The sequence below is a fragment of the Idiotropiscis lumnitzeri genome, chromosome 17 (genome assembly GCF_059441095.1).
Source record: "Idiotropiscis lumnitzeri isolate Australia: NSW breed Sydney's pygmy pipehorse chromosome 17, RoL_Ilum_1.0, whole genome shotgun sequence".
Taxonomy (NCBI): Eukaryota; Metazoa; Chordata; class Actinopteri; order Syngnathiformes; family Syngnathidae; genus Idiotropiscis; species Idiotropiscis lumnitzeri.
The window spans coordinates 5,658,198-5,730,286 of NC_142407.1; the positions used below are offsets into that span (position 1 = coordinate 5,658,198).

Sequence of the window (72,089 nt, forward strand, 5' to 3'; positions counted from 1 at the left end):
CTATTCACTTACCGTAATTTCCAGGCTATAGAACACACCTGATTAAATGCCACAATACATACATTTAGCCATAAAAACTGATTTGTACAACCATTAGCCGCTTCATACGAATAGCCGCGGGTCTCCACTTTATTAATTAAGTTATTATCGATATTAAAAACTCCAGGAGACACTTCTTACCCCCAAACATCGCCAAACGCAGCTATAGTTACAAAGCGTACTGGAACTTTCTTGTTATCACACGAGGCAAATTCACAGATGAGCACGGAGCAGGGTCTCACTGTAGAGATGGCTGTATTTATTGCACTTCATCTCTTTGCTCAAATTATACCGAACTTAAGATGCTTATTTTGTCTCTCAATTGCTTCTTCACACAGCCATTCGTATTGCTTTGTGTTTTTGCCCACTTAGAGTATCGGTCTCTCTCACTCACTCGCTCTGTCAATTGAATTATCAGTTAAAGTGTCTGGACACACAACAGCATAAGATTTTTTCTGCTCTGAGTGTAGGGACGATTACAGGGACGAATGAAAGCCCACGTCTGTCCTTGCTTCGTCCGGCCTTTTTAAAAAAACTTCTTGTCCGCCGTCCCCAACACGGACATCCATCTTGTACAGAAAAATAGATAAAAAAGTTTATATATATATATATATTGTATGGTTAAGAATTTTCAGAAACAAGAAAATATATTCATTTCATTTTTTAAAACAATTACAGGATATGTAATTAGCTGAAACCCACTCTCAAGACAAAACAGGTGTGGTTTTAGGAAGCGCATTTATGTCTTGCTTTGTGTGTGTAAAACGTCTTACTTGGCCTGAATGTTAAAAATGGCCTTGAGCGTGTGAGAATACTTGACCGTGATTTGACCCTACAAAGTGAGGGCCACCATGTTGTTTCAACATATGGCGCTCAGTTAGTGTGGTTGGAAGTGACGTCTGTGGGCGGTCAGCAAGCAACCACCGGTCGAAATATTATGCATCATTTAATGGCTTGATTTACACTACCAGTGACCTAATTCCAATTATTCTCACCCATGGTGTCCAGTTTAAATATGTAGACAGGGATAAAATACATACAATCATGGTATCATCAAATCATTAGCGAGTTTTGATTGTATTTGGATATAACTAACACTTTAATCGGATCCATGAAAATGCCTGCTATCGGAGAACTTGGCGGTACAGAGAACCTAGTTTTGGTTTGCTATTCACAAATCCACGTACATTCTTTTCCTTTGAAAATGTCAGGATCGGGGTCGGCGAGGAGGGGGAGGACCCAAAATGCTAGGAAGCAGGGAAAGGTGTAACTTAAAGGGAATTTGTTAACGGGATCAAAACAATGACAAACAACATGGCAGGGTGCAAAAATAACAAGGTAAACTAACGTGACTAACTGGATCAGACGACAGGGAACATAGACAGCGACAATTACGGGGGGACAAGAGCGGGAGCAAGAGCGGGAGCGGGAGCGGGAGCGAGAGCGGGAGCGAGAGCGGGAGCGAGACCATGAACGAGATCAGAGAGCGGTCGTGACAGTCCGTAATGGAGCAGTGCACCGACAATGAGTTGTCGGCACGAGGTGTTCAAATAGTCCAGTCATTAGGGGAGCAGATGGGAATCAGGTGTGTGAGGCTAACGGGGAACAGGTACATGGCTGGTGGGGAACGAGTGCTGAGGGGAAACGCCCCACTCAGCTGACAAAATAAACAAAACTCAGGACATGGCAAAAAGGTGAAAAATAATAACAAAAAACCTGACATGACCGACACGGGTCATGACAGAAAACTGCTATTCTGCTATTTTGTCTTTCTGTAATGGCGTCAAAGCACTGCCTAATAGTCAGTAGTATTTAAAACCAAGATTAAGGTTAGTTGAGAACTATATATTGTAGAAGTGGTACTTCTTGACTTTGCATGTCGGGGTTGAGCCGAGTTTAGCCTGGGTAGTTAGTGGAAGACACGGAAGGTCTTTGCCGCATGTTTATGAACAACAACAGTTTTCACTGCAAACTCAGAAGAATAATGAAAGTTGCAGCAATGTTACGTTCCCTTTAAACGTGTTTCTGGCTATGCATTATTACCACACGTTGGTGTCACTTTATATCTGTCGTTGTTCTCCTGCGTCATTGCCGATCATACAATTGGCCATCCATCAATTGGCGCCACAACTGCACAAAAGCACAGTGTACATATTTACACAAGGATAACCTTTACCTTACCTGGGCCGCTTTCCCAAGGACTCCGCCAGAGGCTCTTTGCACTCAGTTCTACACCGCTGACTCCATCTACACACACAAGATCAGAGATTCGGCAGAAAGTAAGCAGCAATTTACTCCATGGTTAAGCACCTAGCGGTCTCATCACCAACAGCCAATCCACACTGGTGGAAGAAATGCTGACAAACACAAGAGACATGAAACGGAAAATCCAATCATCCGTCATGACCAAACATTTTTTATTAAGCCTGGGGTGTTTGTCACAGTTTTAAATATTGATACTCCTCTGTCAGAGTTTGGTGCAGCGGCGACGTAACCCAAATTGAAATGAATTCAAATGTACCTTGAAGTCGAAATGTGGCATAGTTTAGCGCTAACATATGCTAATAAAATTTTAAATACTGTATGTATTTGAGAAACACCTCCAGGCCATATATAAAACAATTAAATGTACACCAGTTACTACACCATGTTCAAATGTTTTTATGTCAAGACAGCTATAAACTGAGGACCTTGCGAATCACTTTCTGTTGGATCACTTCAAGTCAGAAAAGTACATTCATAGTGGCCAGACGCATAACTATTGGCATCGGACAGGTTATTGTCGTCAACATGGAAGAAAAATTTCTCTGCACTGGGACTCGTGATGAGCTTCTGCACTGGCAGTGTGTTGTCAAGTGTGCCTCCACAATTACCCACCATTCCGTGCTGCTTAGTGGCAACTCCCTCTATGGGAATCAAGTTTGCACACAAGAGCAAAGCCGGTGGAAGAATGTTATCAACATCATCCTACCTGTATGTGCCTCTTTATTTCACTGTGGAGGCTGCTCTGCTAACAGTCAGACATTTAATGGTATGGGTGCAATATTACGGTATTATTTTTTGATGATTTCACACAACATCCATGAAAAACAGGACACTTGAGCTTGGTTCATTTTTATATCCCACAATCCTCTTTTTCTGACAATCCATACTATCAGAGGTCATCCCACTTGAGATGAAATTCATCATCGGTTCATATTTCTGATTCATTATCATTGAGTTTTTTTAGGACTGACTGACATTCTACTTTTGCTTTTCAAAAGACCAACTTTGTCCTTATACCTAATGACTTCATCGTAAATGGAAACAGAGGCCCAAGGGCATCTTGGATCATTGCATTGCAAGGTTGACGGTCAATTACAGTGGGCGATGAATGCATATGCATGAGGGAGATTTGTGAAATCTGTCTTATTCTAATCATCAGGGCTCAAGGCACTACAAAAGGGATTTTAAGTTACGACCTTTTGAAACTTGATCAGAACGTTAAACAGGTTTTACAGAGTTAAACAAGGAAAGGATTCCGATCTGAGAATAACTGACTCCATTCGACACCAGCCCCACTTACTCTTGACGTGACATCTATCCAAATGATGCCATCTGAGAGCCAACATTTAAAATTTTCAAATATCCAGCCTCATGTCATCATCTGCTTGTCTCTGTCAAACAACAAACTTCAGTGGAACATTTGTCTTGTGCGTTTTTTTTTTTTTTTTTTTTTGCTTTTCAGGATCACCACGACTGCTGCTTGTATGATGGACCTCAGAAGGTATCCACTAGATGAGCAAAACTGCACATTGGAGATTGAAAGTTGTGAGTACTTTTCCCTTTTTGACAACTGAATTTTGTCTGATGTTCGTTAAAAGCAAGGGTTTAGGTAAAACGATTTTTAGCCACAGCTCTCTTTCAGAACAATATATCTCTAACAGCTAGAATGAACAAATCATCTTCCACAGAAAAGGGATTTACTCTGTCTTTGAATATTGAGACCAATAGACCATAACCGTTTTGAACTGAACTGAATCGCTTTGTGCCCAATAAATAGAACACCACCTTTTGTTTAACAAGAAACCAAAGCACAGAATTATGCGATGAATTAGGTCGAAAACAGTTTTTCCAGGACTGTGTTTTGTTTGATAACGTAAAACGTAACGTTGTCTTTCATGGTGAAACAGTCACCATTCATTAAACATTTACTGTATTATACGGCCTGGAAATGATAAGATTACGGATTATATTGCTGATTTATGTGAAGCATTGTACATTAAATAGTTGATTCTGACTGTACTGCATGTTTCTTTGAGAGATTTAGCGCTCACTGAGGAAAAAAAAGTACTATTCAATCTGGTGACCGGTGGCTGTGTTATTTTTATGGTTATGTTATTTTAATGCTAAATTCCATCTCGGTTGACAGTTCAACAGCTGTAAACATGTCAATGTCAAACCAGAAAAGCAGAGAGTGCATTGGGTCTATCCAGGGACTTCAGCGTTAAGATAGTAGGACTACCATGAGTCGTAGACACAAAAACAGGAAGTAATTTCAGATCCGGTATAACAGACATGTGCTAGTGATACGATAAGAATGAGAACGCATAAATAATATAGAGGGATTTCAGTTCAAGACCACAAACTGAAAAGCCAACATCCAGCCACACATAAAGTGCTTCGGATTACAAGGCGCATTGTCCATTTTTAAGAATATTAAAGAATTTTAAGTTTGTTTTCTATGGTCCGAAAAATAAGCTATTTACTTTCAGCATTTTTACCAAGTAATGTTTTTAGCTCTCATAAACAAGTAATAAATAAATTAACAACGACTCTCAGTAAAATGTAAAAACCGTAAAACTGATTCTTGTTACCATGAAGTGACAACAGTTTGTGTAAACGGCTTTAAATGTGAGACCGCTCAGTTAATGTAAATTCAGGTTCGTATCTTCTTCTTTTAATACGAAATATTCAGGCGGTTCCATCTTATGGAATAAGGCTTGCAAAAAGACAAAGAAAAGGTAAAACATTCATTTTGTTTTTTTGGGGGGAATCTAGCACCTCCAGAGGAAAAATGAGGTACGACTGATGCTGCTCCAGGCAATAAGATTACTCAACTTCAATTCGAAAATTTGCCATATGTACTTGATGTGTTGTGAATTGATTTGTTTTTAATCACATTATCAATGTCTAGACCAAATGTCGCCAACCTTCTTGGGCACTGATGATTGATTTGAATGGTAGGAAACTAACACAAGTGTGCAAGATATGATTCCTTGTATTTCCCCTTTTGTAAATTCTACCCAAGCATCAATTATGAAAATGTGTTTTAACCTCTTAAGTTCTGGGTCACTGTGACACGCCACTACGTGGTGTTATTCAGGTGCCCTAACTACAACATGATGGTGTTTCCTGTTAAAAGATGTCACACTGACTCTGCACATACAGCAGCTGTGGACCTTTTTAATAAATCATGAACACTGTACGGTCACTCATCCGTTTAACGCCAGAAACTACACTTTGTCTTTTTGATTAGCTCGGGCCCATCTGCGACGGCAGAGGGCTCTTCAGTGCAGTGGGAATTTAAAATTTAAAATGCACTGGAAGGAAAAAGGTGAATGCAGACAAACGTGCGGTCATTAAAACAGTGAAACACGCACATCTGTGTTTTTCTTCAGAGCCCATCGAAATACGGGTCTATCGTCAAATTAAAGTATCATTTCATTAATGTTATTCTACCAAGTAATAGTTATATTTTCCGCACCAACGACCCACATCATATTGAGGGAGCCACTTCTCTCGCTCGCTCTAGTGCTATCTAGCCTTACTTATTTATTTTCTTATCTTTAGATGTTCTGTCGCTGCCCAGGGATGCAGCCAGCTCCAGTCTTTCGGTACGCTGCGGAAATATGAGAGACATTTTTAATTGGATGCCAGAATTTACATTAAAGTCACTTTGAACTGTGCGGAATCAAAACAGAATCTTCAAGTTGAGCCACTTCAGCTCAACAGAGGGACGGCAGAAAGAAAAGTAGTTAGTTGTGCAGGTGATAGATTTTGCTTGGGCTGAAATGCCAATTGTCTGTTTATTATACAGCTCGGTTTTCACTTGTGACGGGTGCATTCACTTCTGGTAAATGGATGTCTCAGAGAGTCCAAAGCTTGCAGCCAGGCATGAAGGACCATTTGAAATGCAATTTATACGTCAAATTACCATCTATTGATTTGACTTTGAACTTCCACAGGAATGTTTCCAAGTTTTGACGAATAGTCATGGCAGTGTGCCAAGAGAGTGTTTAGTCTTGAGGGACGGGTAAAAAAAAAATAAACTGGGCATTTGGTGTATTCTGTTAGAGGAGGAGGGTAAAATTGAAAGCCGGTTAACATACAATTCAGAATCCAACGAAAAAAAAATAATAATTCATGAGACCTCACCATATGTCCTTGGATGAACTCCTTGGCCATGTGTTTTGCTTTTGTCATTTTGGTATTTTTTTGCATTGCTTACTGTTTTTATGGTATTGACCTTTTTATGTTCCCAAAGTTATCTTAGTAAACGAAAACTAAATAACTAAAACTAAAATTGAGAAAACATTTTGGTTAATTAAAGAAAATAGTTAGCACGATGGCCTCACAATGTGGAGCTCATGGGTTCGATTCCGGCTCCAGCCTTCCTGTGTGGAGTTTGCATGTTCTCCCCGTGCCTGCGTGGGTTTCCTCCGGGTACTCAGATTTCCTCCCACATTCCAAAAACATGCATGGCAGGGTGATTGGACACTCTAAATTGCCCCTAGGTATGAGTGTGAGCGCGGATGGTTGTTCGTCTCTGTGCCCGAAGTTAGCTTGGATAGGCTCCAGCACCCACCGCGACCCTAGTGAGGAGAAGCGGTACAGAAGATGGATGGATGGAAATAAAACAAAAACTAAAATGATTTAGAAAAACATTTTAAGTTGACAAAACAAATAAAAACTAAAGTAGGGAAAATGTGCTTTGTTTTCATCTTTACCAATTAATTTAATACACGGGCCTTAGGGGTTGATTTTCAAAGCATTTCTTTCTATATTAACGGCATGGCCGTTTCCCGGAAGAGGAGAAGGTTGACCAGTCATCTGGGAGTTATAGTCCTCTTAATGTTTATAGCACAGACATGACATCTTCAAGCAGGAGCCAATAATAAAGAGCCAGCAAATGATGTCTCTCCTCGGAGGCGAGTTTGTGTGTACCGTTGGCTAGAATGGCGCTTCACATTTAGTCCCGCCTGAAATGCAACATTAGGTAAAGAGTGTTTTTTTTTGTTTGTTTTTTTTTGCTTCATACATAAACAAATATATACAGTATATTAAAAAAAACGCACAGTAATTCAACCCATAAATCCACTTTAGAAGTTGGCGACTTGGCAAACAAGGCATCCTACCTTTATCATAATTAGGGCGTATGCATACATGCCTGAATCTAGCTTTAGAAGCGATATGCACGCCACTTATTGTGTTTGATAGTCTGTCAACTGTTAAAACAACTGTACCTTGTATCATCATGTTTTGAAGTTATATTTTTTGTTGAATCTTCACTGCACAGTACTTACTACGGTCTTTATTTGAAAATCTTGAACAGGTGTAAAATACTTTTTTAAAAAACGAAAACTAAGTCAAAAACTAAGTACTAAATTTTGGAGAAAAAAAAAACTAAACCTAATATAAACTAAAAAAAACAACCTGAAAACTAACTACATTTAAAAAGCATAACTCAAAACGAAATAAAAAAATTAAATTAAATTAAATCATTAAAATTCCAAAACTATAATCAACCTGCCTGGGACACAAATCACCTTCACATTACGCTTTAGTGTCATTCACTAAGGAGACTGAATGATCTGCTAAGTAAGAAAACTGAAAGTTCCAAATAAAAATTGGACTCACTGTACTTCCCTTGAAAAAAAAATGTTTTATAGCCTACATCACATGCCCGTATTTTATCTCATGCCGACACCCTTCTTTGACCGTTAAAAGAAATCAACGGAGACATCATTTTATTGAGCAGATAAAAAGCCTGCAGTCAGATGCAGACAGGGAGATATGCCACGGTCCCAGTTAAATAGCTCTTCTCTTGTATTGTTATCTCCACAGATGGAATCACCAAAAATTTCATTTAATTTTGGCCCGCCGGCTCTCCCAGACTCACAGACCTTTTGTGCTGCCATGAAATACTCATTCTTTTCCCCAGATGGGACAAGTTAATATCTCTGCCAATTAGGCTTAATGGAGTTCCTTTCCTATTCACCCTATTGTTGTAATTTGTACGACTGACTCGCTCTCTTGATATCTTGCAAATCATTGAAATTCTGCTGAATGCAAAACATTTGAAGGCTATTGTGCAATGGCTTACAGAACAAAATGGTTGGTTTGTTTGAAAAAGGGGGAGTTTTCTATCCATTCCACTTTTAACTACTCGTAGAAACAAATATCCATATCACAAAAAATCAGAACTATCTGTCACAGTGTACTTTGAAAAACTGCACATCAGATCAGATATTAACAGATGTCCCGTGTGTACATTTAATGAAGTTTGTTTGTTTTTAAAATGTATATTCTCCCACGTGTATTTTAACCTGGTGGTGCTATACCAATGTAACATTTAAACTGGTGCAAAGTAGGGAATTGCAAAGTGTTCTGTTTACAATAAAAGATGAATAAATTCCAATATTGTATCAGACTAATTTATGTTTGTTAAGTTCACTTTAAATAATTCACAGATGGAGGAATTTCAAGGCCATTCCGAAGCATTCTTTCGTAGCCAAAGTCCTAAAATCATATTGCATCCTTATACTGTTCAGTGACACTGGAGCCACTGTTGCCTATTGTGTGATGCCGTTTGGATTTGCTTTCTGTTATCAATGCGCGACTATTTAATGAAGAGCTGACATTCTCATTAAAATAAAAGTATTGCTTTGGCGTCTTCTTGGTGTCAATGAGCTATGTTGAAGTGAGGGGCGTAGCTTTATTTATACCGGCCGTATAGTCCTCTCTAAAATAAAAGAACGGCCTTGCTGCCATTTTGTGACATCTATAGGCAAATAGAAACTTCTTTCTTTCACTTGCTAGTGGTGTTTTTTTTTTTTTTTAACAATTTGTGGCAGGGCTCCCCGGCAAATAGAGAAATTCTATAGTCTCAATTTCTTTAAGTATGCTGCCTACTAAGAGATACTTCTCAGCATTCATTAACTGTATACTTTCAGGAAATTCCAATCGGGATATAGATCACAAATATTCAACAAGAAAAATGCTAACTAAGTAAGCGCTGTACATTTCTAGAGGTTGAACAAGTTACATATACTTGCTGTGGAACTGTGATTTCTTTGATCACTTTTCCATCTAATCTCTCATTGAATTATGCTACATTGAACATTTACAGGCATAGAAAAATGGAGCATCCACATTTTAAGACGGGACACTGATGTAACTATCTCTCCTCTTCATAACTTTTCAGATGTAGATGATCAGAAAACGGCACTGCACATGAAATGGAACTGCATTGTGGGGGTACACTTGAATGCCGCAAGCAGCGAGCGGGGCTTTCATCAAAAAAAGAACAAGAGATGTCTCTGAGTGTGAGGGTGTTCAAAGCCACCAATGAAGAGTCAGGTTTAATAATTCATCCCAACTAAATAGGTCAGTCAAGATTTAATTAAGAAGAGCAGGCAAGCTAGAGGGAACTGTGGAGAGGTAGAAAGGTAGACGGTGAAACAACTGACCTCGTGTTTGTAACGTCACTAGAAAGACACAGTGCAGACTTTTGCGAAGGTGGAACGGTTTTGGTCTGGCTAAAAATAGCTTCATTCAACGTATATAATATGTATTGCTTAAAAATTAAAGTGCATTCATTTTGAAAGAAATATATGACGACTTCCTGCCAAGTCTCAAGGGGGTTGTGAAATAATCATCATTCACACTGGAAGCTTCTTTACTACAAACGAACTTCACTTGTTTATCACAAAGAAGTGCTTTGTGAGTCTTGCTCATTCTCAATGTGGAGAACCTTAGAGTATAATCCTCATGGAAGGAGGATTAATTGAATGGCCGTTGTATTAAACTGCATTGGTGTGCTAGTGTATATAAAAGGGTTTAAATGACTTACATGCCATTTTTGCAGTTTCAATAATAAACCCCCCTCGTCATGCAATCTATCACGTAAGAACCAACGTTCCTGGTCTAACGAGAATGTTTTATCTTTGCTTTTTAAAGTAGCAATTGTCCTCAGATGTAACTAGAGTGTTACTCAATGATTCATTGCTTGTATCCAAAGCCCACTTTGCTGCCCATGTCTCTGCTGATTTGACCAAAATGAAAGCAAAAGAGGGAGTAACTTTGGTTCAGATTAATATTAATGGGCTCTTGCCCCTTTCAAGGATTCTACTTGCTTGCAGAGATGAAAATGGATGCCTTGCTTGGTTATTTAATCATTCTTTCTTCGAAAGTTAATAATTTAGTTGTACTGGGGGCACAACATAATGGGCTGACCTCATAGATTTTGTTCATATACCGTACGTATACAGGGAAGGGATTTCCTCGGTTATTGTTCATAAGTAATGCTGTATGTTTAACATTGCTTCATTATTGATAGGCTTTTCCATAATTAAGTCAAAATATAGCATCAAGACAGCACCAGCTTTTTTCAAGGAAGGGTGAAAGGTGAATGATTAAAATCAGTGAACAGATGCAAAACTAGCAGTGCTAATAAATTCTTTTAACATTCTTTGTTGAACCGTAACATAATTAGTTGGGTTAACAAAAGGTGTCTAATAATGTTACGTACATTAAATATTCCAAATAAACTTGGTGAACATTGTCGCGATGCTCGATAAGCAAAGCAAGCTAAGAGCTCAGAATGTTAACATTAGCTAATTATTTTACCTCAGACTTGGGAGCCACTCGCAGCAATAAAATTGTGCAAATATGCTGTTACAATTTTAACTTCTTTATTGGCATTTGTTTTGGATGCCGTATGGCTATTACATTGGCAATGGAGTCTGTGCAAATTAATCTAAGAGGACAGTAAATACTTTGTCCTTTTGTTTAGAATGCTTTGAAAGAACCTTTAAAGTCTTAAAGTGGGGTATCTGCTACTGATACTTTCCAACAGTACAACGGATCATAATGAAGCATAATACGGAGTGTTTTTGTTGCACAGTCTGGTACTTACTAGCATTCTTGTTTCTTGTATCTCGTCTCAGATGGTTACACAACAGACGACATTGAGTTTTACTGGCGAGGAGGCAACAATGCTGTGACCGGCGTGGACAAGATTGAACTGCCACAGTTTTCCATTGTGGATCACAAGCTCATCTCCAAAAACGTCGTCTTCTCGACAGGTGGGGAGTCTCAATCGCACAAATGGACACATTCTTGATGGCATACTCTGTGAAAGTCTGTGAAATAGCAATTGGATTCAAATCTTGAATCGAGTTGATTCAGAGTGCAGTGCAAGGCTGCAAGCAGCAGAGGCGCTGTCGATACAAATTCAAGTACTTAGCACTCTAAGGAAAATCAACTTGAACAACATAGTGCCCGCACTCGTCTTAACACGTCTGATTCTGATTAATATTGAGTTTGTGGAACATGAAAAATCCACCCGGTTTTTATCCATCTTTTGTGGGGGCATTTTGCCTTGTACGGCCACTTTGCTGACAACTAAAAATGACATCACAGTGTCAAAAGCCTGAGGTAGCAACCAGCTTTCTGGGTTTGATCATATGACGTCCGTGAGCAGAGCCCTTGACTTCACCTTTATATGGAGGACTGAAAGTGCCAAAATTAAATAAATAAATGCACCATGAAAAATGTAATTAAAATTTCCATTAATTAATTAAATGTTGCATTAATCAATTAAATATGGAATTAAATACATTAATGTCATTAATTAAATTACCAATGGTTATATGTAAAAAATATATGTATATATGATTTTTTTATGTATTTAATTATATATTTCATGGTTAGTGTTACCTGAATTAATTTTAGCTGTCGATTCCATCAAAGTTTGGTGGGCAAGTCCTAATACCTGATTGGTTGGGCTGCTCATCAAGTCAAGGAAAATCAATTCTAGAATAATGGATTGATGACAATCGAGCGTCTTGTGAAAATACTCAGATACACTGAGTGACGCTATTCACCTTCACATTGGTTTGAATACTCAAGCAAAACAAATAAATACAAGCCCGACCGCTCAATTGGGAGCTCAGGAAATTCCTCCATTGTCGTAGCCGCCACGTTTGCTACCACTACAGACCAAAGCAACAGCTTAGACAAAATTTGAGTCCGGTCAGCGTTTAGCCCCGCCCAATAACTTTGACGTGCGAGTTTGACAGATAAAATTGATTCATGAAACACTGCAATGTGGTACCATGAAATGATTAAATACATAAATAATTAAATAAATACAGAAATAATTAATTAAATACAGAAATAATTATATCGGTTTTTTTTACAAATAATCATTGATAATTTAATTAATTACACATTTATTTACTTAATTCCACATTTAATTAATTAATGATAATTTTAATTAAACATTCTGTGGCATATTTGTTTATTTAATTTTGGCACTTTCAGTGCCATTCCTTTAAAACTCAAAAAGAATCAATTAATTAATTTCCCCTATAGTCAATCAAGGAACTTTAACTTCATTAAGTAACAACAACTCTGAAATGGGGATTTTAATGTAGGTTTTTAACAGTTTAATTCATTATGACGCAAGCAAATTCCCTTTAGTGCTTGCACTTGGTCGGATCCGAAAATACCATCTCTGCTAATTGCTTGTAAAGATGAGAACATTCAAACTGAGTTTCTATCAGGAACTACCCTGTGAGATGGAAGACACCATAACTTATTTAAAAGCAATAAACAAAAAGGCTGTTGTCTGATACAATGAAATATGAATGCTTTCCATGCTTCCATATTAATGAGATGGTTGTGAAAGCAGGCAACTTAAGTGTAAGCAGTATGATGGTTCTGCTGTGTGTTCTTTCTGGGGTAGCCAGAGTAATGAAAGGAGGGATTTGTCCTACCTAAAAGATTAACAAGTCACCACAACTCTGTGTATGAATGTCCTATGTTTAAAAAGCTGTTGTGTCGCTGCAATAAATGTAATCTAAGGAGGCCTGCCCAAGCGTTGCCCTACTAATGTGACTTAAAATAACCCATTCGATACAGAAGACACGGGGATTCCCTTCTGGCATAGCAGTAGGATGGAAGTAGTGACCCTGAGATCGTTGAAAGATGCAAACATCAGCATGTGCTTGGCGTTTATCCAACACAGGTGTCAAGTTTATGGCCAAGGAGAGCCAATGTCATTTTATCTAATGAATTACGCATACCGGTGGGCTTTGTTGTGTAACTTTCAACCTGCCGTGTTACTTTATCCTCTGAACTTAAAACCTTCGTGACACTCGCAGTGGCTCATGCGTAAATTAGCTAAATGAAATAGCAGATGTACATCATGGCCCGACGGACTCTTAAGTGTTTTCACGTGTAAATCTTGTCCCTTCAGCCTTTTTCTGTCTGCATGACTTTCAAGTAAATTGCAATTCTGCATGATGCTCTTGTAAGACTTTTTGTATGACATTTTCCAATTACCTTACAAATAGTTCTAGTCACCCCTTCATAAAAAAAAACATCTAATGCAAATACCTCAAATTCTTTTTTTGATTTCTCATTTTGATAAGAGAAATAATTTCTTTGTGTCTTGGGTAAAAAAAATAAATAAAACAAAAAACAAATGTGGAGCTACATGCTTTTCTTTGGACAGTGAGAACTGGTTGTTGAAATTAAAAATATGTTTCACTCCTAAGGTTGACCGCAGTATGCTTTGTGTTGCTGGTGTACCTCTTGTATGTTCATATTTCTGTTTTTTTAAAGGTAATATTTTCACATTCTCAACATGCATGTTAATCATAAATCAGTAAAATAATCATTCTCAAGACTCCAAACACTAAATGCTTTTGAACTTGTTAACTATTACACGGATTATGTGATGATATTTGTGTGCCTTAAAAAGTCCATTTTCATGTTCAATGTGAAAGTGGACCACTTGAATGTATTGTTTTGTGCATACTCTGAACCAAATACTGCTTGACCATCTCTGCTTCCCATTTTAATGTTTTGGCAAGTGGCTCATCCAAAGAACATTGCGTTCAACATTGCACTTACTTGCCAATTTCAATAAAACACAGGACGTTGGTTTCCTTACTTTCCTTGTTTCCAACTCTCTAGGATCTTATCCTCGCCTGTCCTTAAGCTTTAAACTGAAGAGAAACATTGGATACTTCATCCTGCAAACATATATGCCTTCAATCCTAATCACCATTCTTTCCTGGGTCTCCTTTTGGATCAACTATGATGCTTCTGCTGCCAGAGTCGCTCTAGGTAAGTCAGGTATTCTTCCCTGGTGGCATCACCCCACCAAAAAGGAAAAAAAATACAAGAATGCCAAAGAAAAAGTGTCCATTTTACTGATGACAGCTGAATTATCATATTTCTCGGACTATGAGGCGTACTTAAAATCTCCAAAATTGACAGTGAGTCTTATTATCGGGTTCAGTGCTGGTTTGTTTCCCTTAATGTGCAGTAATGTGCCTTATAAGCTGGTGCGCCCTATAACTCATGCGTCCTATATATGAATTGGGTCTTATAATCGTGTGCGTCTTAGGGTCGGGGTGGTGCGGTGCTGAACTGCGTTTCCTCGAGACACATGGCGATTGTTTTGAGTTTTGCTGCGGTCTCCCTTTGCCATACATGATCGCAGTGCAAAGAGTTTCCAGGCTTATATTTCCTCAGTAAGTTAGTAAAACTCCAAAAGCAACCTGCAACCGTCCAATCCACTTAATATAGTCATATTTCAAACTACTCATTCAAGAAACTACAGTTGAGTTGGATAATGAGGAAAAAGGGCAGATGTTTTCAGGCAAATGTAAATAGACACCATCAAAACAAGAGTATTTTTTGATGGGCGACTTGGTTGATCAGAATCATACATTTTCCACTATTTCTGTGAACTATTTTCCCCTGTCAACCGCCATTATGAGAATGACAACGCGGCTTGAGAGGTTTCTTTGATGCCTCTGCTTTTGTTTGTTGCTAGCTCCCGGTCTTCTTTTGACCCGCCACCATCCATCCAGCCCATCTCTCGGTTTAGTCGACAAGGCAATTTCACTGATTGAAGACTGAGCTGCATTTAGTGATTTGGGGGGTGGGCAGGGGTCGGGTCATTTACAGGATTTAATGGAAAAGAGTAATGCCTCATAATGGAAACAGGTCAGCTTGGAAATTCAATGTTTCGTCACCCCTAAATTTATATAAGATTCACAATCCGTTTTTACCTTGATTTTGGACTTCAAACATGTTTTTTTATTTTTAATTTAGCTAGGATTCTATTTAGGGGAATGATCAGCTAACAGTGACAGATATATAATAATTAGCTCATTGTTAGCGGATATACTCGGAGGATTTGAAAACGTTCCAGAAGTTGACAACACGTTTATTTATTTATGTATTTAAAACCCGATACTGTAATTTGAATGAGCCATCTCATGCAATACAGAATTCTTGTCATTTCTGGTAGTCTTCTTTGAAAGTCACAACAGCCAAGACTGGAAGCAGATTTAAATGCAAGCTCAATGTCGCAACCATCCCCGAAGCCTTTGAAACCATCTACAACTTTCCTCAGCAGGAGTTCTCATCTAATGAACAAGACCAAGGTTGACCTTTGAATTAAAAATGTAAAGTTAGCTCGCCTCTAAATGCAAGATTTAAAGTTACAAGGATAAAACACTCAGGTTCACGGACTCTGACAAGATCAATAAGACAAAGATGTAGTGTCTCCAGATATTGTAGGACAACATTTAAAATTGCACCATTAGGACTCCCCTAAATCATCCTTCTAATGACTTCTTGATGAAACTTTGTTCTATTTTTCCTTTTCCACCAGGTATTACCACGGTGCTGACTATGACTACCATCAACACCCATCTGAGAGAAACACTTCCCAAAATCCCATATGTCAAAGCTATTGACATGTACCTCATGGGTTGCTTCGTCTTTGTGTTTCTGGCCCTATTGGAGTACGCACTGGTCAACTACATCTTCTTTGGACGGGGCCCTCAGCGTCAGAAGAGGGCCGCTGAGAAAACAGCCACAGCCAACAATGAAAAGATGAGAATGGATCCGAACAAGGTAGGACGAGCTGAGCTCAACACAGTGGAATGCAGTCGACGAGAAAAAGGTTTACTGCCGAATACAAGTCTGTTTTAACGAACATTTTTGTATTACAATATAGTTGCAATATAGTTTTAAATTCTCTCAGGACTTATCTGGGGAAACAAAAGTTGAAATCTCGGGTTCAACTCGATTTCCAGACACAGTTAAAGTTGAGCAAAGTTTCAAAGAAGCCTGTTTGAAAATGCAACTGTTTTTTTAAGAGAAATGTGAACTCCCCACTTATAGTATAGATCAGGGTTCTTTCAATCCTATTCCTCAAGGTTGGCTACCCTGCCTGTATTCCATCTCTCCTCGCTGCAACTCTCCTGATTCAAATGAACAGGATCAATATCTAGCTTCTGCAGACCTTGCTGATTATCTGATCATTTGATTCAAGTGTCTGGCAGCGGGGAGAAATGCAAACCAGGCCGTACACCCTCCCCCGAGAAACAGGATTGCGGACCCCTGGCATAGATCGACAGCATCCCTGAGAAAACATGAACAGGATGTTGGAAATTGGAAAAACAAACATTGGATGTAGAAAAAAAAAAAAAACAACACAATGGACAATAATATTAGAAGATAGTATTTGTGTTGTCAAATACAATTTTGGACGTTAGTAGTGCAGTCTAAATCATTTTGTCTGCACTGCTATGTGAGACTTAACCGCCTCTGTGACAGTTAGGCTTGATTGATTTGTCCAAGAATTTACTTGCGCAACTCTTCGAAATTCATCTGTGAAACGTGCAATGGGATATAATTTGAAATCGGATATTTTAGTTCTCTCACTTTTCTAGCACTGCCTTGCTTTGTTTCCATTTTTCTGCACCCTATAGAGCTTAACCTCAAATAGCTGCGATAACATGTGATGAAAACAACATATTTATCAAGTCAAATGAAGCCAAGGAATTAAATTAGAATCCTCTGAGAAGTGATTTGTACTAACCATGTAAGATACACGTGAACTAAAGGAGCAACTATTGCATAAACTGTATGTTGTTGGCAACTTATATCCACCTACACAAGAAAAACTCTTTTTCTTCGATGGGCTAAGTCGCCATGTTGATTGTGTACACTTGCAGTGGCTGGTGGGCAACGTCGTTGGCCGAGATGACACTTTGTATGCGAGGATGAAACAAAGGGATCTCGATGGTCATGACTCAATGTGGGAACCGATATTTATGGACGATGCTGCCATCGGACTCGGCGACCAAAAGAACAAGGTGACGCAAACTGGTGCAGTATATTTGACTGACTCGCACTGACTAAAAGTTATTCATATATTATGAGCCAAGGTTATTGATATTTAATGAGGCTGTAAATATCAGTTTGAAAAAAACCTACATTGCACACCTCTAGTAAAAGGGAACGAGAATTTGCAAGACATGAAAGTGGGCCTTTAAGAATTGCTTGCAGTATTTGAATATAACCTCACTCACGCGTGAACGTGTCTCAGGCCAAAGCCACACCCCCTCGCCTAACATGGTTGACCTTGATTATCAAACATGGCGCTACGAGACAACATGCGATTGTTAAAGCTCTTAGTCAAGATAAATGGTCACAGAGAACACGTATCCAGCTTACAAAAATAGCAGCCGTAGCTCAGTAGAGCTAGCATTAGCACTGTAAACAAGCTAACATTCGCCAAGCATTCTAAATCAGTCACATCGCTTATTCGTATTAGATGTTTTTGACTTGAAGCTTAATTTACTCGAAAATACCATTTTATTTGCCGTTGCTTTGCATTAGTCTCATAGTCTTCTTCTATTTTTCGCACTGATTTGCATTTGCTAACAGCCCATTCAGAATGATCCGTTGCAACCGGCAATCAAAAAAGCACAATGACATGAATCACCTGCATTCTCCATCACTAAACACTGCATTTTATTTGATTTTGTCTTTCGTTGCTGTTTGTATTATAAATATGTTCAACAAGGTTCGAGATGTGCACGTTTGATTTCATGAAACAATGACTATTGATGCTATGATACACGAGGGTCGTTCAATAAATAAAGTGAATATTTCGGTATAAAAACATGTAATACAGATAGAAGCCGACGTTTAGGGTTTTTTTTTCAAAGTCATTTGCCATCTGTGCACAAGCTTCCTTATTCCTCAACGTTTGTATTGATGTCTGAGTCAGTCGCTCGCAACACTTCAGACTTCGTCACTTCATTCCTCAAACTTCATGCCTCCCGTGAACGCTTTCAAGGGACCAAACAGGTGAAAGTTTGAAGGGTTTTGATCACCTCAGGAGAACTCACTTCTGTAGGCCTTCAGCCTCAACACTGCTCTGTCCTTCTTTAAACAATTTAGCCCACTTGTAGACATTTTTTCGGCTGTGGCATCACAAAGAATTGAGCCTCAGCAACCAAAATTCTGAAAATTGACCGCTGTTCAATCCTGGAGCGTGCTTTTTGGTCGGCCACCTTTGTTAATCGTCAAAACTCTCAAGATTTCTCAAATTAAATCCACAAAGAAGTAAAACTTTTTTTTAAAAAAAAGCTCCGTCCCTATACCGAAAAATTCAACTTATTTATTTATTCATCATCATATAATAACTTCTCAGATTCAACTGTAAAAAAATCCTTCCGTCCATTGACGATCAAGTTTGATGCGATCATACGAGGGTATTTTGTCAAGGACTTTGATGGCTGTTACATTATACTCACAGATAGACCGTGACCAAAGGTGACCTTTCTCTTCAGCAGATGGACCCACATGAAAACATCTTACTGAGTACTTTAGACATCAAGAACGACATGGGAATTTCAGAGCTGGCTTTGGGTCTTAATGACCCAAGGAACACCATGCTAACATATGACAGTTCAACTCTGCAGTACCGCAAAGCAGGGCTGGCCCGCCACAACTTTGGCCGAAACACTTTGGAGCGCCACATGACTCAGAAGAAAAGTCGACTAAGGAGGCGCACCTCGCAGCTCAAGATCAACATTCCAGACTTGACTGATGTCAACTCCATAGACAAATGGTCGCGGATGATCTTCCCAACTGTCTTCTCCTTTTTCAACATTGTTTACTGGCTTTATTATGTCAATTAGGACAAAAAAAAAACATTTTGCTAAAGTCTTCTTTGTATTTTATTTACGTGTTATATTTGTGTCTCGCGACTTGGACCGACATACAACATCCAGGACAACATAAATCATATCTTTGAATATCACATTTGCTGACTTACTCAACACGTAAAAAAAAAAAAATTACAAAAGGGAGTTCATCATAAAAGGTGCCTGTTCTAAAGTCATTGTTTTGTTTTTTTGAAATTACATTTTGTGATTTGTGGTTTTTCATATACTGTACATATTTTTTCTATTATTTTCAGTATAGTCAGTTATTGCCAAAAGTTCTATAGAAGTGGAATTGTTTAATTTAATTTGTTTTGCAATTTGTATTGTTTAAAAGTGGTGAAGCAATTATGTCATCTGAGATATGTAAAATTATTTTACTTGACATTATTTTTTTTAAATAATTTTCTATGGTAATCAAAATTGAATAACACTTTTACTGTATACTGGACACTCTTTATGTGCCCTAATATAATCAAAAGAAGCAGTTCATTACCCATTAAGTAGTACTCTGCAAATTAATTCATGTTTGTGTAATGGCACGTAACCTCATAATATTACCACTAATATGTGAAGAGAGTAGTTTTGCACACATGCTTAAAAGCACAAACATCATCTCATTACGTTATTTATTTTTTTTAATGTCAACCATTTTTCCTCTTTGTGCATAAAAATGTATGATTACTTCCCCACGGTAAGACCACAAAAGTAACTATATATTATAATTTAAAGCAGAGTGTATATGTATATTTATTTATTCAATTAATTAATTGTATTTATTTAGATAGTTAGAACATGTCGGCACAGTGGGCAGGTTGGTTTTCTCCAGGGTTTCTCCCGCATTTCAAAAAAATGTTAGGTTGTGGCATGTTAGGTTAACGGATAACTCCAAATTGTCTCTAGGTGTGAATGTGAGCGTGACTGGTTGTTTGTCAATATGTGCCCTGCAATTGGTCGACAACCAGTTCAGGGTGTACCCCGCCCACCGCCTGAAGACAGCTGGTATATGGGCTCCAGCCCCCCAGTAGGGATAAGCGCATCGGAAATTGAATAGGGAGTTAGAAAATGGATTTTATAAAACATTTTGCACACACGATCTTAAAAAGCCATAAAGGCTGCACCATTGTTTTAATGCTGGTGCTTGTAAAGGTTATATATAACATGTACTGACTTACTACATGCGAACAACAGCTGAGCATTTTCAATAACTTTTTCAATTAAATTATATCAAATACATAGACTAAAGTGTATAATATATAGAAAAACATTGTGTTTTTTTTTTTTATGTATTAACTTTGAGGGCATATCGGCAACATTGTTATCAAATGTGAAAGCAAACTTTTGAAATCTCTTAAAAAATTTACATGCAAACCCACGTGGTGTATGGCACGGCTTGATGAAAGTCAAAAGCAAGCACTCGATATTTCAGGTGTCTACGAAAATAGCCACAGTGCACAGCATGCCTATAAATCACTTCATTGTTTTAATCCCACATTTGCATCTAAAGAGAATTTGTTTTAGTTCAAAGGATTATATTCTAAAACAGAATTTTCAGTATATGATCGAACCTCCCTGATGGAACTCAACACATGTTCAAATGACACTAAATTTAGTTTTTACCTTTGAGCCTTGAAGATGGTGTTTACATAGCAACCATTGGGATTAGTCATTCATATTTTGTGCTGTTCAAGTCATTGACAATTGGAGCGTCAAAATTGAGCTATTTTTGTTTGACGATTAAACCCCCCCCCAAAATAACATTTTAAACATGCTTTTCTCTCTAATTTAACGAGTATAAGAAATGAATAGCATCATGAGTGACGAGCATTCTAAATCTGATTTCATGTTCCCGACATCCATTCCAGTATGTAAATATTAGACATAACGTTAATAAGCAATTAGATTATATAACCGCTGTAAATAAACGCACATAAGCTTTCTACTGAACAAAATGAGATTTTCACTACCAATTATACTGTAACATAAATAGAATGCCTCGTCAGATGTTAAACTATGTACATAATATATTTTACAGTGTCACATGATCGCAATTTGTTCCTGTTGATTTGTTTACCGAACAGCTCTGGGTGGTTTGTTTTTGTTGTTGTTGCCAAAATTGAACTTGTGATTATGAATGTAGATGTTCCTTTTGCAGCAATTCGTTGTACCAAGGATCACGGAAATCAAGCTTAAATTACACCTACTTTTCAAATGGACGCAAATAGGTGATGAGATGGAGTAGCGCGGAAACAGAATCATCTCAGGTCAGCAAAATGTACACTACTAACTTGTTTCAGATGCCCATGTCGGTGATTATTCTTTTATTAATATAACATTGATTTGCTGTATGCGGTAGCTCTCAGACATTAAATTTTAAAAAATGAAAGAAAATCTTTTTTTTGTGTCATCAACCAATAAAAATCTATCTTAAAACTTGCTAATAATTATTTACGAATATAAAAGCCACCCCGGAGGGATTGGGAGGGATGCTTTGTGGTTATATTCACAATTAAATTGGAGTTTTCTTGGTAAAATCTTGTAATCTTAGGACAATAACGCTAGATCACTGATGAAATATTATGTTGACACATTGACACCATCTTTGACAATGTTTTTCTTTGCAACTATCAACTAACATATTCTATGTAATAACAACTTACAATTAATATATGGCAATAGAAAAACGGCAGATGTTGGTTGCAATTGAATTTAGATTTGAGTGAAAATTTTGAAATTCACGCCACAAAAATGATTAATTTATACGTAAGCTTACATTTTTTTGTTGAAGTATAGCATATAATTGCAATACTTTTCATGGAAAACTGTCAACATAATCTTTTGACTTGTTTACTCCTCATGTTATTCTCGATATGGCCCCAACACTTCTTTATAATTATTAGTATAAGCAGCATAAGAAGGAATATTTACCATGAGAGTGTGCCATAGATGTGTATTGGCAACAATTATTTATTTATTTTAGAGCACCCTGGCAACTGGCAAGGTCTACTTCATACGTTCTACACTTTAATATGTCTTTGTACTTCACAGCATTTTTGTTTCATATATTTTTATACTTGTGTAAAAAAACAAAAAAAAATTCAAACCTTGTAAATCCAAATTTCACATATTTATATTATACAAAATGACGATATATATTGTCCTCTAGGGCTCTGAAAGCTGACCATGTATGCTCTTGAAAGTCTTTCAGATACCCGTGTATAAAGTTTGGAGATTCTTTGTGGTTGTGAATACTTTGCAAATGGCTCTTGAGGTTTGTGAAAATGTTTTGCAGTCGTCTCTGGGGGAGAAAGGACAAACTGACATGCTAAAAGCCTAAATGACTCATCTTGGTGACAGTGTACTTTTGCACACACTCACAGAAGAAGCCTTAGACTTGTGCTGCCCTGGACTTTTAATCCGAGCGGCGTCAAACCTTCTTACCTTGTCAACACCATCCACCTCGACAAATCGTATGTGCCCCTCACAAGATCATTCCCCGGAACTCTGAGCTACACCCCTCTCAAAGATACGCCCTGTAAAAGCCAATGTCTGTCTTTACAATGGAAACCCATGGAAATGATAACATCATCAATAAATATTGTATACAGTTCCACTCGCTCTTCTTTTATTTTGAATGTCTTCATGACCAAATATCTAAATTCCTCATCAGTTGACTTGTCCAAAAGAATGGAGAAATTGAGGACTTTATATTATACTGATACTTATACTTTTTAAAATGGCATTTTCATTCTAGTAATTTGATTGTCAAATGACATAAACTGTGACACACTCCCATTTTATTTAGAACATTTCAACTGTAAACATTAAATTGGTCGAACACAGTGCTTCTCAATTATTTTCTGTCACGCCCCCCCCTACCAAGAAGAAAACAATTCGCACCCCCCCACCTCCAATTTTTTATGAATGTACATGTTCATTGTATATTGATGTTAGATTCTGTCAATAAAATGTCCCTTAGCAAAGCTAAATTGTTAAGAAATATAATTTTGAGAACTACTATTGAGAGGATCTCGAAACTCAGTACTCTGTGGTGCAAATATTGATGAGATGATAAATATTTACTATACGTTTGACAGCGAACCTCTTCGTCGTGGTGACGACATCCGTTTCCGCGTTCCGGTCTGAGAGCGTCTGCTAAATTGCAAATGCAGCCGTCGTCTTATTTTATGTTTCTATACGTAATGGTTGGAATACAACATTTCTGTTCATAGATGCTGGCTCGCCGCCCAAACGCCGTTCGAGTCAGACTTCTGTATAAAGTCGAGCGTATCGAAGCACTTATTACAATGTAATTAATTTTAGCGATTAGCACTTATCTCCGCCTCGTTCACCGACTCGTTTAGAACTCTTCTTGTCAGCGGGGTCGTTTATTTGTCATCGCGCAGCTCGTTGGTGCTGCTTTGCACGGACTTAGATATAATACAAATAAAGCTCATACTGCTGTGGCGCAAGATAGCTTGGCGGCTAGTATTCAAGTCGCGGTGAAAGAAATTACTTCCTGGAGAACAAGCGACAGGGCAACGCTTTTTTTTTTTTTTTAAATCAGTCCTGTGAGACCTAATGTGCTAACTAGGGGCACACAGCGCAGCTTTGACGATCTCAAATCTGAGATTGTAATTTCGGTTCCAAAACCATACATCATTCAGCCGTACTACGGCGAGAACACGTGCCCCTCTCAGCATCGCACCGCACGCCCCTGGGGGGGGACGCACCCCACTATTTGACAACATAACAAGATGGCAAAACAGAGCAATCCATAATTTCAAATTTGTCTTGCACAGAACTGGGTTGACTTGAAAAGAATTAAAAAAAAAAAATTCCGACTTTCTCCAGCAGTTTTCTTTTCCCCAGTATACTGAGGCGTGAGATATGTTTGAGCCAACTCTAGTCAACCAAATTGATTAGAACAAATACGTTGCCAGCCCAGCCCGTCTCCAAGTGAGCGTCTGTGATCTTTTTGCTAACTTGATACTTTACTTTTGTTAATGACTTTGACTGGGCCAGCTGTGGCGATGTGGTTAGAACGGCCTGCTCACGGCATGTGTATGTGATACCAGTAACATGTTGCTCCAAAATGTTCCAGTAAAGACACACAAAATGTTACTTTATGTATTTACTTCTATTTGAAGAGTAGAACCTTCCCACCACCAAAGGCAGTTGCAATTAACCACCTCCAAGTTACACCTCTGCGTTGTCGACAAGAGTGTTTTTAAGCTTCAATAACACCACAACACACAAATAAAACAGATCACATTTGTTGGCTTTTCCGCTTGATCTTATATGCAAAAAACACCTTTAAACTGGTCCTCCGTGTCTTGAACAAGGCTAAGATGATATGTAACACATTCTGTGTTGGAATAGTGCTAGCAGTTTTGTGCAAATGTGTAGTTTAACACAGCCAGAGAGTGTCGGAGGTAGCTGCAAGTGAGGTGTTAACATCTTATAACCACAGGGGTGTTGCAGTCAAGAACACAGTGATCTATACTTTGTGTTAATGGGCCTGTTGTGAGGATGTGAATGGAATGGCCTGCATTCTCATGTTGTGTTTCTGGTTGTCACTGTGAACTACGTGGAACAATACCACTTCCTTTTTTGCCTGCTGGGGGGGGGGGAGTCACATTTCTCCACCTTTTTCCCCTTCTACTCTTGCAATAAAGTGCCAGAAAGTTTTTATTAATGAGTCTTTTGTGTGTCTGTGTGCGTGTGTGTGTAGGCATGTGTGTCATTATCTATTCATGAGTGTCATCTCTTTCACTGGCAAATCCTTCTGACTGTTCTTGTTTTGTTCTCGCTTGGCTGTCTTTTCTGTTTCATCGCATTTCTATCGCATTTTAGCAGTTTTTAATTTATGTCTTCTGTGCTGCTTCTGTGTGTTGCCATGATGAAGGGGGTTACCCAGCAGCTGTTGGCTTCAAGGATATCACACAGTCATCGAGATCCAATTCTTTTACAAATGTCTTGCATACAAGTTATTTACGATTTTATAACAAGAGTTTAATTCATGGATTTTTTTTTTTGTAATTGTATAATTTGGGATCAAGCACCACGCTGTGTAAAGTTACTCTTGGAATCATTGTTTTTCATATTATTTTCATGAATGGATTACCTTTTTAAAAGGTAATGCCCATAAACCTGCCAATTATTACCAGATGTGTAAAAAAAAAACACAGCAGTCAAAAGGTTATTTTTTGTGTCCCCTTGAAAGTGAAGAAAGGAGAAAAAAAAACCTCCACGTACAACGGAGCACATTAAAAAAAATTGAGAGGTCCGCATTGCGCAAGCTTTGTCAAACTTCAAAACATAAAATGAAAATATCTGGCGGCTCGGTGACCGACTGGTTAGCTGGCCTCACTGGGATAGGCTCCAATGGATGGAAATATCAAAAAAATCTGATATGCTAGAAAAAAAAAAGCTTTTTTATTTTTAATTTATTAATCTCAGCGGCGGACGCAGCAGAGAATGAGATCATCACTTATAAGCAGCATGTGACTAGCATGTGTGAAGGAAGAGAGGCACTGTGATGCCCACATTTCTGCATGACTGTGCCAGGTGGGTCTGACAGCGGGCCCTGGCTGTGCACAAATGTTGTATGATGGCATGTGAATCTGCATGTATGCATATAATGGCAACTTAAAAAAAGAAGAAAAAAACAACAGACTGGACTATCCATCTGTCAAATCGGAGGAAATTAGTCACTTTTGTATTTCTATAGTCAGTGTGTCTAAAATAGCTGTGCTGCTTGCTACCAGGCAACAAATAGATATTGAGATACAGTAATTCCCCCCCCAAAAAAATACTACCGCTTTTAAAGCAGGCAATTCACAAATGGATTATTTTTATTAATTTTGTGTAATACTCAAAATAGACATTGGTTGTCATGAAAATATTTTTGTGTCATGTTCGTACATAACTGATCCATAATTCCATATTGTAATCTAAAGTTACCACTGCATCTGTTGTACCAAAGATACAAAATTTCTCCATTTGGCTCAAAAATATCATCCTTCATCCACCAAAATGTATTTTTAAAAACATCAATTTGTCGTTCTGTGAATTGCACTCATAACGTTACAGATGAATAATTTCTCATCCATTTTGTTGCTAGAGATTATATTTTCCACATTGTGCAAAATTAAATGTTGGCTTGACTTGAGTCAGGATAGTGTGGACTACATGACTACAACCAGCAGAGGCACTGTTGCTTCAGGCTACGTCACTCTTTCAAGAAGTAAACACAAATCAGTGACGTTGAACTACATCTATCAGTTAAATGTTCATCGTCCCCATGGGCAATGAAATTTTGTACACTGACCATCCCAAGACAACAGTCAAAGTGTCGTGTAAGCAATCTTTAAACAATGAAAGGAAAGACTTGTGAACAACAAAATGGAAATGTACGCCATCTTTAAGCCATTTGGCGGAGAAGAATGAGTCATTCCGTCACCGCTTAAGGCCATTAGGCTGTATGATGCCCATTTTACTGGCGGATGCTAAAAAGTCACCGAATGCCCCGCCCCACCATCTTATCAGAGGCAGCAGGTCCTTAACGGCCATCACCTCTGTACTCACTACCATCATGCCTGCAGCCATAATTGCGTTATGATGGCTTTCCATTATTACTTACTGCCTATTTTTATGGCGATACCGGCCTCAGCCAGACGTGCCCGACACTACGATGAGCTGAGGTCCGTCTGGTGAGCGCGGTAATGATCACTTGGCAAGAACGAATGAGCAATCTCCTGATTGTCGTATCTGTTTGCATGCAAACACAACATTTGCCCCTGTTATGTTATTCCTCAGTTTTAAAAATTGCTACTATGCAGGCGACACGATTCAAATTAGACGATTAAAAAGGCGGAAATAGCACCTACACAATAACGGACTTGTTAATGTCTCTTTCCCAAAAGCAGGCATTGGTGAGGAGTAATGAAGGACAAATACTTTGTGTGTAGATTTAAGTGGATTTTTTCAGATATTTGTACTTTACTTGAGAAAACTAAGTATTTTCTTTATTTTTTTTACCTTCAACCTCTACCCGCTGATGATGTAATAAAGATGAAAATAGAGAGAGATTAGCACTTACCTCACCCACAGTTGAGATCTTGATTGACTGAAATCTTTGATCCAGGGAAAAAACAGCAGGTGTTAATGGAAATGACAACAGTTTGGGAGAATCATTGAATTTCACACAAACTTATTAAGGAAAATTTTGTTTGATTTCTTGATTATTTTGTGGCGAACTTGTTGTGTTGCACCAACCAAAAAACTACGAGCTTCCTGCATCTGAAAATTATCATGGTCATCATGTGTGTATACATATATATTTTTTAGTCAATATTATGCCACTTATGACCACTTAAAATTAAAAGTACATTTCAGAGTTTGGAATTTTTGGAGTTGTTTAGGAAAGCGGAATCAGCATGTCCACTTTCACCAAAGAATTATTTATTTATTTATTTGTTTGTTTGTTTTGTGACTACTTTTTCCACCCTTGAAAGTAGGTACCAACAAACATTATCAAGTAACTGGTCAGCTTTTGTCGTGGGTCAACCAGATTCATTATTTCCAGTTTCCATTGTAACCCTGAAAGAAGCGAAAATGCACTTCCATCCCAAAGTGTTGGAGGATTGAAGAATCTTTAATTGACTGCAATAACACAGATTCACCTGAGTTTTAATCAGTGCAGCATTTATGATCTCATGTCGATCCATGCCGAAAAGAGGAGAGTCGCTGCTGGCAGGTTATCCGCCGATTTTATAAAGCTCTTGTCACTTAAGCCAATGGAATGGATTATAGGATATAGCCAAATAATTAAGGCGGCAGGGTTGCATGGAAGGTATTTTTCTAACAATTCTAAGGTTATTTTTTTGATATTGTTCAATTGAATTAAAAGGTTTATGTGGCAAATAGAAATGCAAATGTTGCATATTTCAACACTGGAGAACTCATGGCGGGATTCGTCCAATTATGAAATGTCGTAGAGGCAGAATGTGACGTCTGAGGCTGTCCTCCTGCATTGTGCATCATCGTGCCGCTCAACAATGTGCGACTGTCATAAAGATCAGGATAAAAGCCATTTTAAAATTCAGCGTGTGCCGCTCGCAACAGCTCGGCAGCAAGTAAATAAATGTCTTCTTTTGTGGATTAATTTAGCTTGAAATAATTTCTGCCACTGCTTGTATTTCATCTTGATGAACTTGTGGCCCGGCCTTCAAATGAAGTCATTACAAGGGAATTAAATGACGATTTTCAAACATGAAACCTAAAACGTCAGATATTTGACTACTTGATTACTTTTTTTTTTTTGTTTAGGATGGAAGAAAAAGAATTGCTGGCTCAGATTTCCCACCACGTAGCTTAAATGCACTTGTCCTCCATGAACTTGGACGTATCCTTCTAATGGGTGGATGAGCAACCACAAATATGACACTGCACGTTTTTTTTTTTTGTGTATATGGAACCGTTACCTCTGACCCAAAATGTAAATTATAAAGGCCGGTCCATATATTCCCAATGGCCACGGAACACATTTCCCCCCCACATCAGACTCAGCTTATCTGACGCGAGTAAAAAAAATTAACACTGTACGTATGACTAATCAAGCGCGAGTGGCATACCGTCCTTCTAAATACAAAAGCAACTGTCAGATGTGAATATGTAAAAAAAACCTTTGGTGCATCCACATCCTGTTTTAAGCCATGGTGTAAATGTCGTATTTGTAACGTGTGAAACAGCACGATACTTTTGTTTCATTCTCAGACAAGCGTGGCTATATAGCTCAGATGACATACCAGATGGGAAAACAATGTGGAAACGTTAAAGCGATGCGGCAAAGTCTTTCATGTAGAAGCAAGACAAAAGCCTCCCGCCTCGACTCATCCTTATGCACCAATTGGAAAACGATGTTGTGTTTGTTCGTTGGGATGCCATGGGAGTCTGAAATGAAGGAGGAAAGCTTTCAGCAAGACACGATGCTTCACAGTAAATCCCCTGCATGAATTGTCAGAAAATTGAATCGGAGCCAACAGTTGGCGGTTAGCGGCGGAATATTCCTAAAGCGTGACACCTTTCCAGCAGCATTTAAAATGCAAAGGGGCCATAGTTGCAGTTCTCTGAGGGCTAAGGTGGAGAGTTACTTTAGGGATCCATGGGCTTAATGGGATCTGTCATATCCACCCCTTGTTGTTTATGTATGCAGTGGAAGCCGTCTTTCTCGTGCCGGCAGCAAAATACTTCCTAGAAGCCCATTACAGCAGAGTTTTAGTCAGAACAAAATGTAGTATCGTCATTTATCATTCTACGATGTTTTGTGTTTATGGAAAGAGAGGGAATGATTGATGCTTGTTGTTTTCCTTTTTCCAGACATGGTGCACACAATGTATTGAAATGAGAGGCTGTACATGCAAGTATATTTCATGGTCATAAAAGTTGGCAAACAATTTTTAGTATCACAATGACAACTCCAAGAAGACCATGTGTTCCAGGACACCGGTCTAACTACCCCTCAGGGTTATACTGTAGCTATAATAAAAGCTTAAATCATTCACTACCGGCCAAGTAAAAAAAAGAAATGGATCTTTGGCGTCTCCAGTCGTCGATGGCAGTAAATGTGTTAATAGAACATTTTTGGGAGTAAGATATTAACAGGCACCAATCCACCCATCTCCTTCCACTGTTTAGAGACGGATCAGCAAGGTCTTAAGATGGAATCCCGACCCGATGGCTAATTAAGACAAAATCTGCTGCGTTTCGTTTAAAGAAATATTGGATCGAAGAATATAGCTAAATTCATCTATTGTGTATAGTGAACAAATGTTAGGAGAAAAAAGAGCATGAAATATCATGAAAACATTTTCCTTCCTTTTCTGCACCACTTAATATGCAGGGTCAATTTCAGAAGTTCATGCTTCAAGGAAGCTAGGAAGCAGGATGCTGCACATAAAGTAGAATGAATAAAAGCAATTAATTTGCTGACATTTTTCACAATTTTTTCCCATGAGGTGAATCGTGTTCCTTTCTGACCAGTCATAATAAATTACGATGACATCAGAGCCGGTCAGACAGGGTATTATTTTGTATTGTCACAAAGTTTTAATGCAACAAAAGGTGACCTTCTGCTTGCCATCTTTCAATGTGGTCCTGGTTTCTAGATCAGCACATTTAATGGATGCTAAATCAAACCCCCCCGTGCCGACACTTCCTTCCGTGATTTGTACGAGACCTCAAGATTTACAATTAGTCCAAGTCCAACTTCCTACTTTTTGCTTTGTTCAAACTTCAGCACTATCTCTTGTGCTTGAAGGATTTTAAGTCACTGCTGGTGTGTCCCTGCATTTAAACTCAGCTTAATTCGAATTGCCCTTCCGGGCGTTTACGTTTACATTAGCATATTTCCTATGGATAAAAAAGAAAAAAAATGCAGTAACACCAGATACAGCTTATGGACAAAGGTATTGTGCATATATATCTCTAACTTCATGGTCTTAAAATGGACTATATTACCGTGATCTACTTGATATCACACTGGGAAAAAAAATTGTCATCTTACAATCGAGAAAGGGAGTCGGATGCTCACTGCAGATTTTTCTCTATCAGGTCTTTCGGGAATTTTGACTTAAACTAAAACTTCTTTTTCCATAAATATGGCCTTGCTACTGCAAAAACATCATCATTGATTTTCAGAATATTACTTGTAGGGGAGAAGACAACAACCTAAACATTATTGTGTATTTTTTATTTCATTTAATTGTGGCCCTTGAGCGGGTACACACCTGCAGATTTTGAACTTCTTAATGGACTTTTAGATTATGAGTGATCCCACACATCAGAAGGAGTGATCCCCAACCAACAGGCCATTTGGTACCGGGCCACGCAGATATAGTTAAATAAAAATGATGGCTTAAGGATAAAAAAATTCTTTTGCTCAATTGGCTAAAGTCTTCTTTGGCATTTGAACTTCATCGTATCTTTATCCTACGTTGCAAGTCATTGTGCTTTTGTGTGAGGGTATAAACTAAGATAATAATTAGAAAGGGCACTGGAAGTTGCCTATATGCCGTAAACTGTAAACTATGCAAGCTAATTATAACATGTAACCTACTTCTGCACGTATGGGGGTGGGGGTGAAATGACAACAAGCTCAAACAAAACTTGTCTTGGAGACGTTAATTACGGCACATGTGGCAAAGAAAGTCATCAATCCCTTAAAACATGGAGCTGTGATTAATTAATGAGCGGCTACATTTTGCCCTAATTAGATTGTTCTACGCCAAGAGGGGAGGCTTTACTCGAGAGAGTTACGTACACTAACAAACTGCGGGGATGCAGTGGGATTCTTTTTTTTTTTTTTTTTTTTTTTTTAACAGTCAGCAAGCCGATGCATGCTCAAATCCACTACATCGACCATATGTACTAAATAAGTCTTTTCTTTCAAATGTTATGATCTTGAATTATAAACACACTTGCGGTAAAATAAGATCTTCCATCACCAAGCATAAGGGTGAAATCCCATCAACAGAAATTCACACCATGAAATTCTCTCTATGTATGTAGAAGACGTGTCAGTGAACATCTGCAAATATTACAGCGAAGCCCTTTGACAATGATTACATTTGTATGCTAATGAGATTTAGAACCTCTAACAATAGCTGCTACAAATTAAAACCTGCACCTGCCTAGATTATTGATATGAGCCGTGTTAAAAAAAATAAATACCATATTTTCCGGGCCATAGGGCGCTCCTTAAAGTCCCTAATCTTGCCCAAAACAAACAAAGCGCCTTGTAAAGCGGCACGCCACCCTTTTACTCATTGGGCTGTTCGGCGTGCATGTTAGCACAGCCTGCTGGTCAAAGTCTGAGTCATCTATGCTTCTAATTGACCGTGACTTATACATTATGTGACTATGGTGTTTGGGTGATGGTGTGGGAGAAAGCTGAACAAAAGGGCAGCTGTCCACAATGTTGTAGTCTGTCTTATCATTTATGTTATTGCAAGCAAGAAACGTCCCAGGTTTAGACAACAGACAAAAAGCACAAAGCACAACAGCACATCTCTCTAAACAGCCATTCACATCTCTCTAAACAGCCATATGATTGGCTGAGTCTGAGTGGCTCCCAAGAAGCCATTTCTGTAATTGGCTAAGCCTGAGTGGCTCCCAAGAAGCCATTGCTATAGTGTTTTTGTGTTGTTTTTATTTTTTTTGGGTATATTGATGGCATGAGAGATACATGTTTTGTGTTAATCTTATTTTTTTGTTTCATTGTTTGCTTGTATGCTGAGTTTTCTTTGGTTTTGATTTGAAACCGTGACTCTCAGGAGTGTGGTGACCAGTGAAGTCCCTCCCCTGACCTTGTCTAGTAGGCTAATGCCAAGACACCTTTTATTGGTTAGAGTCATTATTATTGACAGTTATTCCTATTAGTTTCATGACATCTGTCAATGAAATGGGGTGATGCCTCTGGCAGCGATTATTTATGGGATTGAGTCCTGGTGAACTGGCAGCAGCCGAGCTAGCGCGGGCTCACCAGAGCTAGCGCGGGGGAAGCCGAGCTAGCGCGGGGGCACCAGAGCTAGCGCGGGGCAACCGAGCTAGCGCGGGGGCAGCCGAGCTAGCGCCTTGTAATGCGGCGCGCCGAGTACATGCATTAAAGACGGAAATAGCACCCTCAACTGGTGTTGCGCCCTTTGAGGCAGCGCGTTGTATGGCCGTAAAAATATGGTAAATCATGCACAGCTATTGTTTATCCCTGCGTACCCCATTCCTATTACTTTATACATTCATAAATCATTGTAGTCGCAGTGAAAGTGTCTCACTTTGAACAATGAACTTGGGCACCGTTCACTAGTGATGGGAAAATGAAGCTTCAAATTTGCTTCATGAACCATTTGTTGTATTTTTGAGTCATGTAGATGGCACTGTTGGTTGAAATAAAGGGTTTAAAAATGTCAGTGTGCTTTCAGCCCAATGTTGAACAGAGAGTGCCATCTACTGGAGTCCAAAAATACTACAACTGGTTCATGAAGCAGATTTGAAGCTTCATTCACCCATCACTACCGTTCACCACCATAGTCTTATACCCAAATACCCAAAATGCTCTTAAATTTTACATATAACTTATTTTCACGAGGCTCAATTAAAAGTCTTACATTTCCTCCAAAGTGGACGGTGCGCCTAATAATGTGGCGTGCCTTGTGTGTGCACCGAGTTCCAAAACCTGCAAATGTTGTTGTGGCTTTGATGAGCGCACCGCGTGACTGACTGGGACAATATCCTGCCGACACTCTGTTTAAAACAGAGGAAAGGCGGACGTGACTGAGGAAAGCATGCAAACGTGAAAGAGGACGCTTCAGGCACACCCCCAGTAGGTACTGTAATGCAGCAAATCTCGGAGCTTGCCTTCATTGAAGGTACTCCATCTGTTGGACATCGGTGTAAACAAAGCGCTCAAAGTGAAGTTGTGGGTTACATGCGAGGGATGGAGGACAGATGGCGAACACAGCTTTACTCAGACTGGGAGGTAGCGCCAGGTGAGTTACGCCACAATTCGTGAATGGATTGCAGATACTTGGGCTAACCGTTAGCCGATAATGAATCTGCTTGCAGAAATGTCGGCATCATTCCTGAGGAGCCGCAGGGCAACGAGACTGACTGACACTGACAAGAGGGAACCTGTCATGTTAAATACTTCAAAAAAAGTTAGACGGAACCTGGTATAGCTGCCGTTGCCTTTTTAAACATATATTAACATGCATTCATGTTGGTGTATGTTTTAAGCTGGTGTATGTTTTGCCATGCCTGCGCCAAATAATACGGTGAGCCTTATTTGGGAGATAAACACCGAAATAGCAGCTGTAGGAGCCTAAATTCCATTCAAGTTAATTTATATTTGGATCAAAAGGTGACTTACGTTTGTTCCCATAAAAGGAGACATTAATTACTTACACACCTCCTGTGTGAGACTATATTAGGCGGAAGGATCTGCGTGATAGGGGCAGTAATGCGGTCAGGCTACTTGGAGTAGAGCCACACAGTTTTTTTACCTCTCTCGATCTCTTACAATACCATAATATTACCACGCTTTCTTGATTCATTTTTGGACGCTTCATTCTATTTTTGTCACTTTTTTTAATTGATTTTGAACGATCAAATTAATAGTCATAGAAAACCAAACAATATCAAGAGGATCGTGTGGAACGCCTTTTTTACGGACAAGGAAATGGACAACAAGGAAGGGCGCTTGGAGCGTCAAGCTTAAGGCTTTACAAAGTAAGAACCTACAGCACCCATAACAGAGACAGCTCCTTTTAAAACGGTGCAGGTTATGGTCGTGAAACTACGGTACCTTTAAAAAGAACGGCAAAAAAGTTGTGACGGTCAGTGTTTTAATTCTTCTCCTTTATGGCTGATTCATTTTGTCAATCTTTAAGATTGACGGTCATTTTTGGAGAAGATGCAGCATATCCAAGTAATAACGTCGGTAAGGAGTGACGATCACTTTGGTGCCCATTATTTTCTTGCCATAGGCATTCGTCAGATTTCTTGGGCTTGAAAACAAATTATTCAACCACCATGTCAATGGTGAACTAAAAAAATTTGAATTTAAGAATTTCAACCTGATGTACAATGCCTGCCTTTGCCAGACCAGTCAGAAAGAGAGAGGAAGCATTTCAGAACTTTCTATTGCTCTTCTCATTTTGTACTTTAGACACGTATTTTAGACAACAGTCCACTTGAGACTGAACTGAATCAATAAATTCCACTGCTTAACCAGTTGATGTTTGTTGAGAAATATTTGGCTATGTTGGACAAAATTGAGTACATCTATGCATTGCTGACAAATTTATTCAGTCATTTACTCTCTCTAATGTCCCGAAAAGATAGTCATTTTTATATTCTTATCAACGCCAAAGCGGTTCATTTAAGACTCAAGTATCCGAAATCGATATTGATGGCTAGTTGAATTGCATCGGTCGATTAGTGGAACCATAAATGCAGAAATAGTCACTTTAAGTGTTCATAATTTTGTCTCAGTCTGAAGTGAGTACTTGCAAAGTGTCCTATCAAACATGATTTGTGTGTGGTTTAATATTGACGTTTTTGGGCCACACTGAAAAGTAGATAAAGTTTGTTTAGCACATAATGTGATTATGCCCGTTCCTTATCCTCTTCCCGTTGTTGGGTTTGCTTGCTCATCAACCTGAAGTGCGTTTGTCACTTATTTAATTGTATTACCCTATAACTAAATGTCAGTCGGTTAGACACCATCGCTAGTGGTTGAATATTGAGTTTCGTTTCATAAGAGGGTTTTGACATCGAATGGCACTAATTACAGCTGTATTCTCCAAATGCTCCCTTGTAGTTTTTATTTGCACATGCAGAAAACAGAAAGTTTTGCACATCATGAATGTCTATCCTTCAGCTGTTCATGGGTTGTGCGCAACTGTAAAAGGGTAATGAGCAAAAAAGGTCAATGAACGTGAAGGAAAATAAAAGGACAGATGGCATGAATGAGCGAGAAAATGGCTACCAGCTAATGGAATGGTTCAGAGTGGGAGAAAGATGACGTTTGGGTATCTGTGAAGGGAATAGAATGATTGTGGATGGAGTGTATGGCCATCAAAGGTGTGGGTGGGCTGTACTATCATTGCCTGACTGTCTTTGTGTTAAATTGCAATTCCAGTCGACCGCCAGTGGCCCCATTACAACTGACCTTCAGATGATCATTCAAGGGAAATGGGGAGAAACACTGGGGGCAAGTACAGTATGTGTCGGTTTGTCTATACAGGAGTGTGTCTGAGATGGTGGCGAACGAATGAAAATTCCCCAAAGTTAATGGTTTTACTCTTTTGTGCGAGTAAACATTTTGCAAGGCTCTGTCATACTCTTTTGTGATCTTTGGTGACACCGTATTTAACAATTAACAACAATTCAATGCAACATCCATTTAAATCCTTAGAAATGGAATGAGAAATTAGTGCTGTTAAGCGATTAATTTTTTTAAAACTAATTAATCTAAAAAAAATTCTATAATTAATTGCAATTAATGTCATTTTTCTACTACTATTGTTTGTGAAACTTTCAACAGGTATTTACTCAACAATGTCTTGTAATTCATGCAAAATCACCTATTATGAAATTTATTTTAAATCAAAGACTGTTCTAATGGCTTTGTTTCATCCTTGGATTTGGTCTAAATGGAGTCATCTTCACAGGAATTTTTTTCAAATTTTCTCAAAACTTATACAGTATATTTAGTTGTGAGCACCAACACTCCAGCAGTGTTGGTTTGCAAGGCACAGTGCTAACTGAAGCAGGGTCTTTTGTTCTCAAATGATGTGCTAAAGATGTAGAGCTAAAATGGTACAATGTTTGAATTTGGCTTGGCAAAATATGCAAATTAATTTATGAAGTAAATAAAAATGAGTCAACAGAGTTAAAATATGTAATCAATCACCTTATTTTTTCTAAAATTAATGTTGAGTTAACGGTTTGATTTTGAACTAGAAATTTGTGAATTTGGATGAATTGGATGAATATTTTTTGTAGTTGTTTTAAGGATAAAGTACCCTTCAATGAAACCCTCAGCTCTCATACCTGTGTAGAATGTCACATTTGGTATATATTAGTGGTGGAAGGTTCAGTGTTGTGTCTTTTCACTGAAGCAGACTATTCTGTTCTTCAGTGTCCACGTGAACATATTCACAAAACTCTATCTTTTGCGGTGGCACGGTGGCCATCTGGTTAGCACTTCCGCCTCACAGTACAGAGGTGCAGGGTTTCATTCCGGAGTTTGCATGTTCTCCCCGTGCCTGCGTGTGTTTCCTCCAGGTACTGCGGTTTCTTCCACATTACAAAGACATGCCTGTTTGTTTAATGGAACATTTTAAATTGGCCCTGAATATGAATGTGAGCACAAGTGGTCGTTTGTCTACGTGTGGCCTGCGATTGGCTGGCAACCAGTTCAAGGTGTACAACGCAGACCGAAAATGGCTGGGATCGGCTCCAGCACATCCGCAACTCTTGAGAGGACAAGCGGTTCCGAAAATGAATGGCTGGACGGATGATTAGTCTGCTTACTTGTTAATCACTGAAAAGAGTAAGACCAGAAAGGCCTGCTATCTTTGATTAAATCTAAGTGGTTTGGGATCTTCAATCAAAAATGTAATTCAATTAGTGAATTTACCACAGTGTCAATTTATGGCCCCTTGCAGTGTTTTCTTACAAAAAAAATATTGTAATTAAGATTCTGCTAGTACATGAGTGATAGATAGGCAATTTCCAACTTACAAATTTGTTGAAGTTGTACTCATTGGTTTACACAGGCAGAAAATCCATCCATCCATTTTCTAAGGTGCTGGAGCCTATCACAGCTATCTTCAGGCAGTAGGCGGGGTACACCCCAATCTGGTTGCCAGTCAATCGCGGGGCACACAAAGACAAACAATCATCCGCTTTCGCACTCACACCTAAGGCCAATTTAGAGTGTTCAATTAACCTTCCATGCATGTCTTTGGAATCTGGGAGGAAACCGGCGTACCAAAAGAAAACCCACACATGCACGGGGAGAACATGCAAACTCCACACAGGTAGGCCGCAGCCGGAATTGAACCCACGACCAGGCCTTCGTGCTTAAGAGTCGTCCACCGTATTGCCCTCGGCAAGACATTTTGAAACATACCTACTATCTATGCATTTAGTGCACGGAAAAATAAATATGGATAGGATGAAGCAACGTGTACATTTCACAGGATATCACTTTGAGTAAATAAACATGAAAAAAAATTACCTGAAAGCAGCACGTGCATTTTCCACACCCGTTATATTATAGACACAGAAGAAGACACGTTATTTTTATATCAACTGTGTGTAATTCACTCACCCTGCAGCAATGAAGGGGTCGGTCTAGTTGCCGAAGGTCATTAAAAGTCAGCATTGTGTCTGCCTGCAGTCAGCAGTGGCAAGGGGCTCTCATTACCCTTGATACATGGGTCTAAAGAAGATGGCAACACCAGTGCACCACCTGAGTAAATCAGGACCAAATTAAATCTAGGCAACACACGCACGCACACATACCAATTGTGTTATTTGGGAATCAACTGAATGGCATCGTCCTTGAGTTAAATATTCTCATCACAACTTAATCATGTTAAGAGACAATTAGTGTCTTGGGGGGGGGAAGTACTTTTTTTTTTTTTTTTTTTTAATGATGGAGTCCAGACTGCCCCTCTGTCATGGTGTGGAATATTTTAGAGGAGAAACACTGAAAGTCACACAGCAAAGTCACAGATGTTTATAGAGAACAGTGTCACCTACTGGCTTACCTTGAATGTATTTATTCACTAAAACGAGTGGGGACTTCAGTCGTTGGCTATTAAAAAATAAAATAAGATAATTAGAGATACTCATATTTCTACAGCAGTGGTTCTACTATATCATACATTGTGGCATCACAGTGGGTGTACTGTAGAATGTTAATTTGAACCAATACAGTCAATTATGAAGTATAGACTGATATAAATTTGTATACCAAAGCCACATGCCTCTGTGTTGTTGCATGCTTATAAGAAGGAATAAGACCAAGTTTCTCAAATTTGTAACTATGATTTGTATTTTAATGATATAATATGGATGTCTAATTAGGCAGAAACGCTGAGGGTAGTTTGGAGTTTTTGTGCGGTCATTCCGTTTACGCTGGTGAACACCACATTTTATTTTATCTCTATTGGATTATGTTCATTATAAACTATCCACAAAGCCAGAATTTGACAATTACCCTTTGAGGCAGAGCCCGAGGCAGGCGTCACATTAATTCACATGATCACGGTTAATCACATTTCTCACAGACCAATAAATAGAAGTGTGGCATGCAAACTTTTAAGCCCTGAGCCCCGAGGTGCTTATTATTCAGTTTTGTTGATGTATTAGGGATTGTTACTTTTTATAAGCCACAATGTCTCCTAAAATAAAATAATGCTAATATAGTGGAACCTAATTTATTTATTTATTTTCCGTTTAAAACCGTTTTTTTCTCTTGAGTAATCACCAGCCATAACAAAACCTTTAACAACAAGGTGTGTATCTCACCGTCCGCATTAATTGTGATCCGCATTCCTGGAATGAACGCGGTTTCAAATTACAGTTTATTTACCATTTTAACTGTCTTTCAGGAGTTTAAAAAAAAATTGCTAAAACTTAAAAACAAAGCATGTTCTCAACTTTAATGACACGTGAGGCATTCCTTTTCTTTTTAAGCTGATTTGCCTCCAAGAAAGATGAACTGTCGTTCACTTTTTAAAATGTGTCATATGTGTAAAAACACAAAAACAACTACAAAAAAAACCAATGGTATAATAGGAAAACGGAATAATAATAAAACTAAAATTATACAGCTTGGGGGAGATTCATCTTGCATAGAAGACACTAATCTTCATATAAATCATGCAAGTGTAAAAATGAGTTAAACAACGTTCAAATTTTGCGTGCGTACTCAGCTTCGAGGTGTGAGGAACACGGAGAAGAAAACTTGGATGGGAACGGTCACAGCTTACTGAGCAAGAGACAGGGTATATGCTTTGGTTTCACAAAATATAATCCTATTTTACTCATCTCGTATAGTTTCTGGGTTTCTGTATTTTTATTTTTTTTTGATGATTGTACAACCATATTTTGTTCTTCTGTTCCGTCCAACTATTGACAAAAATTGTACTCGTTTAATTGAATGGTATGTCTAAAAGGCAGCATGGTTAAATGAAAACTCTCCTATCCCTGAAACACCAACTGTTCAGAAAACATTCCCCTTAACATTTGTTTCGGATGCCAAGTTTTTGTTGCATCCTCCAAATATTTCGTGAAGGTTTCATACTTGTTTCCACTAACGTTCCAGTTTTTCTCCGGTATACATATATAATGTACGTTGTTTGGGGTTATTTTATATATTAAATAAGATTATTAATATTTGTTAATTTACTTCTCCAGCTTTTCATGTTACTTTTTCCGGATGGTTTACTTGACCACTGTCTCCTGCCGCTTATCCACCACCAACATTTCAAGTTGTTTGGCCAGTGGTTCGGTGGGTAACACCACCGATTAGGATACAGGAGATCCCAGTCAAAGTGAGTCGTTATTATATTTATTTATATTTGGTATATTAAATATACCAAGGCAACTTGATGGAATATAAAACATTTGCGAAAACCAAGCAGCTGCCAAATCCCCACCAAACGTGACACCAAACAAAGTCAGCTGGGAAAGACTCCAGCTCACCTGCGACTCTAATGAGGACACACGCGACAGAGAATGGATTCATTGAGCATCTGAATAAAGGAAATCAATGACACATGAACTTAGACAAAGCCAACAGTGAAGCCAGTGTAACACATCAAACTGCTTTTTTGTTAACTCTTCTGCATATCCCCTGGCATGTAAGCCTTTGGGGGCGTTTTCTATCCTCTACTGGTTATCAAATGAAACAACTATCATGTCTTGTGGAGTGGACCACCTCATTTCTTTTAGTACCTCGGTCACGTTTCTGTATTTTATATCTTCTCTTCCTTATCATGGACCACCTCTGGAACACATGCAGTCAACACAGTCACAGCTACCTGCATGACGACACAGATAAGGCAAATTGCTGTTCAGAGTTATAGAGCGTGTTATTAAATTGCCCATTTGAGTGGTTTTGCTCCCTTTTTTCTGCAGGGAGTCATGTGCGCAGATAATGTATTATCGCCTAAATGATTGTGTCTATGCAGCATTTCCTCAAAACACAGTACACGCAATCATTTCTGACGGTGCAGGACTGTCTAAATTGTTGTTTTCACACTACCTTTCTTTCTGCGTGCAGACTAAAAGCAATGCTATATCTACAGCGCACGGCTGTATACAAGGTCAAGATTTTATCAAATATCAAAGTTCTTGCATCATCGATTCCTGATGGTCAAGCACCGGGTCCCCTGTGCAGAAGCCTGGAACAAGACAATACCAAAAGGTCAGTCGGCGCAGCATAAACCGATACGAACCACTGGTCTGTTTGGAATGGCGTATGAGACAGCTGACATGCAGATAAGAACAATATCCCCAGTGTCAGTCTCAACCTGTCAGTCTTGGTTGCACATACAGGTATGTATCTTTATTAGGGCTGCCGAAACTAAAGCATTAACTCTGGAAATTAATTTAATTAAATATTTTAACTCAGTTCACTCAGTTTGATTTACTTCAAAAAATAATTTGCATACTTCGCAAATATTGTTCCATATTAGATGTTTAGTACATCATCTCAGAACAAAACACCCTACTCGCGTTACCACTGGACCTTGTAAACCAACACTGCTGGAGTGTGGTGCTTGTGGGCTGTTTTGAGAAATGTTTCTAAAAAAAATGCATGTAATGATGTTTCCGTTTAGATCGGCTTCAAAAATCAAAGAAAGCAATTAGAACAGTTTTCGATTTAAATATACTTCATATTTGGTTTTGCATTCATTCCAAGATATTTTTCAGGTAAATATCTGTTACAAGCTTCACAAAAAATATTAGTTGAAAAATTTGATTGATTGCAATTGATCATGGAATTGTTTCTGGATAATTAGTTAAAAAAATGTTATCACTTGACAGGACTAATATTTATGTTTTCAAAGCTTGTCTAAAGTGAGGCACACACATAGCGTTAACCAGGACTCTTTTAAGCGCCTTATTTCAACGTCGGCAAAGGCCCAATTGTGGTGCTACTCGAAGCGATTTTCCTTGCCGATTATCCTGAGGTGTGTTTAAAGTAATTTTCCTCTTCATCTGTTCAGAAAATTGCAAGATATTTACCACAACAAAACAAAAACAACACTGAGTTGAGAAAATCCATGGATTCTGAAATTGAGACGTGATCAGGAACTATAGTAAATTAGGAAGTAACCTGAAGCTTTACACGGTTATTGGCTACAAAAAAAGGCGCTCCGCCTTGTGTTAAGTATTTGTAAAATGCGTCTCCCAAGACATTTACCAAAACAAAACAACAAGGAGAAGTGTTTGCAGGTAGCCTCACTTTTTCATTGTTTCGTCTCCTATTACTCTTTCTTCTTTGCAGTTTGTTTCAAATCAATTTAAGAGTAATTGATTTCATATAAACTGATTGTGCCATGATTCATTTCATTCCCCTGCTCATGAACTTGGAGAACATTTTCAAGTACACAAGTGCAACATCCCAAACTAGAAAGACAGTCATATAAAACACCACTGAAATTTTAATATCTCAAACATCCGGTGTGCTTGCTCATATTTCCCAACAGTACCAGAAATATGGAGAGGGTCTTTCTCAATAAGTTTATAACCCTTGCTGTCTTCTCCAGTTCTAAAACCGTTAACCTTGGCGGTGTCAGTGTACGGGCACTATATTGAATTGCAGGCTCACACTGCTGAGGATGCTGAAACACCGTTTTCCAAAGGCGTTTATAACCACAACCGAACGCACTGGTGGCACAATATTTCGCAATAAGTGGAAAACGATCGTGCCCGGAGAGGTGGACAACAAAGCAAAAAAGAGGAATTAGGGGGTCGACAGATAGAGTGCATAAATCCCCCGCGGCCAAGTTGGGAGCGGGTAAGCACTAAATGAAAAAGATGGATCAGGACAACCTTGGGGTTTGTTGTACTTTTATATTTTACCTGGACAAATGCAATTGCTGGTTCCACAAGACAACATTGATAAAACCAATGAAAATAGTCCATGTGAGTACGAATGGATCTGAATCAAATCAATCAATTAATGTGTAATTTACTCTTTGTGAGTCCACGAAAACACAGATGTTTGTTAAAATGTATGTTTTCATGGTTTACTGTAGAAAACAACTTTTTGGGAAAACTGTCTCAATTGTATTGTGCTTCAGTATTCCCGTACAGCAGTAGTAGGCGGTCAAGGCCTTCACCTCTGGCCTAACATCTAGAAATCCCGATCATATTCTTCACATTGATGACATATTATATCCTAGTGTTCATTTTTTAGGTTAGAGTTTGTATCCAATCAAAACTCAGTTAGCTAATGTTGCCAGGCAGATTTCATAGTAATAGTAGCATGCATTATTCGTCCAAGGCCTTCAGATACAATCGTGCGAGCGTCTGTTCTATGTGAGTGTCGGGGCTCATACAGTTGATAGACAGTTGCGATAGCCAATCATATCATGAGTCGATGACAGTAAGGCTTTCTCGCTGGCTTTACGTTGAAGGTGATGAACACCTCTCGTGATTGGATATTCACTCGTGAGGGGCCAGCGCTATGCGGAATCAACACACCCGGAAGTCATAACTGGCGACAGTTCGAAAATCTAAAATATATTCTTGCTTTTTAAAACCACAATGGCCTAAGGAGGGAAAAGTGTTGATTTAATTGCAGATACACTTGCCAGGCCATTTTCAAAATCAGACCCTCCAAGAGAAGCTATGTCGTCCAACACTCACTCAATGATGCGTAAGTGTGTTTCAGTATATTATTTGTTACTTATATTACTGTATGGCATACAGTAATATTTTGTTTTGTTTAACCGTTTTTATTAACTCCACATATATAATCCCCAATTTTCCCAACTTACCATTTTTTGTTCTTGTGGCTTTTCCAGCGATGGCTTTTTTCGCGTTTGTACTTGGCTAAAAGACTCATCTCTTTATTTGGCATCCAAGTCAAATTATTGCAAAGTGTGGATTACTTTACTAAATGTTTACTAAACTCATTTAAAAAAAGAGAAATAAAAGATTTTTATAAATACATACAAGCCCAACTACCTCAACATTGTAGAAGTCGTCTAACTGCTTCAACATGAATCTTAAATGTCATCGTTGTTCAAGCTTGTTCCTGACTTTAGTCAATGATTAATGCAAGGACAAACACATACACACATGCACACACCTCCCTCAGTAAGTCTAATGATGTCCACAGAGTCATAGAGGGAGCCTTTAACTCACAAACCCTCTCTGATCTGATGTTTCCTCATTAGCAACCGCCAGATTCAAGGCTAATGGAGGATGTGCTCCGTAAAGTGTGTGGAATCCCTTCGGGTTTATCTCGCATTTTGGAGGGTAGCAGAATCTTAAATGAGCTAAGGATGTACAAACAAGACAACTGTTGGGAAGCTGTCACACTTTTTAAAGTTGAAGTCAGTGCTGCGTGTACACTATAAAACTTTCAATTTGACGATTAAATCAAAACGATCGCTTTCGAACACTTCAGCAACCTGCGACGTCCTTGTTTTGTGACCTCAAATATTTGCAAAGCGGCTTTTGTTTGCGAGTTGTGTGTGCTCACCAAGCCATGTGTGTGCTCATCCACTTGTGGCGATGTGCTCTACCAGTTAACAAGCTCGCGCCGCATGCTCCCTACATCTGACTTGTGAGGTCAGCTGTGCTCATAACCCAGGTGGCAAATGGAACCTGACGTTGGTAAGCAGCCCTCCCAAAATTGCGCAGGTGGTGCAGCAATCAGCTGTCCAGGCTTCTAAATGGAGCTGACTGATGCAGAACTTCAGAACAAATGAGGGAACACAAATCCAATTGCTTTTTTTGTGTTTACCTAGGCCAACCATATTTTTTGTGTATTGATTGCGTTTGTGTGACACGCTTGGATGAATATCATTGGCAATATCGTGACTTGACCTGCAAAAACATACCGGGGGTCAGTAGTGCTTTACCAGATCGTTCCGATTTTAGTGAAGTTGGATATGAATTTTATATTTAACGAAGGGCAGTGATTACATTTGCGGAATTGAGGTGCATAAACTATTACCCAAGTGAGATGCCGCTATTTTGATTTTCTACATTGCAGCACCGGCTATATGTTGTTTACATGTTTTCTGTTCAGTTTTAAAGTTTTAATTTTTTTTCAATATGCTTGCTGAACAGAGTTGCGGAGTTGACAAGACTTCATATCCAACTTGCTCGCTGGGTCACTCAAGCGGGTTTTTTATTTTTTCCACAACAGATCTAAGGCACAGTGATTGACTCGACAATTCAGAATGTATTTTGCCTCTCACCCACAGTCAGATGAGATATGGTCCATCTTGCCAATCGTATAAGCGGTACAAAATTGATGGATTCAATTCAGGGGTCCATCAGGGATGCTTTCTAGCTGTCATTCTGCTCAATATCTTTCAGGAATGACTGTGATGTTAAATGACAAATGAAGCCAGACCTACTCCCTTTGTAGTCGGTTAACTTTTCTTGAAATTCCTGTTGCTCTTACTCTTGCACTATAGATGCAAGATTTGTACATTATCCAGAGACCTAAAAAAAATAGGATTGGACTCTCTTGGTACAAGTCCCTGAGGAAAATCCTTTGGTGTTGTCAGTTTGTCAAGGAGACTGCACATGGCATGTTGTCCGGAATACAATCAGACTTGTCAAAAGTGGGGCACTTTGCAGGTGGTCATGACCTAGAGGGCACGCACCAGTTCTTGTTGTGTGGCCAAGGCAACCCTGGGCAGTCACCAGGATGGATCCTTGGCATCGAGGGGCACCAACGCCATCATAAAATGAGTCAAGTCTATTCACCATTTGCTGTTTCCTGTCACCCCCAAACCCTGTTGTTCATGGCAACCAACTTGTGTGTGAGTTATTTCTGGTTAAGTGACCCTTGAGGTGGCAGCTGGGCAAAAGCATTTCACTGCCAAGAGAACCAGATGGTCTGGTGAGGCTTGGTGGCTAACATTTAAATGGAATGGCATTGAAAGGAAATCAAGAAAAAGAAAATAATTCAAGAAATCATCTACAGGATGTTTTCAGTCCAAATTAATTTGGGTGTGTTTCTAAACATAAATGCATTTATTTTTAGACTGAGGTATCTCATAAAGCCATTATTCACCTACTCACTTGGGAAGGTACAGTAATTGCTTGCAATTTCCCCAAACATTCAGACTCAGGTTAGCAATGCTTGGCGGCACCCCAGCGTCTTTGTTTGGCACCAACACAGCATACTATAAACACTCTTTGAAAAAGCAAATTATTTGGCAAGTCAAGGCGTTTCTTTTAAGGCATTTAAAACCAAATTAACAAAGGACAGACCAATGACTTGGAGTATGAATGTATTATATATTTCTCCAGTAATGGTCAACGTATATTGTTGTCTAATTTAGGAGAGTTTATCAAATCAATATACGGTAAAAGAGTAAACTTAACTTCCAACTAAGATCAAAATATAGATGCTGCATCAACAGTAGTTAATGGAGAAGACGATCTTAAAGTACTTTGAAGGTAGAAAAGTGAAATCCCATTCTCCATTACATTGCTTTATTATTATCTGTAAATTAATGTTTTTATACAGGACTGATGTCTCACAATTATGCTAAACACAAATTGCCAAAATTAATTGAAAATCTAATGGCCGTACTGACAGTCCAGCTGGATAGTTTTGATAGTATTGTGTATCGTAATTATGGGAACATTTGGGTATATTAGTATACCACTTACATTCAAAAGTCCTAACAGCATAAATATTTACAATCACATTGGAATTGTAGAGTCACAATACACACAAAGCAGCTTAAATTTACTGGCTGAGGGTTCATTGCTGTTTGCATTTTGATGCAAAGTGACACTTAATCTATTTATATGCTCCACATACTTATGCACGGTCTGACAAAGTGTGATGGAATGAAATAATTTTATGCGACAATACATTTTAATTCAATACTACGCATTAGTAGCTATGGGCATTATTCATTTGACTAGTATTCAGTGTATTGTGGCTGCCGGCTGCCTTCTTCTAAACGGTACAGTATGTAGGCTATTTGTGTGCCATATTTGATTTGAAAAAGGGAAGCCATAGAAACAACAAATGTGTACGTTAACATTTCGATTCCAAATAGTCGGTGTGTCACAATAGTAGTATAGAACATAAACAAACAGAATAGATCATGTGTATGGAAATACGAACACCTTCCAACGATTGCTAGGCTGAACAGAATATTGTATAAGGTTCGGTCCGGGCTATAACTGATGACGGACAGAAGAAAAAAAAAAGTAGTTATTATTTGCATTCATAAACCCACGATGGGACTAATGTGGAACACCAGCATTAACTTCAATAAAATAAGGAGATTTCTGGGCTATTGAGGCCCAGAAATAGTTTAGGCTAATGCATACTGCAGCCTTTATCTGTTGGGACATGTTCACGAGTGTGAGGTTAAAATAAGAGGCAACATTTATGAAGATCATTTCCGCTCTAGTCACAAACTGTGCAGTACAAGCGATGGAAACGAGTTAACCTACACATGACTCTGGATCTGGACTCACCTTTCAAGATAGGGAAAGCTGCCCAAGCAACTGGGAAAGAAAGTTGAGCCAATGCTTCTTTGTGTCGAGATAAGACAGTTGAAGTATCTCAAGCATTTAATATGGAGAGACGATATGAGTGAAGGACAGACTGGGGATTAAAATAAGAGACTGCAGTATTTCGAAAGGGCCAGCAAAGTAATAACTGCAGGAGAACTAGTGTGACCACGGAAAGGGAAGCAGGAATTTGTATCCCAGGTTGATTTCTAACCAATTCCAACATACTGTTAGAAGATCCGGATTTTGTCCCCCGGCACTCCTTCAATGCAAGGAATCAAGTAACGTGCCTTTATCGGCTTTGACTGCTGCTCATCTAACTTGGACCTGGAAAAGTGAAAGCAAACTGATGGACACAATAGGGTTGTTCAGCCATTCATTTATCAAACCTTTTTTTCTGTTCAACGTCTTAGGGGGGATGGGATGTCTATCCAAGAGATCCAACCTAGAATTTTTATGTTGCACACTACACACAAAGACACCGCACAATACACATGCAGGCATGAAAGCGGTAATGTTAAGAGTGAAAGCGGCATGCAAACGGTGCTGTACCTCTTGAGCTGGTGGGGTGACAACAGAGCCTTGCTCAAGCGCATCTCAACATTAGTCAGGAAACACATGCTAGTTTACATTTCAATATTTAGTCCACACCACCACTTGAATTGTGACTCTCTAGTTCCAAAACTCAGGTCCTTGCAGATGAGCTACTGATGCACACTCTAATACAAACACTAAACCAAACATATTGCTATGGAATACTTTGTTAGAGAGATTCATTCCCCCCAAAAAAACAAGGATAGTATCAAGTGTGACCTACTGCTGAGGTGTAATCTTTCTCTTATGTCCTCAGAGCTACAGTCTTCTTTGGGACTCTTTGGAAAAGTAATTTCTTATTTTGTTCCTGAGCAGAAGGAGCGGAGCGGGATGGAAAGGTGATCGTTGTTTGACCAGGAGGTGATCACATCATTCCAGATCATTATGCATGGTTTGTTTTACTAATTGATGCTGCAAAAAGGGCTTCCAGTCCAACCAATCATATGGACCAAGAGAGTCACTTAACACCTGCTGACAAGGAAATTTGATGCAGACGTCATCTGCACACATACTACGTGCATTTACGGGCGATGCTGGGGGTATTAATGGACAGAAGACCTCCAGCTTGATGCCGTTTAGATCTCAGCAGTCCAACTACTGCTATTCTGCCACACAGGCCCTTGTCCTTCCTCGCAAACTCTTTAGGTAAGATTTTGTCTTTCACATGAAGATTTTATTTATGGATAAATAGCGCAGGTCATTTGTGAATGATTGTTTCATTTCAGGTTGGGTGAGGCATAGCGCTGACGACTCTAATTGTCATACTTTTTTTTTGTGCATAGATCTTTTCCATCATGGCACCACTTTGGCTTCATTCTGCCTCTGTTCTGGTCTTGTTGGTCATGTCATGGCCGTGTTCCAGAGCCCATTCTTCACAACATCTGTGTGGCCCTAATTTGGTTGAAGCCCTTAATATGGTCTGTGGGGACAGAGGCTTTTTTACCAGTTCCAGGAGGGACATCGATTCTGTGCTACGTAAGACAACGTTGCAAAATTGCAACTTTTCGATCTCAATTGTTTGATCGTACTGTTTTAAAAGAGACTCATGATATCACTTTGTCCCCTCCTGCAGGTATCATACCACCAAAGACCGATGAGGCAACATCAACAGGCGATATTAACGAAATCGTGGGTTACGCCTTTAAGAGAAAGATGGACATGATAATGAAACGTGACGGCATTGTAGAACAGTGCTGTCACCAGCCATGTAGCATGCTGGTCCTGGATAAATACTGCAACTAAACGGGCAAAATCAGCAACTCTGTGATTAGCTACGTCTTTTCTACTCTAGCTTAGCAATGCTTTGATTATACTCTGCACCTTTCTGTAATTTCTCACCAGAAGAGTTGCAGGAATGGAATATCTGCAAGCAAACATGAATTAAATATATTTTCCTAGTTTTGTGAATGGATTGTGATTCCTTTATGTGGTTCTAGTCATGGATGTAATTTTGTTGTCTTTGAACAGGTTATAAGACCTTGCAATTCCATGGTTTAGAGAGAACTTTTCAGTATCATGGATATTTTCATGGTGGCAAGGTTGCACATTCTCCCCACGAATGGCTTCTCTTCCAAAAACAATAGACGCCTAAATAACACACTATTGTGAATGTGAATTTGAATGGTTGTTTGTCTTCAAGTATTCTGTGATTGACTGGCGACCTATCCAGAATGTTCTGTGCCTCTCATCTAAAGTCTGCGGTGATAGCATTCAGCTCGCCTGTGGCCCTGAACAGGATATGCGGTGAAAAGTAAATCAAAGAATAATTGTCATTATTGGTTACAAAACATATCATAATTTAGCTGTGCTCATGCCTATAGACCAGGGGTCTTCAATCTAGTTTTTTAGTGTCCTACCTATGATCCATTTCCTCCTGCTGCAACACAGCTGATTCAAATCGGGTTACCTCGCTCCTGCAGACTGCTGATTATCTGATCATTTGAATCAGGTGTGTTGTAGTAGGGAGAGATGAAAAACAGGCAGTCCAGGAACAGGGTTTAGTACCCCTGCTATAGACATTAAGGCAAGTTTAAAAAAAATGAAAATGAGAAAAGTTGCCAAAAAAGATGGAGTAAAGCAAGGGTCATTTCTGAGTTTTCTTGAATTCAGCCTCATGCTACTATTCTGTGCACATTCGCATTTGTAACCTAGAGCTTCCCACCAATTGTTGCATTTACAATGCACAATGAATTCCGGGTTTCAGAGGCATACTGTGTTTCACTGAATACACACAGTGCCACCGACATTCAGTGATAGAGTCTCTTAGTATTCCACTTGAGTTTCCATATTGCAATTTCCTGTGTGAGTCTTATCTGGAGCGAGCTCGGGCTTCACACAGCTCCCTGTGGCCACCTGCTGCCTTTGCTGCTCCATCTCTTCTACCATTTTTTTTCTTCTTGTTTTACGCTCATCTCGCATTCATGCCCAAAACTTCATTCCGAGTCTGGTAAATGTCACAATTAGCATCCCAAGAACCACCAGAGGTTTAACATCTGCCTCATTGTCACTTACTGGTGCATGTTCATTTAAGCCTTGTCATTCGGTTCCATCCAACAGCCATCAATATACTGTTTGTTTGTATTCACACTCTTTATGAGAAATGGACATAAAACCTAATGTGATGTTTTTTTTTCTCATTTTTATTGAACATATAAACAGAACAGAAATGAATATAGTCATAAGTAAAAATATTTTAAAAGGAAAGAAGAGAAAAAGGAATGTCATAAGAACAGTCTACATGTTCAATAGGGAGTAGGAAGAACAAAAAAAAAAGAAAAGTACAAGAGTATGTATTTTGCGTATTGGTCTTATACTGCCTGATTCCCAAGATGTCATTCTCTTCAGGTCACATTGCAGAGAGAAAGAGGGAGCTCTAGCTTCGGCCCCAGAATATGAATTTTCTATCTGCAATGCAGCCTTAGATGGAGACACTATCATGTAGCTGGCTGCTTATCTTGGTGCAGAAAGCTACGTTAATCTTTTTTTATATATATCTTAAACATCTGCAGCAACAAACATTATTTCACAGTCCATGACTTTTTGCTGTAAAAATGTACAGGTATCGTCACATTGAAAAGGCAATTCCTTTATTATTAATGGCATTTTATAATGGTTTATGACTTAATTTCTCTTTGCTATTTTCAAATTACATGTACAAATGTGCCGCAAGAGTTCAACAGTTATCATCAAAATGAATTATCACCTGTCATGCCATCCCTGCGTCTGACAAATGGAGACAGATTATCCCTGTGCCTCCTGACCTTCACTCTCACTTGATGTTCGATTCAACTTAACTTTATTTATAGAGTACTTTAGAACACCCATTGTTGCATACAAAGTGCTGTACATGCAGTAAAAAATAGTCACACAATAACAGTAAAAGTCACTAATACAAATAAAACAGGCACCTTAAAACAACACAGAGTTTTAGTCTTAGTCTAAAGCCACAGAATAAAAATGTGTTTGAAGACGTCATAAAATGGACGGTGAATTGAGTGGAGGATCCCAGAGAGGTAAGTTGGAACAAGACTATTTATAGATTTGAAAACAAATAAAAGTATCTTAAAATTAACTACAGAGTGTACAGGCAGCCAGTGAAGGGAGGACAGAGTTGGAGTATGAGCACCAGTTACAAGATGAGCCACAGCATTTTGGACAAACTGGATATGCTTGAAGGAGGACTGTCTGACTCCAAAATAAAGTGCTTTTGAGTAATCCAGCCGAGATGTAACAAAGGCTGTGGAGAAAGCAGATGCTTTACAACTTGTTTAAAAAAAAGATGGATTTAACAACGGCACCAATTTGCGGCAGGAGTCACTGATGGTGTAGTGGTACATTCGCCTGATTTGTCTGCAGGCAGTGTGGATTCGGTTCCTGCTCAGTGACAGTGTCTATGTCTGCCCTGAGACTGTCTGGCGACCAGTTCAGGGTATGGTGTGCCTTTTGCCCATAGTCAGTTGGGATAGGCTTCAGCACCCTCCTGAGACCCAGTACAGGATAAACAGTGTGGATAATGGCATGACCAATTTGCTGGTCCAATTTAAAGTCACGGTCCGTTTCAAAACCCAAATTTCAGGCAATTGACTTTAAATAAGACCTCGGGGGCCCTGGTCAACAGGGTGTAATGTGCAAGGGCCACTGGGACCAAATATTATCAAGTCTATTTTCTTTTCATTGAAATAAAAAAAGTCATCTAGGCCATTATTTTCCTCCAGACAGGACCAAAGTGGTCTTAATGACAAAGTGTATTTTTTCTCAGCGGGACATGGACCTGATTGTCACGCACTGAGCAGTGGAAGGAAACACCATGTTTTCTTAAGATGGAACCGCAAAATACAATGAAAAAAGCAGAGGCTCCAAAATACAACCCTGTGCAACACCATATGACAGACACTTCTAAAAACCTCAAGGAAATGGCTTCAAAGGAATGTAACAGCCCCAAGCAACAGACATGGAGAGATGAGTCAAATGTGTTTGTTTGGAAGAATACTTGCTAAATAAGTGTTACTTTGGAAATTGGAAACCAAAGTCTCAAGCGTCCGTTTTTTTCTCCCAGACTTTTTTCAAGGATTCGGGTTTGCTCCTGCAATACAAAAACATGCATGTTAGGTTCACTGAAGACTCTAAATTGTCCAAAGGGGAAAATGTGACTGTTAAGCAGTCCAGGCGGATGCACCTCACCTTTTACCCAAAGTCAGCTGGCAGAAGTTCCAAATCACCAGAGTCTCTAATCAGGAAGTGAGGATGATGGTTAATTATGGTAAAATTACTCAAAACATTGCCTGTACAGGTAAAGGTTTAATGAGTCAACACTTTGGTACCATTCCATCCCATACCTATAATTATCTTTGGGGAGAGAAAATCTGAACAGAAAATATTAATAGTGCATTTTTTCATTCTATTTCATTAGGATGAATAAATGCAGCATTAAGATGAAATTGCATATGAATTTTTTCTAACAGTATCAAATGAAATAAGATAAATGTTTATACTCGTTAAGGTTTAAAACGGAGCATAAAGCCTGTTCATTTTGTTTCTAAAAGGCTTGGAGCAAACCAAATGCAGAGAGCAAATTCACTTACATCCACAGGTCTATAATAAACCCTTTGAAAAGTAAAATGAAACAGGACATGGAATAAGAGCTCCTCCACGAGGCTTGTATTCTAAAGAGAGAGTGGGAGGTGTTCATAGCAGCCAAAACAACCCACGTATGCTCATGCACACTAATAAAGACACACACCATCAACCTGGAAGAATTCATGCTAATGTGATGTGCTTGGAAGCTTTGCTGTTGCCATAAAAAACAATAAAAACACACACAGACTCAAGAAAACAAAAATGGCAAAGTAGAGCCAGAATTGCCGAATGATCATGCTGAGGCGATGTCAAAACACACATCATTGTTGTTGGGCAAACACTTTTACAAGGCAGATTTGATGACGTAAACATGAATAAAACATTGGCACTATTCTCATATGTCATCCGTTTGAGTCAAAGCAAACATGCTGGCTTCAGGAGAGACTTCCTCGCCAAAGGCATGCCTTCACAGCACGTCTTTTTATTCCATGAACACCAAGCCTGTGGCAAAACTGCGCCCGGATGTGTCACAATCCATGACGAGCCCGCAATACACTTTGGGCTCGCAATCACGACCACTGGTACACAGCGCCGACACGGTCAAAGTCATCCTCTTCCCGGAGAGACACGCGTGTCACGTATGTGTCTGTTTTATAAATGCCATGGGCCTACATGTGCCCTTTCATATCTTTATCTGTGGAGATTAAATAAACATGCAGATCCACGTGACCACTTTGAGTGGGAGAATCACAGTTTCACCTCGTGAATGCACAGCGAAACACACCGAAAATAGTCCATGAAAAAAAGAACGTCTGTGGTTTTGTTTGCTAAAAGCTAACACTTATAACTCCTTGTCCATTTGTTATCCATCTGTTGTGGCATCTCAATGAAAGGCCAAAGAAAAGGCTCACTGCTCACGGTTGATGGTTTGAACTACAACTGTGCTGACGGTTAATAATGAAAGCCTTACTCATGGTCGGAAGTTTTCTTTGAATCCCTTTTGGACTTGTACACAAACACAATTAAAGGTAGAAAATAATCAGCTACAAAAGTGCAGAACGGCCAATGTGGAGCTAATAGTTTTGACTGGGCTATGTCATTTGAATTTAGTCAAAGTGATTCAAACATTGAATAAATCGTTCAAATCTATTGGTAAAACATTGGCAAAGTGCTAAAAACATTACTCCCCTCCCATAATGCCAAGAGGTATTGACTTGCAGATGTGCAATGGTGCACTATCGTCACTTTATAAGAGGACAAGACAGAGTTCACCAACAGGGAAAATGAACTAACACTGTTTACACAAAACGTTTCAATTAATGAATGTTATTTTCTGCATCAATGCATTGTTACCATCTTCCAGACGTACGTAATCAGTCATGCAAGTTTGGCAATAATCTCCATACAAACGATTCATTCACGTCAAAATTTACTCACACATAGTGATAGGTGAATGAAGCTTCATGAACCAGTTGTAGTATTTTTGGACTCCAGAAAATGGCACTCTCTGTTCAACATTGGGTTAAATCCTTTATTTAAACCAATGCCGCCATCCACAGGACTAAAAAATACAACAAATGGTTCTTGAGGCAAATTTGAAGCTTCATTTTCCCATCACTACTCACAAATATAAACATATTGACAGATACCATTTTTTACCGTCTTTTTACTTTTACAAAACTGTATCGACATGCTCTGTCAGTTTACCGTCAAATCAGCCGTTATCCTTTTCCGCATGCCTTCAAAGTAACACCTGGCCCAAAAGGAAGTTAGAAAAGAAAAAGGCCCAATATTGTAGCAAATTATCAGAATCAAATATTCCAAGAAAATAATTAATCAAAATAGTGACTTTTAATCCTTACTATTTCATTTTCATCCGACACTGTCCTCATCAATCTTGCAATGTTCCCTCTACTGTCTTATGCAAATCAATTATTTTAATTAGAATGAAAAATGTAATGATTTGAATGCCTAACCACAATGTTCTTCAATATTAAGGGAAATTATAGTAGTGTAAGTAGCTGTAAGAAAAAACTTACTCTTTTTTTAATTTTTTTTTTTATGTTTATGGCATGAGAGTGTTTTATAACTCTGTATATGATAATGCACCAGTGATATCTTCTGCTTAAATCAAACCTAACTTTTCAATGACCAAAAAATTTAAATCCCATGCATCAAAATTGAAGGAGGAATCACGTTTTTGGGCCGATGTGGATATCTGTCGGAGTATGACCATGTGTTCTGAAGCATGTCCTTTTTAAAACTCGAGTTTTGCCAAGGTTCCACCAAAAAGTCATTTCGTCTTTTCCTCGGTTCACATGCTCTTTTCTTCCCGTTTGTTTCACAATTATTGCTGCAGGCTAAGAAGTTTGTTTAATTTTCGGCGGTGAAAAGAAAGAGCATTTCTCACAAAAAAAAACAGAATGACAGAAGGTTATCTTGCTCATAGCTCAGTGGGGTGTAAAAGTGCTGAAAATTAAACTGTAATTAGCATCCATTTGGGATCGTGTTTCCTGTAAGGTCATAGAGCGCGAAACCCATGAAAAATGTCCCTTCAGGACTCAAACCTAATTAAAACTCACTGTTATCCTGCAGTTCAAGCGCTAAAACTTATCAGCACGATTAATAGCCTACCCCAAATATGCTGTGTTTACCATTGACTGAACAGATGAAGAAGTACAGTCTAAAAATATTTTTGGATGACAATAACCACAAGACATGCGGTGATATTTTCTACATTATTCTAATGAGCACTGTGAAGCAAAAGAGAAGAAATTGGATAGAGCAGATGCAAAGAATGAAGAACACAAGGTCTTTGGACTAACAAGGCAGAAGTGTGTACTTTTGTATAGTTAACAGGATAAGAGTCATCTTCTTTGAGGAACCACATGCTGCTTCACCTGAGACAGACAGAAAGACAAAATACATTATGTGGTCATAGGTTGCAACGCGTTATGTAATGGCTTCGTAATCATTTCTCTGCATTTGGGATTCTATTTTTTGTGTTTGTGCAAAAACATTTGAATTATGTTTAAATGTGTTTGTTAGTGTAAATACTATCTTAACATGGGCCAAAAATTCTGGCATTTTAATAGCATTTTTCATCCTAGAATTGATGTTCTTCAAAAAACATTTAATTAGATTGTCCTTTGAGTAAGGCAATTATTATTGGTGCTTTGTTGTATTACACAATCGCATCCTTTGCCTATTCATCCATCCATTATCTGTACCGCTTCTCCTCACTAGGGTCGCGGGGGTTCTGGAGCCCATCCCAGCTAACTTCGGGCAGGAGGCGGGGCACACCCTGAATTGGTTGCCAGCCAATTGCAGGGCACACAGAGACGAACAACCATACACTCTCACACATACCTAGGGGCATTTTAGAGTGTCCAATCGGCCTACAATGCATGTTTTTGGAATGTGGGAGCAAACCGGAGTACCCGGGATCGATACCACAACCTCTGCACTGTGTGGCCATTGTGCTAACCAGTTGGCCCCTGTGCCGTCCGTCCATCCTTTGCCTAATGTTGTCAATTCGCGGCTCCTCTTTGATCATCCTCTCTGTGGGTTTCAAATCAGTGTTTCAAAATGCATTTTTTTCAAAGAAATCATAATCAGAATGCCCTTTATTGTCTTTGTACTCAGTGTAAAGAGAGCTCCCCTTTTCAGTGCAATATAACAAATAATTTCATGAATCAATTAAATTAATTAAAGATTAAATAATTAAATAAAAACAGAGTGGCGATCTTGCAGTTCCTTATAAATGTACTTTGCACGCATCGATCCTTTGCACAGACTCCAAGTCCGTACTTCCGGTATGTAGCCCGCGGTAAGTTCAAAGGAAATGAGAGGAACGGCTTCAATAAGTTGGGAATCAAGTTGACTGTGTTTACTCCCTCAATGGCGCAAACGTCCATTTCTAACTGTGGTCATCTACAAAAATGGTAAAAGAACAAAAAAAAAAAAAAAAAAAAGACTTAAATTAAACTGCACTTTGTGCTCGACAAGCACTGGCCACAAATATAGGGCTGTGTAAAATGTTCAAAGTTGTGAATGTGAGTGTGAATGGTTGTCTGTTTTTATGTGTTGTGTCGTGTGTGTGCCCTAACACAGACCGGTGACCATTCCATCAGTCTACCCCGAATGACTTCAATGATAACAAGTGCTGTAGAAGAAGGATGGATAGGTGGTTATATCGTACGTCTCAATTCTTGCCATGCCATTTTAAATGGATTTATCCTTTGGCATGCTTAGTACAAAGCAACAAAAAGGCTACTAAATATTTTACTCACTTTTTTTTTCATCCTATTTTTTTCTGAAACTCCACTGGTAATAATGATAGACTGTCCGTTTTATCTTCCCAACACCACTCGAGGCTTACAGTCGTCACTTTAAATGGCACAGGGGATATTGGACTCGTGACAGGTTGTCAATGATGCAAACAAATGGTGATTATGGTCTGTGGACCTGAAAGAATATTTTGGACATATTTATCGATGGCTGCTCATTGGATGCACTGTCTCATGCAGTATTATTGAGTAAGTGTGCCATTATGTTTGTTGTGTAGCCGCTTGGACGCATTTACAGGGAATCGATTTGTAATGTTTCTGTCAAGACGAATGAACTGATGAATTAGCTTCAGTTAATATGAATAGAGTATTTCCACTCGGAGATGAAAAAGAAGTCATCTGTAGCCCACTGGTCAAGTCTCTGTGGTGATCTTTCGCGCGTTCTTGTCTGTCAGTGTGTCAGCAAGGGGACTCGAATGTACGTACTGTACACAGGTTGTCCATCAGAGAACACATTCTCGCCTTCGCAGTTTGCTCTTAATATTCTCCAAAGACGGGAGATGAGACATCTGAGGAGTCAGTCACGCTCACCTTTTGGATCGCTAAAACGTGACCTCCCAATGATCTTTAACCCAGAAAGCTCTCACTCAGCTGTAGTGGCAAAAGCACCTTATCTGGAGAGCAATATGGCAACCGATATACTGTAAATACAACCGTGACAACCATTTGAGCATGGTGACTGACTACTTCCTCACAATATCGAAGACAGAATCAATGTGTGAAATTGTCACACGACCTGCGGTTGGAGTGAAGGACACCGTCATGGTTTGGTTGTTATGATTACGTTATAGTTCAATAAAAAGGGAATTCTGTTAAGGCATTTTTAAAGTGAGATTTCAACATTGCTCTCCTGTCTCTTAGTATAGAGTAATAAAACAAAAAAAAGTACATCAACTCACCTTTTGACGGAGGATACCTTTTGCAAATTCATACTCAAGTACTCTATGAAAGGTTTTGAATTTTAGCATTTTACTCCCCCCCAAAAAAATAGCAACAGATTTATTATGCTTAGTAATGTTATATGATTCAAAACAAACTACGGTATTTTCCAGACTATAAGCCGCACCTGTATACAATCTGCAGCAACTCCCCCCCAAAAACAAAAAACTGATATACAAACCGCAGTGGGCTATAAGCCGCAGTTTTCTATGTTGAAAAAATGTTGTTGGTTACTGTATGTACTGTGAATGCACATAAAGGTACATAAACAAGGATGCTCTGGCTTATTTATATTGACTGCCTTGTGAGTTCATAAGCAGAATTATGCCAAAATGTCATAAAACCCAACGTGATTGCAGTCCAGGTAAAGGACAATGTAAACAAATAGGGCAGGGGTCCTGTCAGGTTTAAAATGCCCTGACGCCTTTTTTAGACTGAATTAACTTACTAAAGATTGCAAAAAACCAGAGCAAACCAGTTAAAGTTTTGTTTTTGACCATTCGCGAATGGGAGAGCGAGCCAGGCGGGAACAAGCGTCTTGCTTAGTTCGGACCCTTGCACTCTCTCTGACTCTCTCACCACCCGTTTGGTCTTTTATTAACAACCTAAGCAGACAATGGGGGTCTGTCTTCCAGGGAGACAGGAAAGCATAGGTAACTAATTATCTGAAATTCTAGCAGGCAGGAAGCATCAATCACAGTGGTCAGTTAAGAATTCAGCCTGAGGTGAGGAATTCGAAACTCAAAGAAAAGCTTAAGTGTGTGCGTGTGTGCTAAAGCAATAATGTGTCTGTGTGTGTGTGTGCGCAATTACCACTGATACAAATAGTGTATAAAAACATGATTAGAAATACACAAACTATTTACATATCCTCAGTCCATCTCACAGGTCCCCAATCCTGTTCCTTGGGGACCGGTGTCCTACCTGTTTTCCGGCACTCCCTGCTGCAACACACTTGATTCAAATGATCAGCTCATCAGCTAGGTCGGCAGAAACTATGATCTGATCATTTGAATCAGTTGTTTTGCAGCAGGGAGAGATGGAAAACAGGAAGGACACCGGCCCTCGGGGAACAGGATTGAAGACCCCTTAAAGAGGGCAATGACCCAACAAATCGAGCAGTCTGAGCTGCAGTAGACACCCACTCTGTCATGCGTTTGCGCTACCTACAGGTCTGGAAGCCAACAGGTGTTACAGGACGGATCGCATTTGACTTTTTGATGTTCCACTGTCCTGTCATTTTCCCACATGAAACAGCTTAGCCTACACACTGCAGCACATGAGACTCACAAGAGTGATATCTTACTACTTGGAGAAAGAAATGCACATAGATGAAGAAACAGCTTCCTGAAATGAAAGAAAGAAATGGGTTGTTGGTCAATGACAAGACAGGCGCTTCTATAAAAAAAAAAAAAACATATATATATAAATATATATATATATATATATATATATACATATACATATACACACACACACACATATGTATATATATATATACATATACATATATATATACACACACACACACATATGTATATATATATATATATATATATATACATATACATATATATATACACACACACACACATATGTATATATATATATATACATATATATATACACACACACATATATATTGTCGTCGACTTCAGGAGGAACAAGACGGTGCCGCCCCCCCTCTGCATCGAAGGCGTGTGTGTGGAGAGGGTCCACACGTTCAAGTTCCTGGGAGTACAGATCTCCGACGACCTTTCTTGGACTCACAACACCACAGCAGTGGTAAAGAAGGTCCACCAGCGTCTGCACTTCCCGAGAGTCCTCAGGAAATTCAACCTGGACAGGAAGCTGCTGCTAGCCTTCTACCACTCGGCCATCGAGAGCCTGTTGAAGTACTGTGTCTCCACCTGGTACAGCGGCTGCACTGAGGCGGACAGAGTGAGGCTCCAGAGGACAGTCAAAACAGCGCAAAGGATTATTGGCTGCCCTCTCCCCTCACTGTCGGACATCTACACCGCCCGGTGCCTCAGAAGGTCTCTCAACATCGTCAAAGACAATACCCACCCAAACTCACACCTGTTCGACCTGATGCCCTCTGGCAGGCGCTACAGATGCATCAAATCGAGGACCAATAGACTAAGAAACAGTTTCTTTCCGAGAGCCATCTCCATTCTGAACTCTCACACACACACACGAGAACACCCTTACCTTGCAGAACAGCATTGTGATGTGTTTTTATTTACCCTATTCAGTACTAAATTCCATTGCACTCTCTTATTTATTTATCTAATTTATATATTTGTCTGTATTATTTTTGTATTGCACTGGAGAGGGGAGCCCTCTAATCTCGTTGCACACTTGAGTACAATGACAATAAAGGGATTTCTAATATATATATATATATATATGTGTGTGTGTGTGTTTGTATATGTGTGTGTATTTTCAATCTCCAACGCACCTACTTTTGGGAAGACAGAAAAGGTACTTTCAACATAACTGTCACCTCCATCTTCACACATAGACACCAACAATTGGGTTGGAAGGCGCCCTCCAAGTGCCCACTTCACTACTGTGATCGGTGCTCTTCCTGGCCAACTTTACATTATCCGCAATTGGACATGTTCTTGCAGTTCCTTATAAACATACTTTGTGTGTGTCAATCTCCTGCATGTAGTTTGTGCGCCACTCCTGTGCTGAATTTAAAGGGAAGAGCAGTTTCCATTCGCTGGGAAACAAGTTTGCTGTTTTCGCTCCCACTGCACACATCTACGAAAATATCAAAAGAAAGAATATTCCACCCATGCTCATAGTTATACTGCGCTTAGTGCTAGGCTTGCGCTGGTCAGGAAAATATAGCCGCAGTTTTTCATTTCTGATGTAAGCGCTGATACGGCACTTTCCATAACTACTCTCGCATTTTTAAGTAGCTCACGGTTTTGCTTTTGTTTTTGCTTCATCTAAAGCCAGCAGCTTGACACCACATCCATTTCATTAACAGATGCTGATTGGGTGACCTCAATCGTGTTATCTTTTATCTTATCAAAGTGTATATACAAAAATATAGCAAACGTGTAGTTAAGCAGACTAACATGACAAAACATGATATGGTGCATTGAGTCAAATTAAACGGGCTGAGAGGTTTACTGTTTGAACAGCATAACGAATAGGCTACAAGTTATAAGAGACAAAGCGAGCACACTCCGTGAAAAACCCATAGTATCCTCGTTACCTTTAAAATGAAAGGTTAAGAGCTATTCATATAGATAATTGATTGGCTATATTGATCCTAGTAAGGTGTTAATTAGGTTTTACTCAATGCATAATTTAGCCTAATTGACTCAACTCGAGGCCTCAGCGGTGGCTCACAGACACTGCTTGTTAGACAGATAATTGCCTCTCACGAAGCCTTGTTCACAAGCCTCCACTGAAAGTATCTGTACACTCCAAGCTTGTTTATTGGAGCAATGGGCACTGGTGGGTCAGATCTCTTCATGATCACAATCAGCAGAGACAAACTCATAATCAAAGGACGCAGCACGAGCTCATGAAAGTATGTCAGGACATCTCTAAACGTGCTGCAATTAGAAAAAAATAATGGGCAAAAGATCAGTTTGTGGTTTTATTTCACAGTGGATGATCACATAAATGTTACCTTGATTTGATGAAAAAAATATCCACCCTGTTTTGAAACTAATATGTGTAGTCAAGCTCTTCTTTTTTAACCTTCAGAATTTAAGTCTTCGAGAACCCCGGGACGAACTGACCACTGTGCTATTTAGCCTGCTCATCTAAAACTAGCAAAAGGTGTTTATTTTTGTTTCTTAAATGGAATTAATCCCACCTGCCGCCATCTATTGACAAGCCACCTCTGCTACTTACCGTAGATTTAATGTGTCCTGAATTATATTGACATGTCAGGAAAAGAATTCATTAATGTCACCAACCAAGAATGCCATAATGTTACTTTGCTCTCATACCGTTTTTCACACCAATTTCACAGATGGTTGTTGTGCTGTTATCGCCTGACGTCTACTAAATGGAAAAGTGACAGGAACTGCATGAAACATCTTTTCTCCAGTTTCCACCTAACAGCACATGTCGCTGACTGTGTGTTGACCGGAGTACGTGGGGGTGTGTGTGTGTGTGTGTGTTACCTGGACAGCCATGTTGTGCCATTTGAGCCCAGTCAGTCTAGTGAGGCCATATGTCTTGTTCAGGGGAGGCTGAGCTGCGGAGTCTTAAACCTGCGGTCAACAACTAGGGCCCAACTGTTGTACCATATGGAGGTGAATAAAAGTGATTCTGAGGAAAGATTAATTCGGCACGTTAAGATGAACTCATAACATGTCGTCACTTCATTTTCAAGCAATGCATAGTCACTGGGAAACCGTTACAGATTAGCCAAGGAAATGTGTCCTTCAGTGAATAGTAGAAAATACGTTTATCCCAAATATCCATGCGTAGGCAGATTTGTGAATGCCAAACTGCGAATATGAGGGGTTTTAGTGGCCAATACGTTTTATCTTGTAATATTTGCCAATTACTTGCAGTGTGCATTCTCCACATAAAATAATTGTCTTTTTCCACATTATAAAAAAGGTTAGTTAATGTAATTGCATCTGATCATAGACTCCATCACACAGCATTAACTGCTGAGACCATTTGGACAGGATTGTTGAACTTAAAGCGCTCAAAAGAATTAAAATGGGGAGATTTATTGCATGTTGTAAAGTTGTCATCGCTCGCTTTGTATGATGTGCGCAACCATAATTATCTCCCTGCAGGTATGTGTGTTATTAATTAGTCACTTTTTATTGATGAAGGGCATCATGAAGGGAAACTGGAGTTAAATCTGTGTCCAACAAATCATGTATCCCGATGCAGCGACCCCTTGAGATGCCAAAAAATCGTAAAAACAGAAATGGTGATTTTTCTGCACAACTTTTATGACTGGGGGGAAAACATGCTAATATCTTTGTTATGATTCCAAAGCTGTGTGCCAATAAAGGTATGTCATTCTAACATAAAAAATTGTAATAATACTAATAAAAAAGTTTAATATTTATACCAGTTGAAGGCAAGAAAAATATATTGATAAATGACCCTTGCAAGCTCATCCATCTTTTTTTTTTTTTTTATCAGATGTTGACCATTTGATTTGTTCTTTTCATGGCTAGAAATGAACAAATGGAATTGTATTATGGTTAGGAGTCACAACCTTGCCAGTTGAAGTATATAGTGGCCAGAAAATTAGGTGTCCCATTCGGATCATTCATGAGGAGTACCACACTATGCTGCTGTAATAGACTGCATAATCACAATACCTGCCCTGGCTGTAAAAGCTTGTCTCTATTGTGGAAATAGAAAGCCCCCTTTCCGCATATCATCCTACTGTATTTATTTGCGTGTGCGGCTGAATTGGAAAAATGGATTTTCCCAGATTGGGGCACCTTTCAGATTGCATGCCTTTTGGTCAAGGTAAAATATCTAGCTTTATTACTTGTATTATGCCTTAACCAAAGCGTGAACTCATAGGACGCATTCTGGATCACTCGCTTAGCGCAGGGTAAATATTTCAAAAGAAGGACCACGTATATAAATCCAAGTCAAAGAAAAAGCAACGGTGCTCCTACCTACTTATTACTGTGTGCCTTCTGGGAGGCCAGTGGATTTTGCATCAGGTCCTTTCCTTTATCTTTTCTTGTCCTTCTCTTCATTGTGACAAGACAAAAGAGCGTCACCTCAGTCGATCCATGACAGCTTCCCTTCCCATCATTTTCAGTGGAGGAGTGTTACATGCCATCATTCACGTATGAGAGGACTTAAGAGGACAACCACATCTGAGGAAATATATACCGTATTTCATCGGGACCATAGCTAGCATGCGCGAGCTAGCATGCTCGCGCCTCGTAGTGCGGCGCGCCCAGTCTAAGTATTAAATACAAAAATAGCACCCTCAATAGGTGCTGCGCCCTTGGATACGGCGCGTGAAAGTACGATATATATATATATATATATATATATATATATATATATATATATATATAGGGCAGCACGATGGCCTCACAGTGAGAGACAGCATCGGCTATCCTGTGTTCTCCCTGTGCCTGCGTGGGTTTCCGGGTACTCCGGTTTCCTCTCCCACATCATTCCAAAAACATGCATGGCAGGCCGATTGAACACTCTAAAATTGCCCATAAGAATGAGTGTGAGCGTGGATGGTTGTTCGTCTCTGTGTGCCCTGCAATTGGCTGGCAACCAGTTCAGGGTGTCCCCCGCCTACTGCCCGAAGATAGCTGGGATAGGCTCCAGCACCCCCCGCGACCCTATATATATATATATATATATATATATATATATATATATATATATATATATATATATATATATACATATATATATATATATATATATATATATATATATGGGATGGATGGATGGATATATATATATATATATGTATATATATATATATATATATATATATATATATATATATCCATCCATCCATCTTCTGTTCCGCTTCTCCTCACTAGGGTCGCGGGGGGTGCTGGAGCCTATCCCAGCTATCTTCGGGCAGTAGGCGGGGGACACCCTGAACTGGTTGCCAGTATATATATATATATGGGTTGAAATGTTTATTTGGTTCCTTAGTTTTGTAGGAGTTTCTCGAGTAATTTTTGCATGCTCCTGCCCAGAAAAAAAAAAATCATTATATAAAGGTAATCACATGCACATGAAAACAGCACCTCACTTTGCTTACCTGGCAAAGGTAAAACTAAAATAAAAAATGCTTTCGTAGTTAGTGGTGGTCAGTTATGACTCATGAAACCCATCTTTCATTTCATACCGTAGGATTTGAAACATGTTACTTTAAAATGACAGCTTGTTGTTGGTGCACACTGTAGAACAGGCATCACCAAATGGCGGACCGCGGTCCGGATCCGGACCGACAGATGGTTCGGACCGGACTCATGACCAATCTATGATGAATTTTTTTCAGGGCGCATTCGCAAACGTTGACGCTGCAATTATAGTTAATACGGAAATGGCGTCACTGATTTGAGCCAATCAAATCTTTTGTTTACGATCCACTGCCAATTGCGCAGCAGATCGGAAGAGAGTGCTGCTGACAGTATGCCTTGCTAAAAAGTTAGCAAGGTTGATGCGTGTTGTTATAAATAGATGGACGGAGAAATTTAGTTTCGTTCTGGCTGCAGCCGATTCAAAACCAGTGTGCATCATATGCTCCGAAACCGTCGCAACATTGCGAAGCGCCACTACAAAACAATGCACTGCCCTTTTGTGCAAAGTTATCCACTGAAGTTTGAGGTGAGCGCACGTAAAAACATCGAACTTCGAGTGCAGTATAACAGATTTTTACATTTTCATTTCCAGCCCAGCGGCACGCAAACGAATGTTCACTAAAAGTATCATGGATTTGGGGGAAACAAAAAAAAGAAGTTGTGAAGGAGTGCTTAAATGCGGTTGCACAAACATTATTTATAAAGGAAAACACAAAGCCCAGATGTGTGAAATAATCTATCAAATCCCAATGGCCCTGACTCCGTTCCAACCCAGATTTAAGTCACTGGCAGGGCAGTCACAAACTCATTTTTCTCATTAAGAGAAGTTAAAAGAATATTCAAAAGAAAAGGTGGTGTCAAGGCTCATTTTGAATTAGTTTTTCATGAGGACAGCCATTTTTATTGATTGTGTACTGAACATGTTGACCTATTTTCCTTGGATAATTAGGCTTTCCGTTTTTTTTTTAGGCTGATAACTCTTTGATTTAAGAAAAAAAGGTAAAAGGTGTTAACTCAATGCTTAGCACTTGATATATTTCTGCAGGAGATATTTTACTGTCTTTAATGGGAACATTGCTAAATATTTAGTATATAAGTGCGCTCTGTTATAAATGACTAAATATTGAAACTATATAAAAATGTGAACATAGGCTAGACATTAAGGGAAGTTGGACTTTGGTTTGGACCTTTTAAGTGGAAAACATTTTAGTCATGGACCTCTGTGACTTTTAATTGAATACCTCTGCTGTAGAAGTTAATCACTCCCGACAGGAAGTCAAAGGAAACGATTGATGTGTTTACACCGTTCGGATCGACGACGAGCCACGATGATTTGACTAATTACACTCTATGTTTAGGGCCTTGCTGTTATACTTAGTTCCCGTACACCTGTAGACAATTTAGAGAATTTAATTAACATCCTGTGTCAAATAAGGGAGTATTTAGTCAGGTCAGCAGCTTTCGCAAAAACATAAATTTTTCAAGTTCCTAAACTTGAATTGTAGATCGAATTGTGCCAAAAGAGCGAGAAATGCCCGTTAAAATTAGGAAGGCCAAAGAAGAATCGAGAATCTCTCAACCGTGAGGCAGACTTGTTAAATACTACAACAGAAAATCTTCAATAACATAAATTATGTATACTCTTCATCCACAGCCATGGTGAAAATTAGGAAATCTAATCACAACACCTCTCCAAATGTGCAAGATGAGGATGTGTTGGGGAGCCCAAGTTTCTGACGCGAAAGAAATTTAACAGATCATTGGTTGAAAATGGCCAATCGCTTTTCATTTCCCCTGTTAACGACATGAAAACCCACACCGAATCTCTCAATCTGTCTCCATCCAAAAGTGAGCTCTCCAACTTGGAATCTTATTTGAAATAGTGTTAATTTGCAGTGTTTGTCCAGCTTTACTTTCCGTCTGGAAGAATCATTCTGGTCACATCTGACAGCCCTGATGGATTCAAACCGACTCTGCCCCTCATGCTCCACCTGCTCCTTTTGTTCCAACACAACACTGGGCCGACGCAAGCTGCACACAATCACATCGTTACCACAAACATCCGCAAGCAACACATCCCCGCGTAGGCCGAGTGTTTACACTCACGCACACACACCAGCGTCCCCACCTCCAACAGCTGTGACAGCAGGAGGTTAGGACGGCGATGAATTAGAAACATCTGCAGACTGCAAATTAATGAGGGAAATCATCTGTAAAGAATTCAGCATGGCACATATTCATCTGCTCGTTCGCACATCGAGGATACAGAGACATAACATGCAATAAGGCAAGCGTCGCCTCAGTCCACAGGAACACACTTTAATCATTCCATTGCCTCATATTGGTTTTATGATTAAACGTATTTCTCTCTGAGCTGTATAAACTAACCACGCAATTTATGGAGGTTCTTACGCTTTAAAAATTCATGGTCATAGACAACGGCAGTGGAGCCCTCAATCGGGAATCATCCACCTATTCAGTGCAGTGTGGATGCACACAAGCCAAACAATGTAGCCGCCATCTTCCTCAATACAGCTGTTTTGGTTAGCAACATGTTTCAATTCACCATGTTACAGTTAGACCTGTAAACGTATGCTTTTCCACCGTGGTACAGTTTACAACCGTCCTGACATGACATTTTCAAGTTAAACACAGTTACGTTGCACTTGCTAGTAGTGATGGGCCGATTATCGGAGCCGATAGTTGTCATTTTGCAATTAATCGGCATCTGCGTTTTTTAACTTTCAAGGTCGATAAATTAAAAGCTAGTTTATTTTAGCTCACTGTGGCACACTTCTCTCACTCTGTTGTGCTTGTGGCCCTGCTTGCAGAAGCAGATTGGCCCACCCACAGCACCATCTGATTGGTTCCTTGTGCAGTGTGTTGCAGCCAATCAGCAGTAAGCTGCCTGTTTGCTTTTTATGGGAGGGATCCCACGAGCATAGGAAGGTAAGGCACCAGACTTTGCCAAAATTCGAATAAATGTCAATCTACTACAACTCACAACAAATAGAAAACCATTTGCCACATTAAAATCTAAAGAGATATTTGTTGAACTACAAGACATGCAGCTGAGCCTTAGAGTTCCGTGCACTTTTTTTTTTTTTTTTGGACTTTTAAAACTAAGTTGTCTATATTCTAAGATCTAAGGAAAAAAAAGTTTAACATGATGTAATTCAGTAAAGTTGTTTAACGAACATATGCTTAAAAACATTTAAAATAAGTCTAGTTTTGGAGTTTTAATTTTTCCAAAATTTTACACCATTTTACCCCTTTTTTTCAACAAATTAATATCGGGTTGAAATATCGGTTATTGGCCCCCATGACAACTAATCTGTATCTGCCCTGAAAAAAGTATGTCGGTCTATCACTACTTTTCATTTGATTGTTTTTGATCGAGAAGTGTTTTACAAATAATTACTGTAATGCTGAGGAGAAGCGGTACAGATAATGGATGGATGAAGTTACTACTAAGTTAGTAATAAACTACAACACAGTCTGAATTGCGTACAAATTTGGATAACGTAAAGTGTAAATTGAGAGCATCCAGTTTGTTCATAGCTGTGTCAGCTACCTAATGTAAATAGAATTAAACAATAGCATAGCAGCAAAACTACTTCCTAAATGAATTAAACAAACAAAAAAACAAGACAGAACAGCAATGATTTCTTTTTTTCTTAATCGTGATTCATTGTTGACCAGCAGGGGCGTGAAAAGTCCCACCCAACACATGTGAAATGCATACTGGATCAAATTGAATCAAACCGTACTGCTTTATGGAAATGGAGCTTTTAAATCACCATAAATCCAAATCTGATCATGGAATAGAGTTGCTGATGTTCCCTCAAGCCAGCATAGTAAGATGATGAAGCACTGCACCTTGAAACAGATACAATACTTTTACTTCTCCCTAAAATTGGAACACCCCCCGAAAAAATACCGTCTACCCAACACCGGCAGTCCTTATTGCTGCTTTGTGATAACAATTCAAGCTTTTGTCTGTGTGCCTGACCTTGCTTCCACCTTTCTAGCAGGCCAATAATGCCGGCAGGAAATTGAAGATTTGGTTCATCTGGGCTTTGTGCTTTGAAGCACTGGGGAACATGTGCCAAAGCCGTCCCGAATTTGGGTCACTACCAAATGAAATGAGACCACATTAGCTTTACACATGACTAATAAAACAGTACACTTCATCTGGCACGTACCTCATATCAGCCAACAGTGTGGAAATATTTTCACAACTGATGATCAAGGAAAGCATTTTGCTTTAAATGCCTGAAAATATTATCATCCTAAAACTACAAAGACTCTGATCACTTTACAGACATTTTGAGATGTTTGAAAACTTCAACTGAAACACAGAAAAATATACATACAACAAAAATGAATCACTCAATATTTATACCATAAATATTTCCATTTTCATTTCTATTTTATTTTTTACTCTTAGTCTCGTTAAATTCCATAATACAAGGCTTGCGTTCATCCAAGAATTGCAGTGTATATTTCATAGTGTATATCCGTTATCTGTCCAATTTTATTGATGTTGGACTTCCCCTCCTGAATGAATAAGCAACGTCATAAAACCATTCGCTAGTTCCATCAAGAGTCAGCCAATAGCAAGGGGCCAGCACATTAGCATAGTCTGACATTGTCTGTGACAATGAAAAATGGCAAACAACGATCACACTGGTGTTAAAAATATCAATAATGTTTTCATGGATGTAACAGAAGGCAATGTTGTAGTGTAATTGTAACTAGCACCCTCATCCTCCTGTGCAGACACAATTATATGTGCAAGTTCACGCGTAGCAACAGGAGGTCATGATGCAAATGTGATGAATGGATCATCTCAATGTTCCCACATGAGCACTGGCTTTAATACGAGCCCGCTTCTGCTGCTTGTAAATGGAGCGGTTTGTTGACGGGTGATACAAATTGGAATGGTATCAATAATATCCTATTATAAGGCCATAAATCAAATATATGATGATAATCTGGAGTTAAATAACCACCAAAACATTATTTATAAAACATTTTTTATAATGGCATGTTAAGGGTTGGGCACCAAAACTGTCCTGTTCAATAAGTACTTTGTCTTCAGGAAATGTGTCCAGCAATCACTATTGGAGAGAAAATTGACATTTTTTTTTTCTTTCCCGATCGATGACATATCCGATTTTCCATTTCTTACCAATCCAATCTGGGCCCGCAGTCTCAATGGTCTTGCCACATTGTGTCCAACCTCCATGCCTCTGACTTAAAGTCAGTTTAAAGAGAAAATAAAGGTCTCCTAAATTTGAAACACCACAAAGGAGACTGCCACCGTCACGACAACCTGCCATGCATGTTTTTTTGGAATGTGGGAGGAAACCGGAGTGCCTGGAGGAAACCCACGCAGGCACAGGGAGAACATGCAAACGCCACAAAGGAAGACCGGAGCCGGTATCGAACCCACGACCTCCGCATTGTGAGGCCATCGCGCTAACCAGTCGGCCCACCGTTCCGCCCACAGAAGAAACAGTCATTAGAAAATTCTAGTTTTACATAATAGTGAACTTTTTACATTTTGCACTTGAAAAATACTCCTATTAAAAAATAAAACTAATAGTAAAACAAATAAAAATAAACTAAAATAATTCTTTAAAAGAATGATATAATAAAAAATATATATTAAACACCAAAAATGAATTTAAACTAACTGCAATAAAAACAAATGTCAAAACTAAAAAGGTAACTATAATAAAAAAAAATAATTGTAAAAAAATTTAAAAACTATGATAATACTGGTTTAAACGGGGAAATATAAATATTTAAAGCCTCCGGTACCTGGTGAAAATCCTTCTGGATCATCATAACCGTTTTTCTTTGTTGACTAGCTGTTATGATAACCACTTAAGCTGGTGATGGACTCAAACAGAATTGACCTTTCTTTCCAACCCATTTGGAGAATTCACCAAGATGTCACAACGGAATCACACATAACATTTAAACACTTTTGTTGTTACATTGCACATAACTATCATTTAAAATCTTAAAACAAGAAACAAAAATGTGCTTGAATATTTAGTATTTTGTTAAAAAGTAATTTTGGAAATTCACTACCTCTGTACTGTAACATTACAAATTGGGTGAAAGAGATGCTCTCGACATACTGGTGTATTAAGCATTACAACTGTACTAGCCAGTATACTAGTAGGCTAGTGAGGTATTGACTGCTTGTTTGCCTAGATCGGCTTGGCTTGACGCGCTGGCGGCTTTGTTACCTGTGATTGCTTTGCTATGTTATTCACCAAAGTGTCCATGAGTAGCTTGTTAAAAGATAAAGTTTATTTATCAATCGTCAATCTTAAAATCAATCTAAAACACGATCCATAAAGTTGTACACACTCCGCCCAAGCGGTCAAAAACCTGTATGCCCTTTAAGTCCGTACCTGGGCACACTTTCTTCCTCTTCCCTTTTATATAATGAGTCAGAGCGCCACACAGTGCTCAACAAAAGTAATACACACACACATTTGACCCCTATTTGGCGTCTACAACAACTATTTGCATGATTACCACGGCGAGGTCATTATAAAGCTGACCTTAGGCGTACCATTGTTTGGGGAAAAAAAGTATAAAAAAAAATAATGCTGCAGAACTTTAGA

General features: G+C 39.0%; 2 protein-coding genes across 5 annotated transcripts in view; both read left to right on the top strand.

The window, feature by feature from the left end:
• gabrb2b (gamma-aminobutyric acid type A receptor subunit beta2b) overlaps positions 1-22,962 on the top strand; it is a 50,030-nt gene extending 27,068 nt beyond the window's left edge. For 2 of the 4 annotated variants that reach the window (XM_088278926.1, XM_088278928.1), the window contains 6 exons: positions 3,767-3,849; positions 11,250-11,387; positions 14,287-14,439; positions 16,001-16,245; positions 17,352-17,492; positions 18,978-22,962. In XM_088278926.1, coding sequence (XP_088135052.1) covers positions 3,767-3,849; positions 11,250-11,387; positions 14,287-14,439; positions 16,001-16,245; positions 17,352-17,492; positions 18,978-19,328 — 1,111 coding nt within the window. In that variant the 3' untranslated portion in view covers positions 19,329-22,962. The remainder of the gene's footprint in view (positions 1-3,766; positions 3,850-11,249; positions 11,388-14,286; positions 14,440-16,000; positions 16,246-17,351; positions 17,493-18,977) is intronic. The other 2 variants (XM_088278927.1, XM_088278929.1) reach the window with 1 other exon arrangement.
• Positions 22,963-48,768: 25,806 nt separating this feature from the next.
• LOC148319838 (insulin-like) lies at positions 48,769-49,638 on the top strand. Its single transcript, XM_088279755.1, has 3 exons — positions 48,769-48,911; positions 49,049-49,241; positions 49,339-49,638. The coding sequence occupies exons 2-3, from the start codon at positions 49,061-49,063 to the stop codon at positions 49,506-49,508; spliced, it is 351 nt and encodes a 116-aa protein (XP_088135881.1). The 5' UTR covers positions 48,769-48,911; positions 49,049-49,060; the 3' UTR covers positions 49,509-49,638.
• The last annotated feature ends 22,451 nt before the right edge of the window (positions 49,639-72,089 follow it).

Coding starts and splice junctions, on each gene's coding strand:
- LOC148319838 (XM_088279755.1), top strand. CDS start 49,061: ATGGCACCACTTTGGCTTCATTCTGCCTCTGTTCTGGTCTTGTTGGTC. Junction 49,242..49,338: donor GGACATCGATTCTGTGCTAC/GTAAGACAACGT, acceptor CCCCTCCTGCAG/GTATCATACCACCAAAGACC.